This window comes from Oncorhynchus kisutch, unplaced genomic scaffold (assembly GCF_002021735.2).
Source record: "Oncorhynchus kisutch isolate 150728-3 unplaced genomic scaffold, Okis_V2 scaffold1524, whole genome shotgun sequence".
Lineage (NCBI taxonomy): Eukaryota > Metazoa > Chordata > Actinopteri > Salmoniformes > Salmonidae > Oncorhynchus > Oncorhynchus kisutch.
In genome coordinates, this window is record NW_022263469.1 from 1 (window position 1) to 54,485 (window position 54,485).

Sequence of the window (54,485 nt, forward strand, 5' to 3'; positions counted from 1 at the left end):
CCAATCAAATCAAATTTATTATATAGCCCTTCGTACATCAGCTGATATCTCAAAGTGCTGTACAGAAACCCAGCCTAAAACCCCAACAGCAAGCAATGCAGGTGTAGAAGCACGGTGGCTAGAAAACCTCCCTAGAAAGGCCAAATACCTATGAAGAAACCTAGAGAGGAACCAGGCTATGTGGGGTGGCCAGTCCTCTTCTGGCTGTGCCGGGTGGAGATTATAACAGAACATGGCCAAGATTGTTCAAATGTTCATAAATGACCAGCATGGTCGAATAATAATAAGGCAGAACAGTTGAAAACTGGAGCAAGCAGCACATCAGGTGGAAGTTGAAACTGGAGCAGCAGCATGGCCAGGTGGACTGGGGACAGCAAGGAGTCATCATGTCAGGTAGTCCTGGGGCATGGTCCTAGGGCTCAGGTCAGTTGAAACTGGAACAGCAGCATGGCCAGGTGGACTGGGGACAGCAAGGAGTCATCATGTCAGGTAGTCCTGGGGCATGGTCCTAGGGCTCAGGTCCTCCGAGAGAGAGAAAGAAAGAGAGGAGGAGAGAATTAGAGAACACACACTTAGATTCACACAGGACACCGAATAGGACAGGAGAAGTACTCCAGATATAACAAACTGACCCCAGCCCCCCGACACATGAAACTAAGTATGAGTTATTCTATAAATGTCTAGCATACTTTAACATCCTTTTGTTTTGAGTAAACATTCAAGTTTTGATTTTTAATAAAAATACATCAAATCTATAAAATGCCCTTTAAAGCGGTATAAATCTGACTACATGATTAGACTAGTCATTTCCGGTCACAACTTGCAGGCTTGTTTTCGAGTTGCTGTGCGTTTTGTTGCTAACCTGTTTTGCTACCTGACAACTTTACGGTTTTCACTTTTTAATTACCGTTCATATATTTATTTATTTTTTCCTCAACTTTTTCACTCCGGACGCTTTATCTGGACACGATTCGTCAGGACCTCCAACAGCCGAAGCTAAGTAGTAACATTAACATGATGACTTCTAATTGCAGCCGCTGTACTCGGCTTACGGCGAGGATAGCTGTGCTGCAAGCCCAGCTTCAGACGCAATCGTTAGGCAAGGGTAATTTCAGTGTAGGAGAAGGATGAAATAGCGTCTGTTGCACCAGTAAGTACAGATAGTAGTGTAAATCCCCTGGCACAGTCCCCGCAGCCGACAACTTTTCTCACGGTTTCTGGAAGGAAATGCTGTAGGAGAACGCTCAAACCGGTGTCGCTCATTCAGCCGACAGAAACTTTCAAACCGTTTTTCCCCATTAAGCAGCGGGGTCGGAGTCAGAGCCGATTCTTCTCTGGTCTCTACTCCTCCCGTTTACGGGGTTCTGAGACGCCGAAGCTTCCCACCATTAGCTCTGACAAATTGAAAAATCTAGTCATTGGCGACTCCATTACCCGCAGTATTAGACTTAAAGCGAAATCATCCAGCGATCATACACTGTTTACCCGGGGGCAGGGCTACCGACGTTAAGGCTAATCTGAAGATGGTGCTGGCTAAAAGCTAAAACTTGGCGAGTGTAGAGAGTATAGAGATATTGTTATCCACGTCGGCACCAACGATGTTAGGATGAAACAGTCAGAAATCACTAAGCGCAACATAGCTTCTGCGTGCATATCAGCTAGAAAGATGTGTCGGCATCGAGTAATTGTCTCTGGCCCCCTCCCAGTTAGGGGGGAGTGATGAGCTCTACAGCAGAGTCTCACAACTCAATCGCTGTTGAAAACTGTTTTCTGCCCCTCCCAAAAGTTAGAATTTGTAGATAATTGGCCCTCTTTCTGGGACTCACCCACAAACAGGACCAAGCCTGACCTGCTGAGGAGTGACGGACTCCATCCTAGCTGGAGGGGTGCTCTCATCTTATCTACCAACATAGACAGGGCTCTAACTCCTCTAGCTCCACAATGAAATAGGGTGCAGGCCAGGCAGCAGGCTGTTAGCCAGCCTGCCAGCATAGTGGAGGTCTGCCATTAGCACAGTCAGTGTAGTCAGCTCAGCTATCACCATTGAGACCGTGTCTGTGCCTCGACCTAGGTTGGGCAAAACTAAACATGGCGGTGTCGCCTAGCAATCTCTCACTAGGATAAAGACCACCTCCAGTCCTGTCATTACTGAAAGAGATCATGATACCTCACATCTCAAAATAGGGCTACTTAATGTTAGATTCCCTTACTTCAAAGGCAATTATAGTCAATGAACTAATCACTGATCATAATCTTGATGTGATTGGCCTGACTGAAAACATGGCTTAAGCCTGATGAATTTACTGTTTTAAATGAGGCCTCACCTCCTGGCTACACTAGTGACCATATCCCCCCCGGGCATCCCGCAAAGGCGGAGGTGTTGCTACATTTACGATAAGCAAATTTCAATTTACAACAAAAAAAAATGACATTTTCGTCTTTTGAGCTTCTAGTCATGAAAATCTATGCAGCCTACTCAATCACTTTTATAGCTACTGTTTACAGGCCTCCTGGCCATATACAGCGTTTCTCACTGAGTTCCCTGAATTCCTATCGGACCTTGTAGTCATAGCAGATAATATTCTAATCTTTGGTGACTTTAATATTCACATGGAAAAGTCCACAGACCCACTCCAAAGGCTTTCAGAGCCATCATCGACTCAGTGGGTTTTGTCCAACATGTCTCTGGACCCCACTCACTGTCACAGTCATAACGCTGGACCTAGTTTTGTCCCATGGAATAAATGTGGGTGGATCTATAATGTTTTCCTCATAATCCTGGACGATTCGGACCACCATTTTATTACGTTTGCAATTGCAACAAATAATCTGCTTAGACCCCCAACCAAGGAACATCAAAAGTCGTGCTATAAATTCACAGACAACACAAAGATTCCTTGATGCCCTTCCAGACTCCCTCTGCCTACCCAAGGACGCCAGAGGACAAAAATCAGTTACCACCTAACTGAGGATCATCAATCGAACCTTGCGCAATACCCTAGAGTGCAGTTGCACCCCTAAAAACAAAAAAATGTCTCATAAGAAACTAGCTCCCTGTACAGCACAGAAAGAACCCGAGCTCTGAAGCAAGCTTCCAGAAAATTGGAACGGAATGGCGGCACAGCACCAAACTGGAAGTCTTCCGACATACTTGGAAGGACGGTAAACCGTGCAGTACCGTAGAGCCCTTACTGCTGCTCGATCATCCTATTTTTCTAACTTAATTGAGGAAAAATAAGAACAATCCGAATTCCTTTTTAATACTAGTCGCAAAGCTAAATAAAAGCAGCATCCCCAAGAGAGGATGACTTTCACTTTAGCAGTGAGTAAATTCATGAACTTCTTTGAGGAAAAGATTATGATTATTAGAAAGCAAATTACGGACTCCTCTTTAAAACTCGCGTATTCCTCCAAACCTCAGTTGTCCTGAGTCTGCACAACTCTGCCAGGACCTAGGATCAAGAGAGACGCTCAAGTGTTTTAGTACTATATCTCTTGACAACAATGATGAAAATAATCATGGCCTCTAAACCTTCAAGCTGCATACTGGACCCTATTCCAACTAAACTACTGAAAGAGCTGCTTCCTGTGCTTGGCCCTCCTATGTTGAACATAATAAACGGCTCTCTATCCACTGGATGTGTACCAAACTCACTAAAAGTGGCAGTAATAAAGCCTCTCTTGAAAAAGCCAAACCTTGACCCAGAAAATATAAAACAACTATCGGCCTATATCGAATCTTCCATTCCTCTCAAAAATTTTAAGAGAAGGCTGTTGCGCAGCAACTCACTGCCTTCCTGAAGACAACAATGTATACGAAATGCTTCAGTCTGGTTTTAGACCCCATCATAAGCACTGAGACGGCACTTGTGAAGGTGGTAATGACATGTTAATGGCAATCCGGTACCGAGGCTCTGCATCTGTCCTCGTGCTCCTAGACTTAGTGCTGCTTTTGATACCATCGATCACCAATTCTTTTGGAGAGATTGGAAACCCAAATTGGTCTACACGGACATGTTCTGGCCTGGTTTAGATCTTATCTGTCGGACAAGATATCAGTTTGTCTCTGTGAATGGTTTGTCCTCTGACAAATCAACTGTAAATTTCGGTGTTCCTCAAGGTTCCGTTTTAGGACCACTATTGTTTCACTATATATTTTACCTCTTGGGGATGTTATTCGAAAACATAATGTAAACTTTCACTGCTATGCGGATTGCACACACAGCTGTACATTTCAATGAAACATGGTGAAGACCCCAAAATTGCCCTCGGCTAGAAGCATGTGTTTCAGACATAAGGAAGTGGATGGCTGCAAACTTTCTACTATTAAACTCGGACAAACAGAGATGCTTGTTCTAGGTCCCAAGAAACAAAGAGATCTTCTGTTGAATCTGACAATTAATCTTAATGGTTGTACAGTCGTCTCAATAAAACTGTGAAGGACCTCGGCGTTACTCTGGACCCTGATCTCTCTTTGAAGAACATATCAAGACCATTTCGAGGACAGCTTTTTTCCATCTACGTAACATTGCAAAAATCAGAAACTTTCTGTCCAAAAATGATGCAGAAAAATTAATCCATTGCTTTTGTCACTTCTAGGTTAGACTACTGCAATGCTCTATTTTCCGGCTACCTGGATAAAGCACTAAATAACTTCAGTTAGTGCTAAATACGGCTGCTAGAATCCTGACTAGAACCAAAAAATTTGATCATATTACTCCAGTGCTAGCCTCTCTACACTGGCTTCCTGTCAAAGCAAGGGCTGATTTCAAGGTTTTACTGCTAACCTACAAAGCATTACATGGGCTTGCTCCTACATATCTCTCTGATTTGGTCCTGCCGTACATACCTATACGTACGCTACGGTCACAAGACGCAGGCCTCCTAATTGTCCCTAGAATTTCTAAGCAAACAGCTGGAGGCAGGGCTTTCTCCTATAGAGCTCCATTTTTATGGAACGGTCTGCCTACCCATGTCAGAGACGCAAACTCGGTCTCAACCTTTAAGTCTTTACTGAAGACTCATCTCTTCAGTGGGTCATATGATTGAGTGTAGTCTGGCCCAGGAGTGGGAAGGTGAACGGAAAGGCTCTGGAGCAACGAACCGCCCTTGCTGTCTCTGCCTGGCCGGTTCCCCTCTTTCCACTGGGATTCTCTGCCTCTAACCCTATTACAGGGGCTGAGTCACTGGCTTGCTGGGGCTCTCTCATGCTGTCCCTGGAGGGGGTGCGTCACCTGAGTGGGTTGATTCACTGTTGTGGTCATCCTGTCTGGGTTGGCGCCCCCCCCCCCCCCCTTGGGTTGTGCCGTGGCGGAGATCTTTGTGGGCTATACTCAGCCTTGTCTCAGGATGGTAAGTTGGTTGGTTGAAGATATCCCTCTAGTGGTGTGGGGGCTGTGCTTTGGCAAGTGGGTGGGGTTATATCCTTCCTGTTTGGCCCTGTCCGGGGGTGTCCTCGGATGGGGCCACAGTGTCTCCTGACCCCTCCTGTCTCAGCCTCCAGTATTTATGCTGCAGTAGTTTATGTGTCGGGGGGCTGGGGTCAGTTTGTTATATCTGGAGTACTTCTCCTGTCCTATTCGGTGTCCTGTGTGAATCTAAGTGTGCGTTCTCTAATTCTCTCCTTCTCTCTTTCTTTCTCTCTCTCGGAGGACCTGAGCCCTAGGACCATGCCCCAGGACTACCTGACATGATGACTCCTTGCTGTCCCCAGTCCACCTGGCCATGCTGCTGTTCCAGTTTCAACTGACCTGAGCCCTAGGACCAATGCCCCAGGACTACCTGACATGATGACTCCTTGCTGTCCCCAGTCTACCTGGCCATGCTGCTGCTCCAGTTTCAACTTCCACCTGACTGTGCTGCTGCTCTAGTTTCAACTGTTCTGCCTTATTATTATTCGACCATGCTGGTCATTTATGAACATTGAACATCTTGACCATGTTCTGTTATAATCTCCACCCGGCACAGCCAGAAGAGGACTGGCCACCCCACATAGCCTGGTTCCTCTCTAGGTTTCTTCCTAGGTATTGGCCTTTCTAGGGAGTTTTCCTAGCCACCGTGCTTCTCCACCTGCATTGCTTGCTGTTTGGGGTTTTAGGCTGGGTTTCTGTACAGCACTTTGAGATATCAGCTGATGTACGAAGGGCTATATAAATAAATTTGATTTGATGTTAAATCAATAATTAATTCACCGTTTGTCACAGAAACATCAAACTAGGTATGATTTGTTCTACACATGGTTGATGATATTACTAGTTTATCTAGCGTGTCCTGCGTTGCATATAATCGATTGGGTTGGTATCATTGCTCCAATGTGTACCTAACCATAACATCAATTGCCTTCTTAAAATCAATACACAGAAGTATATATTTTTAAACCTTCATATTTAGCTAAAAGAAATCCAGGTTAGCAGGCAATATTAACCAGGTGAAATTGTGTCACTTCTCTTGCGTTCATTGCACGCAGAGTGATCTAGAGGCCGGAGAGAGCGAGCACACGTGGCAGGAAATGGCATCTTATAGATGTTATGTATTTCTATCAAGTCAGACCTTGAATGTCGACTCAAAGCAAAGGTTGTAAAAGTATACTACACATTTATAGAATAAATCATATCTATTGTTATGTATCTGTGACAAACGCTGAATTAGTTATTGATTTTACAATTTTAAATGACTTTTGGCAAATGTCTGTTGAATGTCTGTTGAATGTTTGATGAATGTCTGTTGAATATCCGAATGTGTGAATATAAAACCAACTTTACCTCGGTTTCCATGTTGGGGCGTGTCGTCACTTTCTTGTTCGGCCGTAGATGGCTATTTGAAGAGATCCAGAAAGGTTATTCAAGAAATGTACACTGCTCCAAAAAATAAAGGGAACACTTTAACAACACAATGTACCTCCAAGTCATCACACTTCTGTGAAATCAAACTGTCCACTTAGGAAAGCAACACTGATTGACAATAGATTTCACATGCTGTTGTGCAAATGGAATAGACAAACAGGTGGAAATTATAGGCAATTAGCAAGACACCCCCAATAAAGGAGTGGTTCTGCAGGTGGTGACCACTTCTCAGTTCCTATGCTTCCTGGCTGATGTTTTGGTCACTTTTGAATGCTGGCGGTGCTTTCTCTTTAGTGTAGCATGAGACGGAGTCTACAACCCACACAAGTGGCTCAGGTAATGCAGCTCATCCAGGATGGCACATCAATGCGAGCTGTGGCAAGAAGATTTGCTGTGTCTGTCAGCGTAGTGTCCAGAGCATGGAGGCGCTACCAGGAGACAGGCCAGTACATCAGGAGACGTGGAGGAGGCCGTAGGAGGGCAACAACCCAGCAGCAGGTCCGCTACCTCCGCCTTTTTGCAAGGAGGAGCAGGAGGAGCACTGCCAGAGCCCTGCAAAATGACCTCCAGCAGGCCACAAATATGCATGTGTCTGCTCAAACGGTCAGAAACAGACTCCATGAGGGTGGTATGAGGGTCCGACATCCACAGGTGGGGGTTGTGCTTACAGCCCAACACCGTGCAGGACGTTTGGCATTTGCCAGAGAACACCAAGATTGGCAAATTCGCCACTGGCGCCCTGTGCCTCTTCACAGATGAAAAGCAGGTTCACACTGAGCACATGTGACAGACGTGACAGAGTCTGGAGATGCCGTGGAGAACGTTCTGCTGCCTGCCAACATCCTCCAGCATGACCGGTTTGGGCGGTGGGTCAGTCATGGTGTGGGTGGCATTTCTTTGGGGGGGCCGCACAACCCTCCATGTGCTCGCCAGAGGTAGCCTGACTGCCATTAGGTACCGAGATGAGATCCTCAGACCCTTGTGAGACCATATGCTGGTGCGGTTGGCCCTGGGTTCCTCCTAATGCAAGACAATGCTAGACCATGTGGCTGGAGTGTGTCAGCAGTTCCTGCAAGAGGAAGGCATTGATGCTATGGACTGGCCCGCCTGTTCCCCAGACCTGAATCCAATTGAGCACATCTGGGACATCATGTCTCGCTCCATCCACCACCAGTTGCACCACAGACTGTCCAGGAGTTGGCGGATGCTTTAGTCCAGGTCTGGGAGGAGATCCCTCAGGAGACCATCCGCCACCTCATCAGGAGCATGCCCAGGCGTTGTAGGGAGGTCATATAGGCACGTGGAGGCCACACACACTACTGAGCCTCATTTTGACTTGTTTTAAGGACATGACATCAAAGTTGGATCAGCCTGTAGTGTAGTTTTCCACATGAATTTTGAGTGTGACTCCAAATCCAGACCTCCATGGGTCCATGGGTTGATAATTTTTGTGGTGATTTTGTTGTCAGCACATTCAACTATGTAAGAAAAAAAGTATTTAATAAGAATATTTCATTAATTCAGATCTAGGACGTGTTATTTTAGTGTTCCCTTTATTTTTCGGAGCAGTGCATTTTGAGTGCATGGGAACACACTAGTTCGGTTCGCCTAACTGACTTCGGCTAGACGCCGGCCTACACAATTTGTTACACACTGTTATGATGATGATTATAGATATGTCTGTGGAGGAGGAATGGCACATGGATGAATTACACTCCTGATGGTTTCTTCCCCGCTGCTTTGAGCAGGGTTGCCAGGTCCATATGAAATGACAATAACCTCTCAAAAACCCTCCCACAGGTTCAGAAACTAGGTCAACATTTCTGTTGCAGCAAGAGATGATTTGACACATTTCTCTAATAAACCCTTTTCCCCCACAACGTTAGCTAGCGAATTAAGAAGGAACATCGACGTAATTTGTAACGACAGAAGAAAAGTTTTCCATTAAAATTATTATTATTGGGAGCTTAATAATACGCTCATGACATGGCAACCCTGGCTTTGAGGTAAGCACACGCGCCGATGACGTCAATGTCAGATCACACCTTGTACACTGTGTGATCTAAACAGTTGCTGACGCGTCTCTCTCAAAGCCTGTGATTGGTCAGAAAGGGGTCGCCCCGGTCGAATAGGACGGGAGTGGTGTGTCCCAAGTGCTGCTATTGGTTGTCGAGAGAGAGAGCAAGACAAAGAGAGAATGAGATAGTGAGAGAGAGAGTTCATTGTGAGGGCTCAAGCGCACACTACACAGAAAAACTTTGTTTGATTCTCGTCTTTGACAGCAGAAGAAGGCTACTATAAAGTAGCGGATAATGTCAATTTCCATATGGAATTCCATATCTGCGCAGTAGACTACATCTCCTCAGAGCCTGAGCAGGTGTCCGATTTTACTGCGTTCACTTGCTGAAGGGGTAAGAGTTTATAATCTCTATGATGCTGTCACGCAGCAAATCCGCTTGACTAATAGCTCATTGATTTGTTGTGCAGGTAACGTTATATGTTTACTTACAACATGTCATGCTATTTTATAAGCATTATTTGTACGTTATTGGTAGGCATACTATAAGCAAATATGTTCGATCGTGAAACATTTTGCGGCCCGCAGCAAACTGTTCGCCAAAATGCGCGCCTATGGAGCAGATTGCGTTTCGCTGCTGGGTGGGAAGGTCAATTATAATTCCAGGCATAACTAGGCATTCCCGCATTTCAGTGGCTGCCCCTGTGACTGTCAAGCATAATAATGATTGTTGGTACTTGATGTAGGCTATTATCTATGATATTCATCAAGTTACTCATTATGTAAACAATTGGTCATTTTATATACTACTTATAATTACATGATTTTACACTAGGTTTAATAATCTTAGCGCATCAGACAGTGTCATGCTTCATTGTATCTGTGGCCAGCCCTGTGTCTATGAAAATGAAGCCATGACCTCCGCCTGATAGACACCACCCTCTCTCATTAAACGGAAAATGAAGCCATGACCTCCGCCTGATAGACACCACCCTCTCTCATTAAACGGAAAATGAAGCCATGACCTCCGCCTGATAGACACCACCCTCTCTCATTAAACGTTGCTTTGTTTAACCTTTGCTTTCACCTTATTTCTGTCAACATCAGTGTTTCAGACAGTACCAGTGTTATACTAATACAAGTGCCTTGTAATATAGTTGAACTGTAAGATAATGTCTCACTGTTGCTTAGTAACAACACAAAGGGCCTCAGTCCAACATCCACTCTTTATCCCTTGTTGGAGTCAACAACCAGCTTTTAAACGTTCTGTTCTCCCATCCTCTCTCTCTCCCTCCTTCCCTCGCTCCCCCCCATCCCCTCTCTCTCCTTCCTCTCCCTCCTCTCTAAGCAGGCTTACACTGCATGTGTGCGTGTGTTTCCTTGACAACCTACAGAGTGTCTTTGGCTACATCCAAAATGGCACCCTATTCTCATGTAGTGCACTACTTCTGACCAGGGCCCAGAGTGCACTATATAGGGAGCTATTTTGGGATGCAGACATTGTGTGGTCTGAGGCTCAAGGATAATGCTGTCATCCTACAAAACAGACTATCTAGGTTGCTGGGCAGTTGCCAGCCCAGGTCAGGGGCTAGCGACATTTAGCTAATGATTGATGTCTGTTTGTTTGCAGGTGCTGACGGAGTTGTCTTGGAATCCCTCTATTCTTTCAATCCATCTCTCATCAACCTGATCCCTCCTACTACCTCATCCCTCCCTCTCTCCTCCTCACCCCTCCATCTCCCCTCTCTCAGAGGGTTATGGAGGACCCGGAACACCCCTCTGTGGAGGAAGGTCCGTCCCTGCTCTGGCAGCCTGAAAAGAGGCGAAGCAGGAAGTCGGGATGTTCCAACATCTTCGCGGGGGTAAATCTGCGTCAGCTAAGACGGCTGTTCCATGTGGCCGGGGACCGGGACGCAGAGCAGCGGGCAAGACTGGTGTGGGGCAGAGAAGAGCGAAACAGAGGGAGAGAGGGAGGAGAAGAAGAGGAGGAGGAGGGAGAGCTGGATGCAGGGCTGGCCCAGGCGTTGGTGGGGTTCAGGGTGAGAGCCAGAAGCAGGAGTGGTATCAGGACGGAGGGACACAGAGAACCCAAGTTGCTGAAAGCATTTGGACACCTCAGGTAAGAGAGAGGAGGGATAGAAGGGAGAGAAAGGAGTTAGGGACAGATGGAGAGATTGAGAGAGAGAGCACAACGAGAGAAGGAAAGAGGAGACAGAGAGACAGATAATTAAAGAGAGTGGAAACCAGGTCAAGGGTATTTGGTCTGGCATCAACAGACAGATCAGCTCAAATCCTTTAACTACATCCTCCACCTGACTAGATAGACTCTCCACATTTAACTTACGTTTAACTGACAGATCGATTAAATTAGTGGTAGTCAGGCTTCTAATGATCTCTATGGTCTCTTCTTCTATCCCATGTCAGTGTTTGCACATCTGAGGCCCTATGTATCAAGCATCTCATAGTAGGAGTGCTGATCTTGGATCAGATCCCCCATCCCCCATCTTATTCTTGTGATCCAAAAGGCAAAACATGATCCTAAATCAGCACTACTACTTTGAAAGCTTTGATACATACAGGCCCTGAAGTAACCGCGTAGGTAGAAGCAGGGTTGGGCCTGAAATACCACTTCCAGATATGTTTCCACTGTGACTTTGTTTTAAAGAGACGTCCCTCTCTCCTTCCCTACTTCCCTCTCTCTCACTTTCCCTTCTCTCTATCCCTCACTCTTTCCTTCCTTCTCTCCCATTTATGCTCTCCCTCCTCTCCTTCCAGGATTAAGGAGGGTTTGGACCACCCTGAGGAGGACAATGAAGAGGAGGACCCCAGTGATATTGGAGAGCTGGACCCCCTCCCTGGAGGGTCGACAGGTGCAGAGGGGGGCGCCCAGTTGACCGACGCACAGAAGCCCTCAGAGAGGCCCCATCTGGAGAGGCTGGGGGCCGTGACGAGGCAGGAGGGAACCAGGGACCCAGAACGCTACCTCCATCGCATTCTACACTGAGCCAATGGAGAGAAATGAGCGCTGGCCTGCTGAACTTAAAACGTGTCGTAAAGCTGCTCTGTGATTGGTCCTTTTTCCATTCCCACCAATCAGAGCGAGGTGTCGTTCAATACAGAGTTGCCATGTGTGGAGTTAAATGAAGTACGTTTTCGTAACCTTACTTGTCGAGACTTTGTCACTTTAACCAAAGGAAGGGAGAGAACTGGCAACATCAATGACTGTTTGAGAGCATTATCAATCCTGCTCAGTCACTCTTCACTGACTGATCAGAGCAGACAGACCGATCTACAACACTATCGGCAGGTGACTATGGCTGTGTTCGAGAGCATCAAAACGACTGCAGGTGACTGTCGAATCTACAAATCACCTTGCATCAAATAACTCATTATTTGTAGTTCAGTCGGTCAGTTACAATTTGCCCATGATACATTGCGGTTTTGATCCTCTCGAACACGGCCTGTGTGTGGTCCAAACATCCCAAAGGCATGGACTTCGTAGAAAAGCCAGTAACACTAGAAATGGTTCTCTCTATAACAAAGCTATACCTGGTAGATCACCTACAACTAAACCTGAAAGGACTTGGACAGGTGTAAACAACATGGGAAGACATTTACACAGCATTAACTGTGATGTAAAACACAGGACAGTTGTCACTCTGTAGTGAAAGTGGTCCAACGGTGGACTAATGAATAAAACTAAGATTTAGTTTGAGTGAACTATCCGCTTAAGGGTTATGGTTGACACATAAACATGCAAATCAAAAGTAGTGCACTAGGGAATAGGGTTCCTTTTGGGACAACTCCATAGAAAGGGAGTTTACTAAGCCCATCATATAGACTCCATTCCTTATAGGAAGATATATCATCATCTTTGACATCCACACAAGGCACAGAGACAAACAGACGGAGGGATATGAGTTCTCTTCCTTTTGTCCTCACTCCTCCTCCTCCTCCTCTACCACCGGGTGAAGAAGGGTGTCCTGCACTGGAAGCTCTGTGTGTAAGACTCACTGTTGGCCCTCTGTGGTGCTCTGGCTGTTTCTACTATAACTGGCAAAGTAAACTTGCCTATATGTATTTGTGTGCATAGGTTTGTCTAACAAACAGATGAATGTCCTCACCAAATAAAGTGAGGGGGAAATAAGAATAAAGTCTTCTCTCTAAATAAAAACACATTTATCAAAACAAACGACAAGATACATGGTATTAATGTAATACAGTTCTGTTATAGTCTTTCATTAAATATATTACAGGCAAATTATACAGTGCAAATGTCACAATACATTTCAGGTCAGTTAGAATCTGTGGCAACAGGAAGTCCTGATAGTGTGTTTTCAAAAAAAACATGTCCATCTTTCTCCCACAAGAATGAAAAATTATAAAACGAATTACCAGAAATCAAAGTAGACAGAAGCGATGGGAGACATCGTACATGTATTGGACTACAGAATGGCGGAGAGGAAAATCTGATCTACTTTTCCCCTGTTATTTTCAGAAAGAGGGGAAAAGTAGTCGTTTCTCCAAATGTGGCCCCCTAAAACTTCCAACGCGCTGCAGTACCTTGCAGTTCCTCATCCCAAGACAAAGGGGGCAGTAGAGAGCCATGAGAGCAATGAGTCCGCATGGCTGCTGCTGTCCACAGAGTGGCCGTCATAAGGAATGCAACAGCACCTCTCAACCAAACCGGGGGGGAAGAGAGAGAGAGAGAGAGAGGCTTTAAAACTGCAGTGGCTGAGTTAAGTGTCTGTCTCCCAGATGGAACCCTATGGGCCCTGGTCAAAAGTAGTGCACTAGGGAGTAGGGCTCCTTTTGGGACATACACTGTGTGCACCTCCATAGAAAGGGAGTTTACTAAGCCCATCATATAGACTCCATTCCTTATAGGAAGATATCATCATCATCATCTTTGACATCCACACAAGGCACAGAGACAAACAGACGGAGGGATATGCGTTCTCTTCCTTTTGTCCTCAGTCCTCCTCGTCTTCCTCAGTCATTCTCAATACCGTCTGTGTCCATTGGGGGTAGGAGAGGGCGGAGAGGGCGGGGGTAGGAGAGACTCCTCACTCGTTTGCCCTTTAAACACATACATTTGACGTACACACTTGCACACTCCTCCTCCTCTACCACCGGGTGAAGAAGGGTCTCCTGCTCTGGAAGCTCTGTGTGTAAGACTCACTGTTGGCCCTCTGTGGTGCTCTGGCTGTTTCTACTATAACTGGAGGCATCTGGACCAGCTGGAGGGGGGTCTTACTGTTCTTCAGAGCCTGGCTGAGGTTCAGGATCTAGGCCACCAGAGAGGGGGGGGGGTGAGAGTGAGACCGACAGGTTGGATACTCTCCATAAGGGCATGACATCTGTGATGCATTGTGGGTCATTTGTGACTGACTGATCTACAAAGAATGGTTAGCCTAGTGGTTAGAGCATTGGACTAGTAACCGAAAGGTTGCAAGTTCAAATCTCCGAGCTGACAAGGTACAAAATCTGTCATTCTGCCCCTGAACAGGCAGTTAACCCACTGTTCCTAGGCCGTCATTGAAAATAAGAATTTGTTCTTAACTGACTTGCCTGGTAAAATAAAGGTAAAATAAAAATGAGAAGTTATTTCTACATGGTTATTTCCAAGTTAACTTCAATTAACAGCCCAACATTTATTTGCTTCAATCACTGAACACGACCGGCGCTTACTAGAGACGGGCTTCTATTTCCTTAATGCGCACAGCTTTTGCCCAATAAAAAGGTTGAGAAGACTACCACGCGGTTTATTGTGACCAGTATAAACATTAGAGTAACACATCCATCGCAGGTTAGACTTGCAGAGACTAGACTGCCTAGTAACCCCAGAGTTCATGTTTCTGCACCATTCTCTCGCTCCTTCAGTCTCTCGTATCGGCTGTAGTTGAGCCGACCACGTCAAACCACACTGCTGTCTCATCCAATGACGTTACTCACAGACTTTCACTTGTAAACAATTCATCTAGACCCGGCTTTTATTTGCTGAAATGTGTGCCGATTCCCAGGCTATTAAAAATGGACAGGCGGTGTTTTGAGACTCTGTGTTTAATTGAAGTTTTCCTGGATATATTATTTAAAAAGAGGCATGTTGTATTTAAAACATACCTGTCCTCTCATAACAGCTATCTGCCTGTGGAACTGCCCTCTGTCGAAGCCTGGGTCTTTCTGCAACACACAGGTCAAGGGTCAAAAATACTCAAATAGAAACACCATCAAAGATTGGATAATCAATTCCGTTTGAAGTTGGCTCCCTCCCTCCTCCTCACCTTAAACAGTTCGTACAGGTCTTCCTCCAGATCTTTGATAAAGTTGGGATCAGCCAGTTTGGGAAGAACCAGCTCTCTTATCTCCTGGGAGAACGGAACCTTGGCTTGGGACAGCCACGCCCAGTAGAACGGGTCTACGATTGGTCAAAAAATTAACAAACTTTAGTGAGAAATGCAATGATTGGTCACAGAGAAGGTGGGGGCTCTGTGATTGGTCAGTGGGAAAGTGCATCTCTACAAACTGCTCTGTGATTGGTCAGAGCATCTCTACAAGCTGTTCAGTGATTGGTCGAGGAGGCAGAAGGCGGTGCTTACAGGCTCTCCAGGAGTCGGGGTGTTTGAGAGGGAAGGCCAGTCCGTTGTCTATAGCAGCTAGTTGGATGATAGGATCCTTCACTACTACCCAGTCTGTGTCCTGGACAGAGAGAGTGGACGGGAGAGGAGGGAGAGAGGAGGGGTGATAGACAGGGGGGAAGACAGAGAGGTGGAAAGAGAGCACTCTGAGTCAGACATAAGTGCATAAGAGTACACCCCCCCCCCCCCCCCCCCCCAGAACAGACACCGAAAAAGGAACAGACACACACACAAGGTTTCAGTGCCTGTTCTGGTGTGTGGGTGTGTGTGTGTGTGTGCTTACCCGGTTCCCCTGGTCCATGGGACAGTCATATTTTAGAAGCCAGTTATCGTTTCCCCGATCTGTGGAGACAGAGAGGTGTTAGAGTTTAATGCACCTTTCACATATTCACACAGGTGTCAGCCTGCCTGCTTGTCCTTCTTCACCATCATTGCCTTGGTTACGTACCTGTGTTCCTGATGATGTAATCGAGGACCACCAGCCTCTCAAACTGTAGTTGCATCTGTCTGTTGGTGTTCTCTGGCAAGGGGTCTGCCTCAAACCTCCGCAGCCAGAAGTCTGCATCCTTAAAGCCCTCAACGAAGATCTGGAACGAACCCAACTGGAGGACAGGAGGGAGAGAGCGAGACAGAGAGAGAGGGTGGGAGAGAGAGACAGAAGGTGGGAGAGAGGGTGGGAGAGAGAGGAGAGCGAGAGGGTGGGAGAGAGAGAGCGGAGCGAGAGAGGAGAGAGAGAGAGGAGAGAGAGAGGAGAGAGAGAGCGTGGGAGAGAGAGACAGAAGGTGGGAGAGAGAGAGGTGGGAGAGAGGGTGGGAGAGAGAGGAGAGAGAGTGGGTGGGAGAGAGAGGAGAGAGAGAGGGTGGGAGAGAGAGTGGAGCGAGAGAGGAGAGAGAGAGAGGGTGGGAGAGAGAGCGGAGCGAGAGAGGAGAGAGCGGAGAGAGAGGGTGGGAGAGAGAGGAGAGAGAGAGGTGGGAGAGAGAGGAGAGAGAGGGTGGGAGAGAGAGGAGAGAGAGGGTGGGAGAGAGAGGAGAGAGAGAGTGGGAGAGAGAGGCGAGAGAGGGTGGGAGAGAGAGGCGAGAGAGGGTGGGAGAGAGAGGCGAGAGAGGGGGTGGGAGAGAGAGGGTGGAGAGAGAGGAGAGAGAGAGAGGGTGGGAGAGAGAGGAGAGAGAGGAGAGAGAGAGAGGGTAGGAGAGAGAGGAGAGAGAGAGGGTGGGAGAGAGAGAGGAGAGAGAGAGAGGGTGGGAGAGAGAGGAGAGAGAGAGGAGAGAGAGAGAGGGTGGGAGAGAGAGGAGAGAGAGAGAGAGTGGGAGAGAGAGGAGAGAGAGAGAGAGGAGAGAGAGAGAGGGTGGGAGAGAGAGGAGAGAGAGAGAGGAGAGAGAGAGGAGAGAGAGAGAGGAGAGAGAGAGGAGAGAGAGAGAGGAGAGAGAGAGAGGGTAGGAGAGAGAGAGAGGGTGGAAGAGAGAGGAGAGAGAGAGAGAGGGTAGGAGAGAGAGAGGGTGGAAGAGAGTAAGAGAGAGAGAGTCATCATAAATCTAGAGGAAATCACAGATCCTAATGGAGAAGTTTTAGAGTAAAGTCTCAACTTTAAAACTTTAATCTGCTAAATCTCTTTACTTCAATTAAGGATTCACTTTAAAAACCCTTCATCCTGCATTTCCCTCTGGGCGGCCTGTAGTTCAAGAATAGTATGTGAACTAAGTAGTGTACTATAAAGGGAATAGGGTACCCTTTGGAACACAACCAGAAAGCAGCAGACGTACCTTGGGAGGCAGGCCGATCCTGTGGAAGTGTTGTCCCACTTTGGGTACCTTCTCCAGAGCCAGCCTCTTACCCCTGGACTTGACCCGGTCTATAGCGTTATAGTTAAACGTCTCACTGGCCAGGTACACAACCTAGTGGAGAGATGGGGTGGGGGGCAAGAGGGTGGAGAGAAGGAGAGGGTGAAGAAGATGTAGATAGAGAGGACAAGAGACAGAGAGAGAGAGAGAGAGAGAGAGAGAGAGAGAGAGACAGAGAGAGAGACAGAGAGAGAGAGAGAGTGTGTGTGAGTGAGTGAGTGAGTGAGTGAGAGAATGAAGGAAATCAAGAGAGAGCCCTGACGCAGGATCTCCCAGTACCTGTGTGTGTACCTGCGTGCCTAAGTGTGTGTGCCTAACCACTACCTTGGCCCCGGGGACTGTATTTAGTTTTTGATCGCACAGGCTTCAGACAGATAACCCTGGTTCAGTGTGTGTGTGTGTAACCCCTCCCTACCTTGGTCCTGGGTACTATGTTAAGCTCTAGTTTCTGGTCCACCAGACTGGCCCCAGCCTCAGACAGATAACCCTGGTTCAGTGTGTGTGTCTAACCCCTCCCTACCTTGGTCCTATGTTAAGCTCTAGTTTCTGGTCCACCAGACTGGCCCCAGCCTCAGACAGATAACCCTGGTTCAGTGTGTGTGTCTAACCCCTCCCTACCTTGGTCCTGGGTACTATGTTAAGCTCTAGTTTCTGGTCCACCAGACTGGCCCCAGCCTCAGACAGATAACCCTGGTTCAGGACCAGACAGTCCCGTCCAAAACAGCAGGGACAACACAGCTTCTGGAGCCACTTGGTCCACTTTGGGTTCAGCTGACCATAAGGCTCCTCGTTCTTAGGCTTGAACACACCGATGATCTTCTACAAAGAGAAACAGAGAGAGATTTAGGTAGGCATTTTCTAATTGCAAACTCACCTGTGCTGTGAGCAAATCTAACATTGGTAAAAGATGGGATGAGTGAAGTTACAATATGCAGAGGAGACAGGGAGAAATTTCTCCACAGGTGCTGCATGTTAACTACTACCATGCTTCATACTGTAACACTGTTCTGTTAACTACTACCATGTGTCATACTGTAACACTGTTCTGTTAACTTCTACCATGCTTCATACTGTACCAACACTGTTCTGTTAACTACTACCATGCTTCATACTGTACCAACACTGTTCTGTTAACTACTACCATGCTTCATACTGTACCAACACTGTTCTGTGAACTACTACCATGCTTCATACTGTACCAACACTGTTCTGTTAACTACTACCATGCTTCATACTGTACCAACACTGTTCTGTTAACTACTACCATGCTTCATACTGTACCAACACTGTTCTGTTAACTACTACCATGCTTCATACTGTACCAACACTGTTCTGTTAACTACTACCATGCTTCATACTGTACCAACACTGTTCTGTTAACTACTACCATGCTTCATACTGTACCAACACTGTTCTGTTAACTACTACCATGCTTCATACTGTACCAACACTGTTCTGTTAACTACTACCATGCTTCATACTGTAACACTGTTCTGTTAACTACTACCATGCTTCATACTGTACCAACACTGTTCTGTTAACTACTACCATGCTTCATACTGTACCAACACTGTTCTGTTAACTACTACATGCTTCATACTGTACCAACACTGTTCTGTTAACTACTCGACTGCCACAGGAGCATGTTTCATGGCGGAGCAGATATCTGTGCTTATACACACAGGGTCGATACAATACTATAGACAGACCTGGCTGTGCTTGTTTGGAATTACACATACAGGAAGTGAATCTGGTGGATTCCCCGACACGTCAGGACCTCCAAGGTCCACAGAGACACTTCCATTTTTAACCAACAAATGTGACCGCATCGTGGAGTTTCAGATGATAAATGTTGGGTAAGTTGCTACTAGTACCAGGTCTATGTCTGTGCACCAAGTCACCATAGTTTGCTTCTCCCTCATGTTTCTATCCAAAGATCAGATTTTGGTTAGAATTCTCTAGACTGGAGCTCAATCAAATAGAAAGAGCACTATTTTCCATCCCAACAAACCTCGTGACAATTCATCATTATTACCAAGAGTGTGTGGGTGATTACAACCCCATGAGTTCAGCGCAACAATGATTGATTGCCGATGCAGACGGATAGACTGTGTTGCGTGAAGCTGTGTGGGAGTGTACGTGTGTGTTCGGGCTCTGGTCAAAAGTAGTGGACTATATAGGGAATACAGTGCCATTTGTGAGTCATTTGTCCCTGCGTTACACAGACACACACAAAGTCTATCCGCGAGTCGAGGCCAACACATGAGAGTGAGTAGAGGGCACTAGGCTCCTCAGCTGGTGTTGCCACAGTGACACAGCTGTTCCAGATAAGAGATTGGCTAGACTGTAACTGGGTCAACTCTACTGTATGGAAGTACAGTCAATAAACAACACCAGAACGGGGCCACATTGGAGAGAACAAACAGGACAATGGAGGTTGAAGTTAGACACCTGTTTCCCCGGGCGGTTTCTCCGGTGGGAGGATATATTTGCAGGTCATACTGAAGGAAACAAACCAGAGGCCTTGTCCACTTTTAGAGTACAAGAGGAATTTACCTACAACAGTGTAGCCTTCTGGACAATAAAAAGACGCACAAGACATCATTACTCAAGGATGAGAACTAATGGACTTGTCAATCTCCTTGATGTCATTCATAAACAATAAAACTAAGTGTCGTGGTTATCTTATATATGCTAGCTAAATATGACGACATGCAATCCATAACTGTTTAGGTGACCTAGCTAAATCGATCGATTGTGATCTCCTTTCAATGCTTTTCACTCTTTCTTACCCCTTGTGAATCTTTGACAAAGTAGCTGCCGCTGGATCCCTGGTAGATTCTCTCCGGATAGATCCCTTCGTCGATGGCGCGTTCCGCCTTGCGGATGATCTCTCGAAACTCGGGATCCTCCGAAAAGTCATTTCTATGCGGGTCCCGTGGTGAACCTCCTCGGTCCCGGTCCAACAACGGCTGTCTCTCCCGGCTGCGCTCCGGACTCCCTGCCGGGATGCGAACCACCGAGCCCGGCGTGCCTCCAAATCCGCCCCGGGGACTGGTGGGCTCGGTGGGGCAGAAGCCGAAGTCGTTGGAGTCCCGTAGCGGGGAAACCAACGGACTAGTTTCGTCCATACCGGGGTACGCGGAGGAAAGATATGTAGAGAGAAAAGGGGGAAAGACGAAGGGATGAGCTTTTGTGTTCAGGATATTTACCGATAATGTAACGTCACCGTTGTCAATAAAAACAAATCAGCTGACAGTCAGCTTCCGGGAAGAGGCGGGCCCAGTTGGTGATTGTTGGAGTGTTTGGCCAATCAGAGCTATCATCCGGCCGTCAAGGTTCTTTGTGCACGCAACTATTGGCTGGATTCATAACGCCCCCTTGAAGCACGTGACAAAAAAGTGCCACACAATTTAAATACAAGACAACGAATCAAAACTCTTTATAAATCAGTGGTATTCAAACGTTTTCATCGGGGACCGATGTCTATCAGATTTTCCACCAATGCTCCTTATATTACACATCACTGTACTCTTCTGTAAACTGGCCGTATCTGTATACCAGTCGCAAGACCCACTGGTTGATGATTATTTATAAAACCCTCTTAGGCCTCACTCCCCCCTATCTGAGATATCTACTGCAGCCCTCATCCTCCACATACAACACCCGTTCTGCCAGTCACATTAGTTAGAGGTCCCCAAAGGACACATCCCTGGGACGTGTTTTTTAATACATTTTGACGACCACACTGCAGTTCCCCCGGAACACCACTAGGAGTAGCGACCTCGACTTTGCATTTAATTTAATTTAACCTTTATTTAACTAGGCAAGTCAGATGATGGCTTTTGAAAGCACTGAAAATCAGTATTGTATTAATAACATAGCCTTCTATCAATAGCCTACTATCAGTCATGGAAGAAGACTGCTATAAGGTTCACTTAATGCAAAATGTGTATAGCCCTATAATGCGTATAGCCCTATAATAAGCCAACTACAGGTAGTCATTCTGTAGAGGTGAGATGTTTACATTGTGTGCAAGCAGCATATAGCATAGCCATAGTATAGGGCTATAGATTTTGTAGAAAGGCTGCAGATCAATGGACTAGTGGTAAATGATGACCAAATGAATTAATTTCCAGAGGGAGAAGAATTAGAATGTAATTTGTTATTTAACCAGGAAGTTGAGAGATAATAAAACAGTGTATAGTTAGTCTCAGATAGGCCTTGTGTCAGAAATGTGATAACATGAAATGCCTAATATCACATTATATCTTCATACATCCAAACACCTTTATATCACCAACTTTAGCCTACTATTCAGTGAAGGACATAGGCCACATTATCGAAGTCTCAACATTAATTTTTCGTACTTAGCCTGTAGGCAATTGTGTAACTTTTTATTGTTTATTTATTGTGTAACTTAATATGCCCCATGAGGTGAAGGAGCTCCTCATAATAACAACAAATGCCGCATCATCCCGCAGATAGGTTACCACGGGAACGAACCACCACCAACACAGTCACCGTGGGTGGCCACCTGGCCGGTCAGTGTTTTGGGTTGGTGACTCGGCTATGTGTGCGTCCCATCTCCTTTCTACTGAAGTAGAAAAGGTTCACTACTCGTTCACTACTTCCCACAAATCTAAAAGCACTGAATTGGTGGAGGATGGGATAGACGGAGAGTTTCTATAAGTATTCATTAAAGGACTGTATGGGTATAGGCTAAACAAAACCAACAGTATATGTATTAGTAATTTCCTTTCAAATCAGTGAAGGGTAGTGAACAAGTAAACACTTTGGGAAAAATGAGAGATAAACAGGGCCGCTTGGTTGGTGAGAGTGGCGGGGACGTGCCCCATGCATGCCCGGTCTAGCTGGCTTGTTGTAGCAACCACGGTTGCCACGGGGAAGGGGCTGAATGAAACAGCTCTGCTGTGATGGTAGGATGGAGACCCATAACATAATCATCATCACACAGGTGAGACCTGGGAACACTTTTGGAAAAGCTTTTCACAAATAGTGTATCTTGATAGTATGCATATTGTGTAGACTTAGGTATGTTCGCTGGTTCTAATTTGACGCATGATTGTAGTTTTACGCTTGACGTTTAACATAATTGAGGCACATCTTGATTACTTCTAAATAACCATAATTCGTTGGTCTTGTTTTATGATAGAATAGGCGACGAGGAATGGAGACATTCAATGTACTTGGGAATGAAATCTCTCCGGGAGACGCACTACCGGGTCTTTCACACAACGAGACCGTTTGGAGCTTGTCACCTTCACCGGGCACCGGACCCTCACCTGTATCCGAGCTCTCCTTCAGTCTAAAGAGCCTCCGATGCCACGACGGCGCGTGAGTACACACACAGTTATCACGGTTACTTAAAAGCTAAAGAAAGCTATGTGTAGGCTAGGAGATGTGGAATAATATAAGTAATACAATGTGGGCAGTTTGGGACGTTGTGCGTAACAGAGCGACTGGAGACTATCAAGTCCAGTTGTTATATAGTTGAACATCTTTTGATCTTTGTTAGTTAAAAAACAAACTTTAATTTCATACTCCACAGCGACACCCCACGCAGAAAGCTGCGACTGACGCCGGAGCTAGTGACTCCCAGTCCCCCTGGGCCCACGCCGGGTTCGACTTGTGGCAGAGGGCTTGCCCCCCAGGGAGATGAGACGCCGACAGGTCTGGGCAAGCTCTGGATGACAGACGGGGAAATATACAAATGAATGATTAGCGGTTCCTCGTGGCTTGATGACGCTGGGTAGAGTTAGAGTGCATCAGACGCAGAACTATTGGTTCAATCCCAAATGGGACACTGTTCCCGACATAGTGCACTACTTCTGACTAGAGCCCTATGTAGGCCCCTGTCAAAGGTAGTGCACTATATAGAGAATAGGGTGCAATTTGGGACAAAAACATTGAGATTTAAATCCAGGTTGTCCAGAATTTAAATCTCTGTATATCTTATGTTGAGCATGACTTTTCAGTTTGTGAATCATTTACATGTGTAGCTTCCCTTTTGATAAATAAATTATTCTCAAAGATTTTTTTCCCACAATATTCTCTCTATGTAGGTAATGTCCTAACAGACTCCGGGAACAGGAGAAGGGGAGAGAGGTGAGGACACATGGATTCTATTAGCAAAAATTGCAAAGTGATTATTAGGTGCCTACAAATAACAGGCGTCTGATGATCCCTTAATTGGGGAGGACGGCTCATAGTAATGGCTGGAACAGAATGAATGGAATGGTATGGAACACATCAAACACATAGTTTCCATGTGTTTGATATCATTCCATTGACTCCATTCCAGACATTATTAGGAGCCATCCTTCCCTCAGCACATCCTGTCTGCTGTCTGAATTACATTTTCAATCATTGTACCATTTACTTTATAGGTTTCTCTCCCCTGCATGTTCTGCTCCTAAAATGGTGAGTATTTACACAGAAACTGAGGGAATAATAATCAATAAGGTCCTGGAATTGGAACAGAGTGACCTGACTGGAACAACTCTGGGCTCTAACTATATTCAGGAACATCATCATGTGATGTTCTGGTTCTGGTTGTCCAGAAGCGTCTGCGTGTGAAGCTGTCGACCCGGTTCTGCAGCGCTGCAGTTCAGAGGTCAGACCAAGGGGTCAGGGGTCTCAGATGTCAAGGTCAGAGTTCCCCGCCAGGAGGCGGAGCCTTGCGTGTCTGTCAGGGTGACGTGGAGCTGCCAGATGTTGAGGTGAGATCCATTTGCAGTGTTCCAATGTTCTACCCCGCTTCCTGAAGTTTGCACCCCTTCATACAAGTGCACACGTCGGGGAGGAGGGTAGAGAATGATAAACATAGGATCCCCCTATAAACCTGGGGCCCATTTGTGTCATATTAGTTTCATGAAGTCTGGTTAAAAACAATGTATCTCATCAGGCATTGCTCTCTGTACGGCGGGTCAGGGCCAGGAGGCGGCATTTCCCTCCCAGTAGCCTCCTGGGTTCTACCATGGAGGACCACACCCTGACAGGAGATTACAGCAAGGTGTGCAACCTCACATCAACATTTTCACAACGTTGTAAAAAATGATTTTTTTCCCCCAGCTGGGTGATAGTAGGCTAGGACACGCCCTTGATTGGCTGAATCTGGTGTGTTAGTGCTGTGCTAGAACAATATGTTTAATGTGTGTGTGTGTGTGTGTGTGTGTGTCCACAGCCACTACTGTTACCAGTAGAGAGAGTGGAACACCAGGATCTTCACTGCGTCTCAGCCCAAACAGTAAGTCCTCTCCTTTCCTCCATCTCTCCATCTCTCCATCTCTCCTTCCTTCCTTCCTTCCTTCCTTCCTTCCTTCCTTCCTTCCTTCCTTCCTTCCTTCCTTCCTTCCTTCCTTCCTTCCTTCCCTTGTTCCTCCACTCCCACTCTCTATGTTCTCTCTATATTCTCCTTCATCCTCTTCATCATAATCATACAGGATATCCACATCAGATACATATGTGGACTACAACACTGCTTATTGGACTTCAGCATCCTGTTAGCGATGGTATCTAGAGGGTTGTCTCCTGCTCGTACTGTTGCCAGGTTGCTGTGGTAAACTGGAGGTGCATTTCTCCTGATGGCCTGCAGGTGGCGTCTCTGCTAAGAGGACAGTACAGCGGTACAGTGGGAGACTTCCTCATCATAGACTGTCGCTACCCTTATGAGTACCACGGTGGACACATCAGGGTGATGTTTTTTGAGTAAACCAAATAGAGAAATAAACCAAAACCTTGACTATAATATTGATGAAATGTATTTTATTATACATAATAAGTTACCGACTGACTGGTCTGATAACTTATAACCTACTGTATAGGCCTGCTCATCTGAGTCCTCTACACACACATACTGTATATATATATGTAGAGGACTCAGATGAGCAGGCCCATACAGTAGGTCATATTATGGTCAAGGTTTATTATTATTATATATAATAAATATATTATATTTATAAATATATTATATATTATATATAGTACCAGTCAAACGTTTGGACACACCTACACATTCAAGGGTTTTTCTTTATTTTGACTATTTTCTACATTGTAGAATAATAGTGAAGACATCAAAACTATGAAATAACACATATGGAATCATGTAGTAACCAAAAGTGTTCAACAAATCAAATCAAAATATATGTTATATTTGAGATTCTTCAAAGTAGCCACCCTTTGCCTTGATGACAGCTTTGCACACTATTGGCATTCTCTCAACCAGCTTCATGAGGTAGTCACCTGGAATGTATTTAATTTCAATTAACAAGTGTGCCTTGTTCAAAGTTAATTTGTGGAATTTCTTTCCTTCTTAATGCGTTTGAGCCAATCAGTTGTGTTGTGTTGTGACAAGGTATACAGAAGATAGCCCTGTTTGGTAAAAGACCAAGTCCATAATATGGCAAGAGCAGCTCAAATAAGCAAAGAGAAATTACAGTCCATCATTACTTTAAGACATGAAGGTCAGTCATTCTGGGAAATTGCAAGACCTTTGAAAGTTTCTTCATGTGCAGTTTCAAAAACCATGAAGCACTATGATGAAACTAGCTCTCATGAGGACCGCCACAGGAAAGGAAGACCCAGAGTTACCTCTGCTGCAGAGGATAAATTCATTAGAGTTACCAGCCTCAGAAATTGCAGCCCAAATAAATGACACAAAAAATAAGAAGAGACATTCTTGGCCCAAGAAACACAAGTAATGGAAATTAGACTGGTGGAAATCTGTCCTTTGATCTGATGAGTCCAAATTTGAGATTTTTGGTTCCAACCGCCATGTCTTTGTGAGACGCAGAGTAGGTGAACGGATGATCTCCGCATGTTGTTCCCACCGTGAAGCATGGAGGAGGAGGTGTGATGGTGTGGGGGTGCTTTGCTGGTGACACTCTCTGTGATTTATTTAGAATTCAAGGCACACTTACTTAACCAGTATGGCTACCACAGCATTCTGCAGTGATACGCCATCCCATCTGGTTTGCGCTTAGTGGGATGGATTATCATTTGTTTTTCAACAGTACAATGACCCAACACATCTCCAGCTGTGTACGGGCTATTTGACCAAAAAGGAGAGTAACGGAGTGCTGTGGGAACTCCTTCAAGACTGTTGGAAAAGCATTCCAGGTGAAGCTGGTTGAGAGAATGCCAAGAGTATGCAAAGCTATCATCAAGGCAAAGGGTGGCTACTTTGAAGAATCTAATATATATTTTGATTTGTTTAATACTTTTTTGGTTACTACATGATTCCATATGTGTTATTTCATAGTTTTGATGTCTTCACTATTATTCTGCAATGTAGAATATATTTAAAAAATAAAGAAATACCCTTGAATGAGTAGATGTGTCCAAACCTTTGACTGGTACTATATATACATTTATATATTTATGTTGTTCTCCATGTGTCCCATAGGGGGCAGACAACCTCCACACTGAGGCTCAGATCCAGGGGGCTTTACTCCAGCTCCCTGCCCTCTACCAGCTCTCCTCCTGGGGCAGAGCTCCCACCAGCCCCCCTGGACAGGCTCCAGATCCAGGCGTCAGTGATACTTCCATGGGTGGAGTGTTACAGAGGTCCAGCTCACAGTCACATTCACCCGGAAGTGGTACCACGCCACCAGAACAGGGGTCACCCATGGAGGGGTCATCGCCACGGAAACTGATTGTGTTCCACTGCGAGTTCTCATCAGAGAGGGGCCCACGGCTGTAAGAGAACAACACACACACTCGTCTGCACACAAACACACACACAAACAGAGAAACACACACACATTCCCACCCACACGCTGCATGCACCCCCTCATCCCACAAACATACACAACTTCTGGATCCTGATACTGGCTGTTCTCACCTTTCTCCTGTAGATGTCATTACCTGAGAGAGCTGGACAGAGCGCTCCATGCCTCCCTCTACCCTCTGCTCTTCTACCCTGAGCTGTACCTGCTGGAGGGGGGCTACAGACACTTCTACTCCTGCTACCCGGTACGGTTCCTAAGTACATCATTGTAGCGAATTCAGGGGTAGCTCCGATCGCTGTCACTACAACAACTTAACCAGCGTTACGCCAAGAGGGTTGTCCAGTCGCTACATTATGAAGCATGTCTTAAACTGAGATGTAATAGGACAGTTTCTTCATAATCAATGTATACTTCCTACTTATAATAGTGTAGCAAATTTTAGGGGGGAGGGATAGTTACGACTGACACTTGAGCCTGGATCCCTGTCAGTCCAACAGCTTCACCTATTGACAAGGTTGCTGGAGGTATTGTACTAAATCACTATGAAGTGAAACAGTATCTTCTTCATATTCGATGTCTCAGAGCAGTGAATCACAAACTCTCTTTTAAGCATTTCTCATTTTCCCTTGACTCTCTGAATAAACAAGAGCATTGTTTCTAGTTACAACGCAGAGTGTTGTTGACACAATGCATTTTCCCTTTCTGCCTGCCTGGCCCTGCCTGCCTGCCTGCCTGCCTGCCTGCCTGCCTGCCTGCCTGCCTGCCTGCCTGCCTGCCTGCCTGCCTGCCTGCCTGCCTGCCTGCCTGCCTGCCTGCCTGCCTGCCTGGCCTGCCTCCTGCCTGCCTGCCTGGCCTGCCTGCCTGCCTGCCTGCCTGCCTGCCTGCCTGGCCTGCCTGCCTGCCTGCCTGCCTGCCTGCCTCCTGCCTGCCTGCCTGCCTGCCTGCCTGCCTGCCTGCCTGCCTGCCGTGCCTGCTGCCTGCCTGCCTGGCCTGCTGCCTGCCTGCCTGCCTGCCTGCCTGCCTGCCTGCCTGCCTGCCTGCCTGCCTGCCTGCCTGCCTGCCTGCCTGCCTGCCTGCCTGCCTGCCTGCCTGCCTGCCTGCCTGCCTGCCTGCCTGCCTGCCTGCCTGCCTGCCTGCCTGCCTGCCTGCCTGCCTGCCTGCCTGCCGCCTGCCTGCCTGCCTGCCTGCCTGCCTGCCTGCCTGCCTGCCTGCCTGCCTGCCTGCCTGCCTGCCTGCCTGCCTGCCTGCTGCCTGCCTGCCTGCCTGCCTGCCTGCCTGCCTGCCTGCCTGCCTGCCTGCCTGCCTGCCTGGCCTGCCTGCCTGCCTGCCTGCCTGCCTGCCTGCCTGCCTGCCTGCCTGCCTGCTGCCTGCCTGCCTGCCTGCTGCCTGCCTGCCTGCCTGCCTGCCTGCCTGCCTGCCTGCCTGCCTGCCTGCCTGCCTGCCTGCCTGCCTGCCTGCCTGCCTGCCTGCCTGCTGCCTGCCTGCCTGCCTGCCTGCCTGCCTGCCTGCCTGCCTGCCTGGCCTGCCTGCCTGCCTGCCTGCCTGCCTCCTGCCTGCCTGCCTGCCTGCCTGCCTGCCTGCCTGGCCTGCCTGCCTGCCTGCCTGCCTGCCTGCCTGCCTGCCTGCCTGCCTGCCTGCCTGCCTGCCTGCCTGCCTTGCCTGCCTGCCTGCCTGCCTGCCTGCCTGCCTGCCTTGCCTGCCTGCCTGCTGCCTGCCTGCCTGCCTGCCTGCCTGCCTGCCTGCCTGCCTGCCTGCCTGCCTGCCTGCCTGCCTGCCTGCCTGCCTGCCTGGCCTGCCTGCCTGCCTGCCTGCCTGCCTGCCTGCCCTGCCTGCCTGCCTGCCTGCCTGCCTGTCTGTGTCTGTGTCTGTGTCTGTGTCTGCCTGTCTTTCAATATGTTTGTCTGTCTGTCTGCCTGTCTATTTATCTGCCTTTCTAGGAGCTGTGTGAGCCGCGTGGCTATGTTCCCATGCTCCACAGGGAGTACAGAGAGCAGCTGGGACGATTCAGACGGAAGACCAAGTCACGACTCCACAGGAGACTGCCGCTCTACAAGACTCACTGATTAGACACTTGCTTGCATACCAAGTTTCTACGGTTCTCTTTACACAATGGTGACTGCCACCCTTACAGTCTGCTGTCAGATTGGATAGATTGGTATCAGGTGGTTGTTGCAGATCTCTTTTGAAATGAGTTATCAATAAAGTTGTTTCAATACAAAAAGAGTGTGTCATTATCATGGCCTTATATTGTGACATAATAAACGTCCTTTTTCATGCAAGGGACAGAGAGAAGAAGATATGGCAGCATATTAGTAGCCTATAATACATATAAAACAAGCAATACAATAATAGGCTACCCATAAAGTATCTCAATACTACGCATACACCAAACATAGGCCTAAAATTTCATCACTGTGATACGATGGTCGCCTAGGCTACTGTGCTTTCTATCCACTGAACATCACTGGCTGACGTGCTCCACTGCGCGTTCGTTTCCTCCGCACCGCACACGAGAGGGTTTCTGATTGGTCTAGCGCGGCAGGAAGTCTGTCGGCATTATTCAGAAGGAGCTTTCAAGTTCACAACAGAACAGCCAGCCTAGGTAACCTCTCGAACCGAATCCTCATTTCATATCAGCCACGACACTACTGCGGGGATTTTCTCCGCATTTGACAACAAGATTGTTGCTCTTAAATTTCCGAAAATACAGCGGAGGTCGATTCAAACGTCACGGATTCGAGATGGCTGCGTACAAGTTGGTTCTGATCCGTCATGGAGAGAGCTGCTGGAACCAGGAGAACCGCTTCTGCGGATGGTTCGACGCAGACCTCAGTGAAACCGGGGAGCAGGAGGCGAAGAGAGGAGGACAGGCGCTAAAAGGTGACCCGGTCTATAATGTTACACAGTATAATGTATCTCTCTTTCGTTCTCTCGTAGGATTAACACGGTGCATGGAGGGCCATAGAGAGTTTTGCTGACAGATCGTAGGGCAGGCTATTCCCGTTACGCAAGGCGCGGCTTGAGGAAACAGGTAGTTGTGTCACTGCAGCATTATCTAAACCATCACTTGAGGGACGGTGGCATAATGTGAACAGTTATCAGCCCCTACAACCTGAAAGCATGTCTGTTCTCTCTGTAGTGTAGCTGGTCAAATTGAGGTTGTGTTTGGCTTATAGCCTAGCATTATAGCCTAGCCTGGATAGCCTAAAGCAACTCGCCCCCAAAATAAGAAATAAGGGTGCATCTCAATAGTCTGAAGTGGACTCCTCTCCTTGTCTCCTTTCCTTCACCTGCATAAGTAATATGGTGGTGGTGGATGCCTACCAGCTATTTACTGTAACCTGTAATTCTTTCACCTCTGTGCAGATGAAGGAAAGGAGACGAGGAAACCACTTGAGATGTACCCACTCTCTCTCTCTCTCTCTCTCTCTCCTCCTCAGATGCTGGCTATGAGTTTGATGTGTGCTACACTTCAGTCCTGAAGAGAGCCATCCGGACTCTGTGGTTGGTCCTGGACGGGATCGACCAGATGTGGCTTCCTGTCCACCGCACCTGGCGCCTCAACGAGCGCCACTACGGAGGCCTGACGGGGCTCAACAAGGCAGAGACAGCGGAGAAGCACGGCGAGGCCCAGGTTAAGATCTGGAGGAGGAGCTATGACACCCCGCCTCCTCCCATGGAGGAGGAGCACAACTTCTACAACAACATAAGCCAGGTGAGAGGGATGCGGACACACATACACACACAGGGGATACGGATACAGACAGGAACGCACGTACGCACACAGAGGTACACACACAGAAGCAGGCACACAGAAGCATGCACATAGAGGCATACACACATCTACAACATCACTGAACTCATATTCTGTGATTAGACATCATGTTGTCAGCCATACAGACTTGGGCTAACAGGGTTTGACTTTGCAGCACTAACATTCTCTTTCCTGCAGGACCGTCGCTATGGCGACCTGACGGGGGATCAGCTGCCGTCCTGTGAGAGCCTGAAGGACACTATTGCCCGGGCGCTGCCCTTCTGGAACGATGAAATCGTGCCCCAAATCAAGGACGGGAAGAGGGTTCTCATCGCCGCCCACGGCAACAGTCTCAGAGGCATTGTCAAGCACCTGGAGGGTAGGTCACTAGGGGCAGTGGGGTGGGGATGGATAGATAGAGGGAGGGAGGGAGGGAGGGAGAAAGAACCTCCCTACATCTCAATGCTTACTCATGTTCCAGTGGTCATGCCAGAGTAATGATATGTTACTGATATTGTTGTTTTTCTGATTGTTATTGTTGACTTGTTCTTGTTATTTACCTCAAGGTATGTCAGAGGAGGCCATCATGGAGTTGAACCTTCCCAGTGTTTAGTTGTATATGTTACTGATTGTTGTTGTTATTGTTGTTGACCTCCAGGTATGTCAGAGGAGGCCATCATGGAGCTCAACCTGCCTACAGGGATCCCCATCCTGTATGAACTGGACAAGAACCTGAAGCCTGTAGGGCCCATGCAGTTCCTGGGAGACGAGGAGACAGTGAAGAAGGCCATGGAGGCTGTGGCTGCCCAGGGCAAGGCCAAGAAATAGACACAGCGCCCCCGCGTGGTCAGGAGGCGTCGGTGCGGCTAGGACACGTTATAATGATAATAATCACTCACACAGCGTGACATTACATTATCATGTTTACACATAGACAGATATGTGTATATAACACACACATACACACTCACACACACTCACACTATAGGTGGATTTGATAGGTCTTTGTTTTCCTGCACATATATTTTTCCTGCACATTGAGATGTCAGTATTACACAGCCAATAGGAATCAGTAATACTGGATTGTACGGATCATCATAATATGAGTTGATCAAGATTGTTTGAGTTGACCAAAAACACACAGGATAGGGACCAGCTAATAGAGTATTTACAGTATCCAAAAACACAGAATCAGGACCATCATATATAGTATTTATCTAAATATGTAAAATGATAGTGTGCTTTCTACTGCCATGTAGTTTTGCACTGAGTGAACATGTATGTAAACATTGACGGTAACGTTTGAAAAAGGAAACATTGAATCTCATTGTTATTGTTGTATCTCTACGGCAACAGTATGTTATCATGGTTCTGATGGTTATTGTTAAAAGGGGCAGGCAGACTTGTTCTGTACTGTACTGCTGACCATAGAATTAGAATGGGTAAAATGGGCGTCCTCATTCAGGAGAGGTTCTATTCCCCTTCCACTCATTATAATTCCATGTTGTTGACCTGTGCTTAGTGTTCTGTGTGGAATAAATATGAGCTGTCAAATGACTGTGTCCCTTGTCTGTTTCACAAGCTGCATATTTCTTGACTTGGCAGAGTTGAGCTGATTACATGTATGCTGCAATTTAGTGCTGGACTTGGACTGATATAGGTGCCAGTACTCATTTTGGGTGCTGGTACTGTTTATATTTAGGTGCAGGAGCTCCACAATACTTTGAGATAATATTCTATAAGAGGAACAGGATCTCAGGCAGTAGAACAATGTAGGTGCTGGTACTCAGCTCCTGCAGAAGTCAAGCTCTGGAGCAATTACAACAAACGTGAGCCCTGCAGCTGTTCTCTCTCCTCTTGCCTGTTCGTTTCTGTCTGACATGTCTGGCTGCACTATTTTCTAATTTGCTCTAAAACAAAAACATTTCCATTGATACTGGATACATCTCTTGTTCTTTATTCCCTGTCTGCACTCATCTTAAATGAGAGTTCTAATGAGTGTAGGTGAAGGAACGGAGAGAAGGTCGCTTTAGACTTGATGCACTCAGAACCAGGACACTGACTTCATCCGGAAAACCACAACAAAGATGGCGGACCAACCTTTCCATCAAAGACTTGAGCTCCAGGTCACATCCAATCGGCTTGCGTTCTGCTCTTCTTGAAACATGTCGCCCATGAAGCTGTGTGTTCCAGGTGAGTCTGACATTACAAACTTTTAAATGAGTTGATAATGGCATTCTTTTCACATTTGAGACCATTAGACAAATACGTTAGGCAATGTGTTTTTGAAGGTTATATTGCTATTTATAGCTTTCTAGCACGGGAAATGCGTGCTGTGCCACCACATGCTCGTTTACGTTCTAGCCTAGCTAGGTAGCTAACTAACTCAGTCTATTTTGACTGTTTTCTAGCTAACTAGCGTGACCTAATCTAGTGTATTTATTCCACATTATGTGAAATACAAACGCAATGCATAGTCACTTGGTACAAGGCATGACATCGTTTGCTAAATTACGAGCTTGTGGGGTCTAGCTAGCGATGTTGGGCTTGAAAAGTACCTAGAAGACATCACATTTTTTAAGTGCCCTGCCCACCGCCTCGGGGAGGAGCGAACGGGGAGCCCACTAATTCCAAGCGTTCCATCTCTTGTTTTGATCGACTCTACGTGCAAATGTTGAATTAACCCCGGGGACTTCTCATGTCGACTAAATGTCAGTGAAATGTCAATTATAAGGGCAGTGATTTATTTTGATTGTCGTTTGATATACGCATATGTCTGTCAGGAACTGGGACGAGAAACTCTTGAGTGATTTAGCGATTCTGATGGTTTTTGTCAGACTATTATTATATTCTACTATTGGAAATGTGATAGTACAGGACTCTGTTTACACAAAACATGTCTGTCTGTCTTTACTTGTAATGATAGTGGTTGTCTTACCTACCTTAGTTGAAAGCAGTGACTGTAAGTCTCTGGATATCTGCGAAAAGTTCAAATGTTTCTCACCCTGTGTGTGTATACATCTCTCTCTCCCTGCAGGTGATAGGCTATGCAGCACAGAAGACTGTATGCCCGGTACTGGGGTGTACCTACGACACGGCTACATATACTCCTCGCTAGCAGGCTACGTACTCAGGAAGAACGAAGGAGAGGAGGTGAGATGGGGACAGCAGGGTGTACCAGGGTGTATTCATTAGTCACAGAACACAAAACATTTGGTCTCTTGCTAAATATTTACTTAAAAAACCCTTTGCATAAAAAACAAGTTTCTATTGGACAAATTCAGGTAGTTTCCTCCCCATTCCGTTTGTTTCCTAGAGTAAACACTAAACAGCCAAACATTTTGCTACAGTCTGCCACTAATGAACACACCCCTGTTGCGCTGGTCTTTTAAGCACTAACAACACTTGTCTTTTCTGACTAGTGCTGATTATAGCTGCTTTATTGAGGGGTTTTACTTCTTGTGACTGTGATATGTGGTTGTCTTACATTTTTTAAATAATTTGACTAATTTAACACACTTCTCCAGAGCGACTTGAGTGCATCCGTTTTGATATTGGTCCCTCGTGGAAATCAAACCCACAACCCAGGCGTTCCAAGCACCATGCTCTACCAACTGAGCTGCACGGGATCACCTACCTTAGTTGGAAAAAACTGACTGGAAATTGCTCTGGATAAGAGTGTCTGCTTTAAAATGAGATGTGATTTATGAGGTGTGATCAGAAGTGTGACGGGGAGGGACGATGAGAGGAGGTGAAAGGAGGAGGAGGGGATTACAGGGGAGTGGCTGGTTTATTGGCATGGGGGAAAGCAGTTGGGGCTGGGTTTGGGTGTGGGACTCATGTCAATGGTTATTTATTGTGTAACATTCCTGGAAGTAGAGAAACCACTCCAGGTTTGTTCACTTGGAACCCCTGAGGAATTATGCAGTGTTGTGGGAACGAAATGTAACATGTTCACACCTTAATCCTTCCTTGTCTTTACATTGACACTTCAGTCGTGTGTGTGTGTGTGTGTGTGTGTGTGTGTGTGTGTGTGTGTGTCTGCAGCTACCAGTCATCTCGGTGGTGAGAGAAACCGAGGCTCAGCTACTACCAGATGTAGGAGCCATAGTGACCTGTAAGGTGAGGTTTGGAGAGCTCTTGACGTGCCCGTGTCAACTTCTTGTACACCCTGGTAGTTGTTGTAGACCCACGTGCACAGCTTTTTAGCACCACATCACCTGGATTAAACCGGACAGAATACTTTTGAGGCTTGATAGATGAGGTGCTCTTGTCACTGATCCAAGCTCTCAACAATAGGTGTGTGTGTGTTTAACCTCATTGATAACCGCCCTGATCGGTCTCCCTTCCTGTCCAGGTGACCAGTATCAACCCCAGGTTTGCCAAGGTCCACATCCTCTACGTTGGTTCCACACCACTGAAGGACCGTTTTAGAGGAACCATCAGGTAACAGGGATTGTCTTATTACTGTTATTCTCATGGAGTGTCCCAAATGCCACTCTAGTCCCTATTCAGTGCACTACTTTTGTCTGGGGTCCAGATGGCAACCTATGGGCTCTGGTCACAAGTAGTACACTAAATAGGATGCCATTTGGGACTATATATAGGGAATTGGATGCCATTTGGGACTATATATAGGGAATTGGATGCCATTTGGGACTATATATAGGGAATAGGATGCCATTTGGGACTATATATAGGGAATAGGATGCCATTTGGGACTATATATAGGGAATAGGATGCCATTTGGGACTATATATAGGGAATAGGATGCCATTTGGGACTATATGGGGAACAGGATGCCATAACCTTCAAAACTAATCTACTGTTTACTACACTAATATACACAGGAAAGAAGATGTACGAGCAACAGAAAAAGACAGGGTATGTTTTTGAATCAATCTAAAATTCCCACTGTTTGACCACCAAATATCATGTTTGGTATCATATAGACCCTTCTGTTACTGTTAATCATGATGTCATACCGCCTGTTACTGTTTGTCATGACGTCATACCGTCTGTTACTGTTTGTCACGACGTCATACCGTCTGTTATTGTTTGTCATGACGTCATACCGTCTGTTATTGTTTATCATGGCGTCATACCGTCTGTTACTGTTTGTCATACCGTCTGTTACTGTTTGTCATGACGTCATACCGTCTGCTGTTTGTCATGACGTCATACCGTCTGTTACTGTTTGTCATGACGTCATACCGTCTGTTACTGTTTGTCATGACGTCATACCGTCTGTTACTGTTTGTCATGACGTCATACCGTCTGCTGTTTGTCATGACGTCATACCGTCTGTTACTGTTTGTCACGACGTCATACCGTCTGTTATTGTTTGTCACGACGTCATACCGTCTGTTATTGTTTGTCATGACGTCATACCGTCTGTTACTGTTTATCATGACGTCATACCGTCTGTTACTGTTTGTCATACCGTCTGTTACTGTTTGTCATACCGTCTGTTACTGTTTGTCATACCGTCTGTTACTGTTTGTCATGACGTCATACCGTCTGCTGTTTGTCATGACGTCATACCGTCTGCTGTTTGTCATGACGTCATACCGTCTGCTGTTTGTCATGACGTCATACCGTCTGTTACTGTTTGTCATGACGTCATACCGTCTGTTATTGTTTATCATGGCGTCATACCGTCTGTTATTGTTTATCATGGCGTCATACCGTCTGTTACTGTTTATCATGACGTCATACCGTCTGTTACTGTTTGTCATACCGTCTGTTGCTGTTTGTCATGACGTCACACCGTCTGTTACTGTTTGTCATGACGTCATACCGTCTGTTACTGTTTGTCATGACGTCATACCGTCTGTTACTGTATAGCATGGCGTCATACCGTCTTAGCTCATTTTTTAATTGTAATAGACTGGGAACCACTATAACCTTTGACCTCTTGCAGGTGGAGACATATAAAAGCTTCCGTCCTGGAGACATCGTCCTGGCTAAAGTCGTATCCTTCCATTTTACAGTCTTTCCAGTTCAGTAACTAGGTAGTAACACAGGGACAGACAACCAGTGACTGATATTGGGCTGGTTCTATTCCCTTAGTGCAGTGTAGCTTTCACCATATTGCTTAAATGTTAAATTGTGAATGTTCGAGATCAGCCAGACAGAACGCACAAAACCACTGATCTATGAATCACCTTGCATCCCAAATAACTACTCATTATGTGATCAAGATGACTGATTCTGTGCCTTTCCAAGTGTTGCCCTTTAACCTCCTGACCCCCAGATCTCCCTGGGAGACGTCCAGTCCAACTACCTGTTGACCACAGCAGAGAACGAGCTGGGGGTGGTGGTAGCCCACAGTGAAGCAGGTGAGACTGGTCACATGACAACAACACTGCTGTTCTTAGCCTAGGGCTGTCTTTAACCCTAGGTTACCCTCCTTAACACAATCCTTGGTTAACTGAAACCAACTGACACTTGTCAAGTAGTATATTTCTGTTTCCCTCTCAGGAGCCCAGATGGTGTCTATCAGTAGTATATTTCTGTTTCCCCTCCTCTCAGGAGCCCAGATGGTGTCTATCAGTAGTATATGTCTGTTTCCCTCTTCTCAGGAGCCCAGATGGTGTCTATCAGTAGTATATTTCTGTTTCCCTCCTCTCAGGAGCCCAGATGGTGTCTATCAGTAGTATATGTCTGTTTCCCTCCTCTCAGGAGCCCAGATGGTGTCTATCAGTAGTATATGTCTGTTTCCCTCCTCTCAGGAGCCCAGATGGTGTCTATCAGTAGTATATGTCTGTTTCCCTCTCAGGAGCCCAGATGGTGTCTATCAGTAGTATATTTCTGTTTCTCTCCTCTCAGGAGCCCAGATGGTGTCTATCAGTAGTATATTTCTGTTTCCCTCCTCTCAGGAGCCCAGATGGTGCCTATCAGTAGTATATTTCTGTTTCCTTCCTCTCAGGAGCCCAGATGGTGCCTATCAGTAGTATATTTCTGTTTCCTTCCTCTCAGGAGCCCAGATGGTGCCTATCAGCTGGTGTGAGATGCAGTGCCCACGGACGCACGCCAAAGAGTTCCGCAAGGTGGCCAGGGTGCAACCTGAGTATCTGCAGGCCTGAGCAGGGACCAGTGGGCGGCGTGCACCCCTCACCTCTCCAGCAGGGACCCCTTTCCCTTCCTCAAGGAACACACAGCTTCCCTATCTCTGATAGAGAGACAAACACACTCACACTTGGATTGTGAACGATGCATTGTGTGTACAAAGGACCAAAATATTTTAGAGGTCATGTACAGATGCTTGGACATGCTTATTTAGTACACGGGTCATTGACCTGACACACACACACACACAGAGAGCCTTATTTTCAGGGGGGATACCTCGACACACACACAGAGCCATATGTTCAGGGGGGATACCTCAACAGTAGATTCCTCCTCCTACAACCTACAGCAAAGCAGCATTTTTTTCCCTCTGGGTTCTGGAGGGCTACAGTAGAGGTGCAGGATTTTGTTCCAACCCAGCACTAGGACACCTGATTCAACTGATCACTGGGGCCTTGATTGGCTGACTCAGTCTCGTTAGTGCTGGGCTGGAATAAAAGCCTGCACCTCTACTGTAGCCTTGTAGAACCAGGTGAGAGAGAAATGCTGCCTTGCTGTAAGGTTGTAGAGGGAGGAATCTACTGGGCTACAATACTAGCCCTTTAGAAGCAGGAATGAATAACATCCGGGGTCACCTTCTGATCCAATACCCTTCTCCCTGAACTGTGCTCTCATGTATCCCCCATGGATTTACTAGCATCTCTCTTCCACCAGTCCTTTCCTTTTAAATCCATGAGGGGTAGTGAATGAGTGCACTTTTTTTTGGGGGGGGGGGTATAGAATCAGTCCACAGCCCTGGGGTGACAGTCACCAGTACAGACAGGCCCAATTCGACCCTTAAACCCTACACTATAGTGAGTAGGGCTTGATTTGGGATTGGACCTTAGACGGCTAACAGTTGGGATGTTGAAGCGAAGAGCTGGAATTGAAAGTGTCGTTTTGTGGCGGCACCGTTAGACTCATACGACCACGAGGACCTTTCTGCACCAAGTCAGAGAAACGGAGATGTCTAGTTGGTTCTCTCCAAGAGTTGTTTCTTCTGTCGTTTCAAAACAATACTTAATGTGTCTTCGTCTCTCATTTCTTCCTGTACTTGTCAGCAGAGGCACATGTGTTTTTAGGAGTCAAATAAAGTGTATCGTGTATGAACTACTCACCCTGTTCCAATGTTACTTATTTACCTGTTATCAGAACGGTTCATTTTAAAGAGGTCTTTAAAAAAAATGAAATCCTTTATATAAGAGAGCCCCAACTGACCATCATTCATCATGTCCACTTGTTGACTGTGTGTAAACAATTCTATGCTGTTTAAATGTGTCTAATTGACAGCTTATCCACTGCCAGTTTTTATCATGTCATGTTCAGTTAAGGCATTAGTTGACCGTACTAGACTATTACCTATATAGTGCACTTCAGGGCCGCTGGTCAAAAGTAGTGCACTACAGGGCCCACTGGTCAAAAGTAATGTACTATGCAGGGTGCCATTCAGGACGTTAACAACCTTCTCATATCATACAGCCGCTGGTCAAGGGTAGTGCACTACAGGGCCGCTGGTCAAAAGTAGTGCACTACAGGGCCGCTGGTCAAAAGTAGTGCACTACAGGGCCGCTGGTCAAAAGTAGTGCACTACAGGGCCCACTGGTCAAAAGTAATGTACTATTCAGGGTGCCATTCAGGCATCACATACTGGTCACATACTGGACCAGTCAGAAGGCAGAAACACACACAGTTCTGCTCTCATTGATACCACAGGTGGATAGGTGCAGCTTTCAGTTCAATGTCAGCAGCTTTATGTCACACAGTACTCCTATACACTGAACAATATGAATGTGTTGGTCCCATGTTTCATGAGCTGAAATAAAAGATCCCAGAAATGTTCCATATACACACACATGTTATTTCTCTCATTGTGCACACATACGTTTACATCCATGTTAGTGAGCATTTCTCCTCTGCCAAGATAATCCATCCACCTGACAGGTGTGGCATATCAAGAAGCGGTTTAAACCACATGATCATTACACAGGTGCACCTTGTGCTGGGGACAAAAGGCCACTCCACAGATGAAGTTCTGAGGGAGTGTGCAATTGGCATCCTGACTGCAGGAATGTCCACCAGAGCTGTTGCCAAAGATTAATGTTCATTTCTCTACCATAAGCCGCCTCCAATGTCATTTTCGGAAATTTAGCAGCACGTCCAAACGGCCTCACAACCACAGACCTCGTGTAACCAAGCCAGCCCAGGACCTCAACGTTCAGTCTTCTTCATCTGCGGGATCGTCTGAGACCATCCACCCGGACAGCTGATAAAACTGAGTATTTCTGTGTAATAAAACCTTTTTGTGGGGGAAAAGCCTTTTCTGATTGGCTGGATCTGGCTCCCCAGTGGGTGGGCCTATGCCCTCACAGGCCCATCCATGGCTGCACCCTGCCCAGTCATGTGAGATCTATAGATTAGGGCCTAATGTCCTCACAGGCCCATCCATGGCTGCACCCTGCCCAGTCATGTGAGATCTATAGATTAGGGCCTAATGTCCTCACAGGCCCATCCATGGCTGTACCCTGCCCAGTCATGTGAGATCTATAGATTAGGGCCTAATGTCCTCACAGGCCCATCCATGGCTGCACCCTGCCCAGTCATGTGAGATCTATAGATTAGGGCCTAATGTCCTCACAGGCCCATCCATGGCTGCACCCTGCCCAGTCATGTGAGATCTATAGATTAGGGCCTAATGTCCTCACAGGCCCATCCATGGCTGCACCCTGCCCAGTCATGTGAGATCTATAGATTAGGGCCTAATGTCCTCACAGGCCCATCCATGGCTGCACCCTGCCCAGTCATGTGAGATCTATAGATTAGGGCCTAATGTCCTCACAGGCCCATCCATGGCTGCACCCTGCCCAGTCATGTGAGATCTATAGATTAAGGCCTAATGTCCTCACAGGCCCATCCATGGCTGCACCCTGCCCAGTCATGTGAGATCTATAGATTAGGGCCTAATGTCCTCACAGGCCCATCCATGGCTGCACCCTGCCCAGTCATGTGAGATCTATAGATTAGGGCCTAATGCCCTCACAGGCCCATCCATGGCTGCACCCTGCCCAGTCATGTGAGATCTATAGATTAGGGCCTAATGCCCTCACAGGCCCATCCATGGCTGCACCCTGCCCAGTCATGTGAGATCTATAGATTAGGGCCTAATGTCCTCACAGGCCCATCCATGGCTGCACCCTGCCCAGTCATGTGAGATCTATAGATTAGGGCCTAATGTCCTCACAGGCCCATCCATGGCTGCACCCTGCCCAGTCATGTGAGATCTATAGATTAGGGCCTAATGTCCTCACAGGCCCATCCATGGCTGCACCCTGCCCAGTCATGTGAGATCTATAGATTAAGGCCTAATGTCCTCACAGGCCCATCCATGGCTGCACCCTGCCCAGTCATGTGAAATCTATAGATTAGGGCCTAATGTCCTCACAGGCCCATCCATGGCTGCACCCTGCCCAGTCATGTGAGATCTATAGATTAGGGCCTAATGTCCTCACAGGCCCATCCATGGCTGCACCCTGCCCAGTCATGTGAGATCTATAGATTAGGGCCTAATGTCCTCACAGGCCCATCCATGGCTGCACCCTGCCCAGTCATGTGAGATCTATAGATTAGGGCCTAATGTCCTCACAGGCCCATCCATGGCTGCACCCTGCCCAGTCATGTGAGATCTATAGATTAGGGCATAATGTCCTCACAGGCCCATCCATGGCTGCACCCTGCCCAGTCATGTGAGATCTATAGATTAGGGCCTAATGTCCTCACAGGCCCATCCATGGCTGCACCCTGCCCAGTCATGTGAGATCTATAGATTAGGGCCTAATGTCCTCACAGGCCCATCCATGGCTGCACCCTGCCCAGTCATGTGAGATCTATAGATTAGGGCCTAATGTCCTCACAGGCCCATCCATGGCTGCACCCTGCCCAGTCATGTGAGATCTATAGATTAGGGCCTAATGTCCTCACAGGCCCATCCATGGCTACACCCTGCCCAGTCATGTGTGATCTATAGATTAAGGCCTAATGTCCTCACAGGCCCATCCATGGCTGCACCCTGCCCAGTCATGTGAGATCTATAGATTAGGGCCTAATGTCCTCACAGGCCCATCCATGGCTGCACCCTGCCCAGTCATGTGAGATCTATAGATTAAGGCCTAATGGATTTATTTTTGATTTCTTTATAACTGTAACTTGTTAAAATCATAAATTGTTGCATTTATATTTTTGTTACCAGTCAAAAGTTTGGACACACCTCATTTCAGGAGTTCTTTATTTTGACTGTTTCCTACATTGTAGAATGATAGCGAAGACATCAAAACTATGAAATAACACATATGAAATCATGTAGTAACCAAAAAAAGTCTAAATATCAAATTAAAATATTTGCCAAGAGTGTGCAAAGTTGTCATCAAGGCAAAGGGTGTCTACTTTGAATCTCAAATATAAAATATATTTAGATTTTTTGGTTACTACATGATTCCATATGTGTTATTTCATAGTTTTGATGTCTTCACTATTATTCTACAATGTAGAAAATAGTAAAAATAAAGAAAAACCCTGTAATGAGTAAGTGTGTCCAAACTTCTGACTGGTACCGTATATACATTCATACACACCACATTCACCGACAGACACTCCCAAGACCCTGCAAGAGAAAAGGTACACACACACTCATCCAAATCCATTTTGGATGCTAGACACGCACTCAAGGGTCCGTCCCGACTCAGTCATCGAAGCGCACCGATCGGGTTGTGTTGATGTCAATTGAGAACTTCTTATTGGACGGCGCCGAGAACCCAAGTCCCGCCCCCCTTCCCGTGAAGTCCATGCGGCGCGACTGAGCACGCTCAAACTCCCCCAGTAGGCCTTGCTGCAAACTCTGCTGTCCGTCTTTAGTCAGCGCCATGTTGGCCCGCCCTCCCGTCGCACCGCTCGCTGCTATTGGCTGCCAGCTCTTCTTTAAGCCGCCCATCAACCGCAGGAACTTACTATGTTGGTCGGAACTGTCAAACTGGGCAGTGCCCCACTGGCCCAAACCCTGGAAGAGAAGAAGAACACGGTTTGTAATATTTATATTCGACAAAATGATTTTTTTCAGAGAAGAGTTGGTATGTGACCCCAAATTTGGGGTACACCTTGGTGTCCTGACATCATAAGAGTACTGACCGATGGTACCGGTGCTGCTTTGAGTTGGACTGGATTGGACTTCTGGTCGATCTCATTCTGCAGGGCCAGGCGTCTCCCCTATGGAATGTAATAGGACCATCGTTTTATATGAAGGCCATGTTATATAGTACACAACATATACTCTATAGTCCATGTTATATAGTACACAACATATACTCTATAGTCCATGTTATATAGTACACAACATATACTCTATAGTCCATGTTATATAGTACACAACATATACTCTATAGTCCATGTTATATAGTACACAACATATACTCTATAGTCCATGTTATATAGTACACAACATATACTCTATAGTCCATGTTATATAGTACACAACATATACTCTATAGTCCATGTTATATAGTACACAACATATACTCTATAGTCCATGTTACATAGTACACAACATATACTCTATAGTCCATGTTATATAGTACACAACATATACTCTATAGTCCATGTTACATAGTACACAACATATACTCTATAGTCCATGTTATATAGTACACAACATATACTCTATAGTCCATGTTACATAGTACACAACATATACTCTATAGTCCATGTGGTTGGTGATTCTATTTACTGTACTCCTAGTCTAAAAAATAAAAATACTCAAATCCACGTGTGCTTCAATGGCTGCCCATTTGATTTTTTGACCAGTTATTGGCAAAAGATCTGATTATTGGAAAAACAGCAGAATCACTTTGCAATCACTTGGGAGTATCCCTGACACAGACCAGGCACTACTCTGGAGCCAGCGCCACACACAGTCCAGCTTAAAGTCCTCGGATGCTTCTAGCGCCATGTATATTATTACAGGGTATTACTTAATCAGTATAGAGCATTTATATTGGTTGGTGTGTGTCCAACATGTCATTGATTAAACACAATGCTACAGTCAAACAACAGCATTCACTAATAAGCATTTGCATAATATAATGCATTCATAATTTATTCATAAATAGTTACATAATCAATATACAATGTTTAATTCAGACCAGGAAGAAATTACATTTCTCTTTCTCACAGTGACAGAGTTGGATTGGTGGACTGACTGGCAAGTGGGATTCACAGGATCCAAATAGATCTAATGGGTCGTTAGCGATCTACCTGATCAATATTGATCTCGAAGGCGTTTCCCCTGGTCTCTGACAGGAAAACCACATCCGTCTGGTCCCTCTGGGGGTTGGAGCAAAACAACATATCAGACAACTACAGACTGATACTGTCAGCGTTTTAATACCTTTAAGTAGAAACAATTAAGTAAGAAAGTCAACACTTTTATCCATTCATCCATATATTCATTTAACAGTTAACTATTCTGTTAGTCGGCACCTCCAGCATTCTGGGTGCGGGTCAGAGCATTGGTTTTTACAATGCTTTCAACAAGGACCTTTCAAATGGCTCTAGAATCAGGGCCACCTTCCAGAGGCAAACATTGTTGACCATTTCAGATAGAAATGTCAGGAATAGAGCCGACATGATTCCTCATTCTACATGTCAGAGAGACATGTTTGTTCTACATCATATATGTCTACCTGAACGTTCCACAACGGTGTACCCTGCTGAAGGAGACCCATGATTTGATAACCTCTTCACCTCTGACCCTTGACCCCTTTAACTCACCTCCTGGTATTCAGGGTCGCAGCTCTCCACCTTTATCTTCTTTTTCCCCTTTGTCATAACCTTCTTCCCTTTCTGGTGAGGGGTGCTGTCCTCCATTTCTGTCTCTACCTCAGAGCTCTTCTTCACCTTCTTTTTCCTTCCCTCGCTCTCTCCGACCTCCACCTGTTCCACTACTCCTGTCATGTCCACCCTTTTCATATGTTTGGGCTTCCGTTTGTCCACCACCAACACATCCTCCTCCTCTGTTAGTGCAGAGGCCTTTCTCTTCTTCTTCTTGCCCTCCTCCTTTCTCTCCGTCTCCATGGTGGTGTCTGCAGCGCTGCTGGAGGACTTGGGTTTATTCTTCTTCTTTTTGGTGTTATTCTGTTCCTCCTGCTGTACTACTACTGTAGCCTCAGCTCCCTTCTTCTTCTTCTTTACTACCACTTCTTTCTCTGCCTCTCCACACTCTCTCTCTTTAGTCTCTCCTTTCTCAGCGACTGCTCTCTTCTTACCCTTCTTTTTCTTCTTCATCTCCCCCTCTTCCTCCTCCTGACTCTCTGTTGGTTCAGCAGCTTTAGGGATCTTTTTCACTTTCTTTTCTTCCTCTGTTTTTCCCTTCTTTTTCTTGCCTTTCTTTATTTCTATCACCTCTCCTTCCTCTACCTTGACAACACCGATCTCTGTCTCTTCTGCCTGAGAGAGCTTCTTTTTTTCAGCTTCTGCCCATTTTCCACTACTCCTTTCTCATCCTTTAATCCACTGTGTTCTGTCTGTAGCTCCGTTTTAACAGTGTTAACACCTTTCTGCTTCTTCTTCTCCTGGCCGCACCCTCCTCCGTCATTTCCATTAGTCATGACTTCCTCACCGTTGGTGTCAGTCTCAGACGACAACTTCTTCTTCTTTCCTTTCTGTTTCTCCTGCTCTCCTTCCGTATTCCCCCATTCCCCATTGGATGAAATCTGCTCTTCTACCAGAGTCTTTACTTTCGTCTTCTTCTTCTTCACTCCTTCGCTATTCCCCTGGTTTATGGAAGTGTTTTCTGAGATCTCATCCTCAGCATGGGTGTCCTTCCCACTCTTCTTGTTCGTCTTCTTCATGGTAACGTTCCTGTTGCCTGTGTCGGCTTGGACCATCTGAGAAAAATAAACATCCCACAATACGGATCTGTTTGAAAGAAGCAGTCACTTCCAAGGACATTGTAGAGAATGCATTTTCGGTTTAAAATGGACACAATATTGATATTGACCGTGTGTGTCCTAAATTGAACCCTATTTTCTATATAGTGCACTTCTTCTGACCCAATGTGTCCTGGTTCAAAGGTGGTGCACTAAATAGGGGATATGGTGGCATTTGGGATGCAGTCAGTGTCATTTTGGAGAGCAACACAGAACCAGATACAAACCAGCGATCTGACTGAAACCGTGGACTGGGACTCCTTGTCTATCTCCCTCTGTAGGGCCAGACGTTGAGCCTAAAGGGGATAAAGCCTGGATTAAAAACTAACAGTAAACTTTTACAATATATGTTGGCTAAAGTACTATGTTTCATAGGTTGTCTATCCAAATTGGCAGCCAATCCCAGCACACGTGGAGGAAGGGGTATTAAAATCAGTGATTCACATACACTGACTGGTGATCAATTGATAATGATTGTTGTTTATGTGATTTGATAAATTGATAGTGATTTATTTTATGGTGATCTCATCTAACGTTAGCTACCTGATCAATAAAGACCTTTTCCACGGTGTTGTATCTTCCTGTCTTCTCGGACACGAAAACCACTTCGTCATGAAAAGCCGTCTGCAGAATGAAACACAGCCAGTTCAGTTAACGCAGGTAAGTTATACAAAACAATAACATTTACCAGTCTATTTGCCTTGGTTATGATGTAGTTTACAAAACAGCTTGATCAGTGTAAGTCAAGTTATGCTAGCAAGCAGCATCGATTGAATGTGTGCATGGGGTGTTAGGGTTAGCTAGCTTGCCATGTTAGCTGGCCAAATAACCCGTCACCGGTGATAAAACACTTTGCAACTAAACACAGCAATTCGCTGGAAGACTACCTGAACGCTTCATCATTTCATATTTACAAATAACGGCATTAAAGTTGACTTACTTTTAAGACTCACGTAGAAACGTGTGTACACCAGTGCTGCACTGCTCCTTGACCCGGAAATACTGTCAGATTCTCTTCTAGTAATCGTCCTCGTGTGTCTATAGCAACAAAGCTCAACGGCACGCTCCTTCTGTTCCTCTCCTATCTCCTGATTCTCTCCCTTCTTTACACCTCGTATTTGTATTTATCTTTCTCGCTCTCTCATATGCTGTGTGTGTGTGTGGTTCTCTCTCTCAAAAACGTGCAGAACAACAAAACATATCCAATCAAGCTGCAGAGCTCTGAAAAGCCCATGTGCTTATTGCTCCACTACTTTTGACCGGAGTTCCCATGTGGGATGCGGCTATGCAGTGTGGGCAAACACTCACTCCATAATTTGATCACACACAACATACATTTATACTGACTCTACACACACGCACACCGACTCATATAAAATCATCATCATATACACTGTTGCTGTTCTGTTGGTCATATATCCTGACACCTAGTCACATTACCCCTCTACATATCTACCTCTATAGATCCAGTATCCCTGTACATTATAATATGGTACTGACCCTGTATATAGTATGTTTACCCCTATACATATCTACCTCTATAGATCCAGTATCCCTGTACATTATAATATGGTACTGACCCTGTATATAGTATGTTTACCCCTATACATATCTACCTCTATAGATCCCGTATCCCTGTACATTATAATATGGTACTGACCCTGTATATAGTATGTTTACCCCTATACATATCTACCTCTATAGATCCAGTATCCCTGTACATTATAATATGGTACTGGAACTGACCCTGTATATAGTATGTTTACTTACTTTATCATGTTCTTCGTATTTTGTATTTACTGTGTGTTTTTGTTCTACCTTGTTATTCTCAGATTGACATTGTTATTGATTACTGCATGGTTGGGCTTACAGCTGGGCATTACATGTATTTTACTGTCCTTGTGCACGTGACATTAAAAACCTCTAGTGACTCTGTCACCAACAGCAGAGGGCGTTAGGGTGCTGTAGCCTAGCCGTTACGTTGGCTGACCCAAAGAGACTCTAACCAACAGCAGAGGGCGTTAGGGTGCTGTAGCCTAGTTGGCTGACCCAAAGAGACTCTAACCAACAGCAGAGGGTGTTAGGGTGCTGTAGCCTAGCCTTTACGTTGGCTGACCCAAAGAGACTCTGTAACCAACTGCAGAGGGCGTTAGGGTGCTGTAGCCTAGCCATTACGTTGGCTGACCCAAAGAGACTCTGTCTCTTTATATAGTATGTTTACCCCTATACAGCACCCTAACGCCCTCTGCTGTTGATTGCAGAGTCTCTTTGGGTCAGCCAACTAGGCTACTGCATGGTTGGGCTTACAGCTGGGCATTACATGTATTTTACTGTCCTTGTGCACGTGACATTAAAAACCTCTAGTGACTCTGTCACCAACAGCAGAGGGCGTTAGGGTGCTGTAGCCTAGCCGTTACGTTGACTGATCCAAAGAGACTCTAACCAACAGCAGAGGGCGTTAGGGTGCTGTAGCCTAGTTGGCTGACCCAAGAGACTCTAACCAACAGCAGAGGGCGTTAGGGTGCTGTAGCCTAGCCGTTACGTTGGCTGACCCCAAAGAGACTCTGTCACCAACAGCAGAGGGCGTTTGGGTGCTGTAGCCTAGCCGTTACGTTGGCTGACCCAAAGAGACTCTGTCACCAACAGCAGAGGGCGTTAGGGTGCTGTAGCCTAGCCGTTACGTTGGCTGACCCAAAGAGACTCTGTCACCAACAGCAGAGGGCGTTAGGGTGCTGTAGCCTAGCCGTTACGTTGGCTGACCCAAAGAGACTCTGTCACCAACAGCAGAGGGCGTTAGGGTGCTGTAGCCTAGCCGTTACGTTGGCTGACCCAAAAAGACTCTGTCACCAACAGCAGAGGGCGTTAGGGTGCTGTAGCCTAGCCGTTACGTTGGCTGACCCAAAGAGACTCTGTCTCTTTATATAGTATGTTTACCCCTATACAGCACCCTAACGCCCTCTGCAGTTGATTACAGAGTCTCTTTGGGTCAGCCAACGTAACAGCAGAGGGCGTTAGGGTGCTGTAGCCTAGCCGTTACGTTGTGTGTGTCCAGCATGGCATCCTATTCCCTATATAGTGGACTACTTTTGACCAGGATGCCATTCAGGATGCTCACTAGCAAAGCCTGTAGCTTATTAGAACTGTCACTTACCGTGCCAGTGGCTTTTACCAGAGATAGATAGAAGCCCTAAGCCTACAAGATTTGGAACCTTTTCTGTTTTAGGCTTTCCATGCTACATACTATTATTACCATGACAACACGGCTGCTGCGAGGCATATCATGTTAAAACGTAAACAATCTGTCATTTTAGATTCAAGCCAAATAAACCTTCCAAACAGTTTAATATAGAAATGTATCTGCCTTCATGCTACAAAGCCTTCTACAGACTCCTCAATATTATGTCGATCCAAACAGTTTCATCTATAATAATATATTTTATTTCATTGAGTTTTGTGTGAGAATTGTGTTTAAGAGACATGCAACCAAGCCCTCCTCTGTATCAGGACATAGGATGATAATATAATAGCCTTATACAGGAGTACACGACTGGTCACAGTAAAGCCACTAATACCAATCCCCCCTATCAGTTTCCCTAAATGGGTAATTCCAAGGTTAGAGCACCATAGGGATTAAGAGGCAGCAGATTAGTCCAATCAGGGACAAGGGGGTGTCTCACTGTTCAGGTGTTGGGAGATAAAACACGCAAAGAGCAAAGAAGAAGTCTCTGAAATATATAACGTTAGTATGAGGTGCAGATCCTACCATTAATTCATATACTGTATATTCTGCCATATAATCATACTGATATTGCACTCCCTGTTAAAAACTCTCAAAATGTGTTACAACAACCCCATAACAAAACTACTGATATCATAGAACCACACCAAAAAAATACAGTACTCGTCTGTGACACCAATAATAAATTCAATTTCACCATCATAACATTCACCATAGAAATATGCCACACGAACGTTATATCCCAAATAGTGACAGCAGAGATTAGCTTAAAAATAAAGAGCTTGATCACAACAACTCTGGAGGACCGAACACAAAGCTGAGAGTCTTAGAAAAAACACTTGTTTACGTGTCCCAACACATCTAATAGAGTCATAAGCATCATCTATAGGAGCAACTCTTAGTGTTCCGCATCCCAAATGGCACCCCATTCCCCACATAGGGGACGCACTACTTTAGAACCCTTTGGATCCTGGTCCAAATTAGCGCACTAAATAGGAAATAGAATGCCATTTGAGACTCGTCACACAGAGTCTGTAGAGAACATGAGTGGGCAGGCGAGGTTAGTGAGCACGGTGGATGGATGGAATTTACATAAATACTGAATGCCTCCAGAATGGAGCCCTATTCCTTATGATGCAGTGCTTCAACCAGAACCAGAACCATACGGCTCTGGCCAACAGTAGTGCACTTTATAGACAATAGAGTTCTATTTGGGACGTGACCACTGTTCTCCTGTACCTGGTGTGTCATAAAGGTTCCCCCCCCCCCTTTAAAACAACAAAACAGAAAAGCTCAAAATATTTAACAGAAAAACAGAAGTCTGTATCCCTGTATCCCAAATGGAACTCTATTCCTATGTAGTGCACTACTTTTGACCAGAGCCGGTGCCATTTGGGACCAGCCGATAACTGTTCACTGAGCGAGCTTGACGTTCATCATCATCTTCGGGGATATATTCCAGTCTGCATGGGTTAAGACTGGGGAGGCAATGTCTTTGTTACCCTTCTCTGAATCTCCTGCAGTCAATCCTGGAATGACATTTCTTGTGAGCACTGTTCTCAAATCAGTTTTTCCCTTTTCCTCGCAATGACCAAAGTGTATAAAAAAAGTTAGTGTGAGCTGATCCTAGATCTGTGGCTAGGGGTAAATTCCTTGTTGCAGTGCTTTGTACAGTCAATGGTGAGGTGAGGTAGAGGCATTGATGGGGTTATGAGTGACATTGGAAACATTCCGGCACCATAATATGCCGTGTTGCCGTGGAGACCGGTTCCAAGGTTCTCCTCTCACCACAGCTGTCTCCCTGTGTAGTTCACCGGAGCGGTAGGCATCTGTTACAGACAGACAAGTGGTTAGGGTGTGTGTGTGTGTGTATGTGCATATATGTGTATGTGTTAAATCAATCAAATGTTATTTGTCACATGAATACAACAGGTGTAGACTTTACCATGAATGTTTACTATGATCCCTTTCCCAACAATGCAGTTAAAAAGTAAGAACATTTGCAAATAGATAAAAGAGGCTCTATACAGGCTCTATACAGGCTCTATACAGGCTCTATACAGGCTCTATACAGGCTCTATACAGGCTATATACAGGCTCTATACAGGCTATATACAGGCTATATACAGGCTCTATACAGGCTCATACAGGATCTATACAGGCTCTATACAGGCTATATACAGGCTCTATACAGGCTCTATACAGGCTCTATACAGGCTATATACCAGGTCTATATCAGGCTCTATACAGGCTCTATACAGGCTCTATACAGGCTCTATACAGGCTATATACAGGCTCTATACAGGCTCTATACAGGCTATAATACAGGCTCTATACAGGCTCTATACAGGCTATATACAGGCTCTATACAGGCTCTATACAGGCTCTATACAGGCTCTATACAGGCTCTATACAGGCTCTATACAGGCTCTATACAGGCTCTATACAGGCTCTATACAGGCTCTATACAGGCTCTATACAGGCTCTATACAGGCTCTATACAGGCTCTATACAGGCTATATACAGGCTCTATACAGGCTCTATACAGGCTATATACAGGCTATACAGGCTCTATACAGGCTCTATACAGGCTCTATACAGGCTCTATACAGGCTCTATACAGGCTCTATACAGGCTCTATACAGGCTCTATACAGGCTATATACAGGCTCTATACAGGCTATATACAGGCTCTATACAGGCTCTATACAGGCTCTATACAGGCTATATACAGGCTCTATACAGGCTCTATACAGGCTCTATACAGGCTCTATACAGGCTCTATACAGGCTATATACAGGCTCTATACAGGCTATATACAGGCTCTATACAGGCTCTATACAGGCTATATACAGGCTCTATACAGGCTATATACAGGCTCTATACAGGCTATATACAGGCTATATACAGGCTCTATACAGGCTATATACAGGCTCTATACAGGCTATATACAGGCTCTATACAGGCTCTATACAGGCTATATACAGGCTCTATACAGGCTATATACAGGCTATATACAGGCTCTATACAGGCTATATACAGGCTCTATACAGGCTCTATACAGGCTATATACAGGCTCTATACAGGCTCTATACAGGCTATATACAGGCTCTATACAGGCTCTATACAGGCTATATACAGGCTCTATACAGGCTCTATACAGGCTATATACAGGCTATATACAGGCTATATACAGGCTATATACAGGCTATATACAGGCTCTATACAGGCTCTATACAGGCTCTATACAGGCTCTATACAGGCTATATACAGGCTATATACAGGCTCTATACAGGCTCTATACAGGCTCTATACAGGCTCTATACAGGCTATATACAGGCTCTATACAGGCTCTATACAGGCTCTATACAGGCTCTATACAGGCTATATACAGGCTATATACAGGCTATATACAGGCTCTATACAGGCTATATACAGGCTCTATACAGGCTATATACAGGCTCTATACAGGCTCTATACAGGCTCTATACAGGCTCTATACAGGCTATATACAGGCTCTATACAGGCTCTATACAGGCTCTATACAGGCTCTATACAGGCTATATACAGGCTATATACAGGCTCTATACAGGCTCTATACAGGCTCTATACAGGCTATATACAGGCTATATACAGGCTCTATACAGGCTCTATACAGGCTATATACATGCTATATACAGGCTCTATACAGGCTATATACAGGCTCTATACAGGCTCTATACAGGCTCTATACAGGCTATATACAGGCTCTATACAGGCTCTATACAGGCTCTATACAGGCTCTATACAGGCTCTATACAGGCTATATACAGGCTATATACAGGCTATATACAGGCTATATACAGGCTCTATACAGGCTCTATACAGGCTATATACAGGCTATATACAGGCTCTATACAGGCTCTATACAGGCTCTATACAGGCTCTATACAGGCTCTATACAGGCTCTATACAGGCTCTATACAGGCTCTATACAGGCTCTATACAGGCTCTATACAGGCTATATACAGGCTATATACAGGCTCTATACAGGCTCTATACAGGCTCTATACAGGCTCTATACAGGCTATATACAGGCTCTATACAGGCTCTATACAGGCTCTATACAGGCTATATACAGGCTATATACTGGCTATATACATGCTATATACAGGCTATATACAGGCTATATACAGGCTATATACTGGCTATATACTGGCTATATACAGGCTATATACGGCTATATACAGGCTATATACTGGCTATATACAGGCTATATACAGGCTATATACTGGCTATATACAGGCTATATACAGGCTATATACTGGCTATATACTGGCTATACAGGCTCTATACAGGCTATATACAGGCTATATACTGGCTATATACAGGCTATATACAGGCTATATACTGGCTATATACTGGCTATATACAGGCTATATACTGGCTATATACAGGCTATATACTGGCTATATACAGGCTATATACAGGCTATATACAGGCTATATACTGGCTATATACAGGCTATATACAGGCTATATACTGGCTATATACTGGCTATATACAGGCTCTATACAGGCTCTATACAGGCTCTATACAGGCTATATACAGGCTATATACAGGCTATATACAGGCTCTATACAGGCTCTATACAGGCTCTATACAGGCTATATACAGGCTATATACAGGCTCTATACAGGCTCTATACAGGCTATATACAGGCTATATACAGGCTATATACAATGAGCACCGGTACCGAGTCAGTGTACTGGGTAGAGGTATTTGAGTTAATATGTATATATTATATTATAAACTGGGTGGTTTAAGCCCTGAATGCTGATTGGCTGACAGCCAGGGTATATTAGACCGTATACCACGGGTATGACAAAACATGTATTTTTACTGCTCTAATTACTTGGTAACCAGTTTGTAATAGATATAAGGCACCTCGGGGGCTTGTGGGTATATGGCCAAAAATTTGCGCCATTCCTAAGAACAGCCCTTAGCCGTGGTATATTGGCTATATTACCACACCCCTCGGGCCTTATTGCTTAAATATAATATGAACATGGTGTGTGTGTGTGTGTGTGAGAGATATGACACACTAACCGTTCCTCCGTTCATCACCAGGGCCATCTCAGTGGGCTGGTACATGTGGCCTCTGAAGGGGATCCCAGGACGCATCCCCCCATGTCCGTTATGGTACGACCCACCTCTCAGTGCTGAGACTCGACCCAGGGAGAGAGAAAACACAAATAAAGGGGATGTTACTAGTTAACCGTTAGTTCGTTTTTTTCTGTAGACAATCCTTCTATTTAGACTTAAATCTTTGCATGTACACAACATTT

General features: G+C 45.8%; 5 protein-coding genes across 10 annotated transcripts; 3 read left to right on the plus strand and 2 right to left on the minus strand.

The window, feature by feature from the left end:
* Positions 1-13,066: 13,066 nt before the first annotated feature.
* On the minus strand, positions 13,067-20,665 carry LOC109880853 (phosphatidylinositol 4-kinase type 2-alpha). Its single transcript, XM_031818619.1, has 9 exons — positions 20,128-20,665; positions 17,954-18,154; positions 17,258-17,389; positions 15,946-16,099; positions 15,781-15,839; positions 15,459-15,558; positions 15,144-15,277; positions 14,983-15,042; positions 13,067-14,147 (listed from the first exon to the last, which is right to left on the minus strand). Exons 1-9 carry the CDS (start codon positions 20,464-20,466, stop codon positions 13,986-13,988), a joined length of 1,341 nt encoding a protein of 446 aa, XP_031674479.1. The 5' UTR covers positions 20,467-20,665; the 3' UTR covers positions 13,067-13,985.
* Positions 20,666-21,921: 1,256 nt separating this feature from the next.
* Positions 21,922-29,308, plus strand: LOC116366525 (M-phase inducer phosphatase-like). Of its 4 annotated transcripts, none has more exons than XM_031818620.1 (12): positions 21,922-22,313; positions 22,512-22,693; positions 22,908-23,029; positions 23,422-23,464; positions 23,746-23,779; positions 23,920-24,078; positions 24,264-24,371; positions 24,543-24,605; positions 24,909-25,052; positions 26,763-27,055; positions 27,214-27,331; positions 29,025-29,308. In XM_031818620.1, exons 1-12 carry the CDS (start codon positions 22,254-22,256, stop codon positions 29,148-29,150), a joined length of 1,452 nt encoding a protein of 483 aa, XP_031674480.1. In that variant the 5' UTR covers positions 21,922-22,253; the 3' UTR covers positions 29,151-29,308. The 4 variants fall into 4 exon arrangements, with proteins under 4 accessions (XP_031674480.1, XP_031674482.1, XP_031674481.1 ...); XM_031818622.1 differs by having other exon boundaries at positions 21,924-22,313; positions 22,517-22,693; XM_031818621.1 differs by having other exon boundaries at positions 21,927-22,313; positions 24,954-25,052.
* Positions 29,309-29,599: 291 nt separating this feature from the next.
* Positions 29,600-32,398, plus strand: LOC109880855 (phosphoglycerate mutase 1). Its single transcript, XM_020473035.2, has 4 exons — positions 29,600-29,967; positions 30,528-30,802; positions 31,040-31,220; positions 31,500-32,398. The coding sequence occupies exons 1-4, from the start codon at positions 29,829-29,831 to the stop codon at positions 31,667-31,669; spliced, it is 765 nt and encodes a 254-aa protein (XP_020328624.1). The 5' UTR covers positions 29,600-29,828; the 3' UTR covers positions 31,670-32,398.
* Positions 32,399-32,902: 504 nt separating this feature from the next.
* On the plus strand, positions 32,903-39,068 carry LOC109880856 (exosome complex component CSL4-like). 2 transcript variants are annotated; one of them, XM_031818624.1, is made up of 8 exons: positions 32,903-33,034; positions 33,879-33,994; positions 34,889-34,963; positions 35,199-35,287; positions 35,692-35,725; positions 36,765-36,815; positions 37,098-37,182; positions 37,325-37,613. In XM_031818624.1, exons 1-8 carry the CDS (start codon positions 33,007-33,009, stop codon positions 37,498-37,500), a joined length of 654 nt encoding a protein of 217 aa, XP_031674484.1. In that variant the 5' UTR covers positions 32,903-33,006; the 3' UTR covers positions 37,501-37,613. The 2 variants fall into 2 exon arrangements, with proteins under 2 accessions (XP_031674484.1, XP_020328625.2); XM_020473036.2 differs by lacking the exon at positions 37,325-37,613 and adding an exon at positions 37,823-39,068 and having other exon boundaries at positions 32,906-33,034.
* Positions 39,069-42,107: 3,039 nt separating this feature from the next.
* On the minus strand, positions 42,108-47,224 carry LOC109880852 (lysine-rich nucleolar protein 1). 2 transcript variants are annotated; one of them, XM_031818625.1, is made up of 7 exons: positions 46,862-47,224; positions 46,465-46,545; positions 46,149-46,217; positions 44,765-45,879; positions 44,249-44,317; positions 43,127-43,204; positions 42,108-42,998 (listed from the first exon to the last, which is right to left on the minus strand). In XM_031818625.1, exons 4-7 carry the CDS (start codon positions 45,275-45,277, stop codon positions 42,684-42,686), a joined length of 975 nt encoding a protein of 324 aa, XP_031674485.1. In that variant the 5' UTR covers positions 45,278-45,879; positions 46,149-46,217; positions 46,465-46,545; positions 46,862-47,224; the 3' UTR covers positions 42,108-42,683. The 2 variants fall into 2 exon arrangements, with proteins under 2 accessions (XP_031674485.1, XP_031674486.1); XM_031818626.1 differs by having other exon boundaries at positions 46,480-46,545; positions 46,862-47,166.
* Between the last annotated feature and the right edge of the window lie 7,261 nt (positions 47,225-54,485).

Bases quoted from the DNA above. Each gene is read 5' to 3' on its own strand.
- LOC109880853 (XM_031818619.1), bottom strand. From the start codon at position 20,466: ATGGACGAAACTAGTCCGTTGGTTTCCCCGCTACGGGACTCCAACGAC. The intron at 16,100-17,257 runs GTACGTCTGCTG...CCTGTCCTCCAG, and splicing joins GGATCGGCCTGCCTCCCAAG to TTGGGTTCGTTCCAGATCTT. The intron at 14,148-14,982 runs GTATGTTTTAAA...CTGGTGGCCTAG, and splicing joins TAGCTGTTATGAGAGGACAG to ATCCTGAACCTCAGCCAGGC.
- LOC116366525 (XM_031818620.1), top strand. From the start codon at position 22,254: ATGAAACAGCTCTGCTGTGATGGTAGGATGGAGACCCATAACATAATC. The intron at 23,030-23,421 runs GTCTGGGCAAGC...CTCTCTATGTAG, and splicing joins GGGAGATGAGACGCCGACAG to GTAATGTCCTAACAGACTCC. The intron at 24,372-24,542 runs GTGTGCAACCTC...GTGTGTCCACAG, and splicing joins TGACAGGAGATTACAGCAAG to CCACTACTGTTACCAGTAGA.
- LOC109880855 (XM_020473035.2), top strand. From the start codon at position 29,829: ATGGCTGCGTACAAGTTGGTTCTGATCCGTCATGGAGAGAGCTGCTGG. The intron at 30,803-31,039 runs GTGAGAGGGATG...TCTTTCCTGCAG, and splicing joins TCTACAACAACATAAGCCAG to GACCGTCGCTATGGCGACCT. The intron at 31,221-31,499 runs GTAGGTCACTAG...GTTGACCTCCAG, and splicing joins CATTGTCAAGCACCTGGAGG to GTATGTCAGAGGAGGCCATC.
- LOC109880856 (XM_031818624.1), top strand. From the start codon at position 33,007: ATGTCGCCCATGAAGCTGTGTGTTCCAG. The intron at 34,964-35,198 runs GTGAGGTTTGGA...CTTCCTGTCCAG, and splicing joins GAGCCATAGTGACCTGTAAG to GTGACCAGTATCAACCCCAG. The intron at 36,816-37,097 runs GTATCCTTCCAT...CCTGACCCCCAG, and splicing joins ACATCGTCCTGGCTAAAGTC to ATCTCCCTGGGAGACGTCCA.
- LOC109880852 (XM_031818625.1), bottom strand. From the start codon at position 45,277: ATGAAGAAGAAAAAGAAGGGTAAGAAGAGAGCAGTCGCTGAGAAAGGA. The intron at 44,318-44,764 runs GTGAGTTAAAGG...TCCAACCCCCAG, and splicing joins GCGACCCTGAATACCAGGAG to AGGGACCAGACGGATGTGGT. The intron at 43,205-44,248 runs GTAGATCGCTAA...TACATTCCATAG, and splicing joins TCGAGATCAATATTGATCAG to GGGAGACGCCTGGCCCTGCA.